The sequence below is a fragment of the Mauremys reevesii genome, unplaced genomic scaffold (assembly GCF_016161935.1).
Source record: "Mauremys reevesii isolate NIE-2019 unplaced genomic scaffold, ASM1616193v1 Contig22, whole genome shotgun sequence".
Classification (NCBI taxonomy): Eukaryota; Metazoa; Chordata; order Testudines; family Geoemydidae; genus Mauremys; species Mauremys reevesii.
In genome coordinates this window covers 240,444-300,717 of record NW_024100832.1, presented here as the reverse complement: position 1 = coordinate 300,717, position 60,274 = coordinate 240,444, and the positions used below count along the sequence as shown (strand labels likewise).

Here is a 60,274-nt window from a genome sequence, read left to right as displayed (position 1 = left end):
GCCCATTAAAGAGCCATCGGCTACACAATTGACCCATGGAGAGAAGGCAGACACACCTTGTGACTCAGCAAAGTATGCAGGGACTGGCCCATGTGACTCTAGGCTCCATTTTGCTGTAAAATTCCACAGTGAAGACAAAGGGATTCTTACACCTGGAAAAGTCTATATAAGCCTAATGCCTCACCTCCATCTGGTCTTCAATCCTGCTTCTGACCTCTGGAGGGACTTTGCTACAAACTGAAGCTCTGCACAAAGGACTGAAGGACCCATCCCAGTGGGGGATGTTTTCCAGAGACTCAATTTGAACCTGCAGTTTATGCCATCACTGCTGCAAGCCTGAACTAAGAACTTTGCCATTACTGTATGTAATTGATTCCATTTAACCAATTCTACCTCTCATCTCTACCTTTTTCCCTTTGTAAATAAACCTTTAGATTTTAGATTCTAAAGGATTGGCAACAGCGTGATTTGTGGGTAAGATCTGATGTGTATATTGACCTGGGTCTGGGGCTTGGTCCTTTGGGGTCGAGGGAACCTTTTTCTTTTATTGGGGTGTTGGTTTTCATAACCATTTATCCCCAGGACGAGTGCACTGGTGGTGATACTGGGAGACTGGAGTGTCTAAGGAAATTGCTTGTGTGACTTGTGGTTAGCCAGTGGGGTGAGACCAAAGTCCTTTTTGTCTGGCTGGTTTGGTTTGCCTTAGAGGTGGAAAAACCCCAGCCTAGGGCTGTAACTGCCCTGTTTAAGCAATTGGTCCTGATTTGGCACTCTCAGTTGGGTCCCGCCAGAATCGCTCCGTCACACTGGCCAGTGCATCTGAGTTCAGATTGCGGTCCAGAGCGGTCACAATGGTGCACTGTGGGATAGCGCCCGGAGGCCAATACCATCAAATTGCATCCATACTAACCCTAATTCGAACTGGCAATGTTGATTTCAGCGCTAATCCCCTCGTCGGGGAGGAGTACAGAAATCGATTTTAAGAGCCCTTTATGTTGACAAAAATGGCTTCATTGTGTGGACGAGTGCAGGGTTAATTCGATTTTACGCTGCTAAATTCGACCTAAACTCGTAGTGTAGACCAGGCCTGAGAGTCTATGGTCTGGTGTGTTCACAGCAGTTTGGGTGACCTTGGTGATGCCGATGCCTTGGTGACCCATGTGTAATGATTGCGTGGGGTATGATTATCCCTTCCTGGGGGTATATGGTCATGCACAATATTTTATCACCCTTTTTGTCTTAGGTGTGATTTTATGGGCTAAAAGTGTTTTTCACGCTCTGCCTCCTTCCTTCTGGCTCACCCAGTGGTGCCCACAGAGGTGTCCACGATGGGCTAAGCTATCCCCTGGGGAGGATGTGCACACTGACACCCTCAGCTGCTGCAGCCCGTGGGTCTCTCTGGACCGACTGCTGCTGCTTGATTCCTTATAATGTGTATTGACAGGCCCAGCAGAGCCACTCGCATCAGTGCCTGGGGAAAGGAAGGAATCAATACGTCTGCGTGAGGGGTGGCATGTCCCTGCCAGGCTGGAGGCGTGTGAGACAGCTCCCAGATGGAGGTTTTTCGCCTTCCTCTGCAGCATGGGGCACGGGTCACTTGCTGGAGGATTCTCTGCACTTGAGGTCTTTAAACCACGATTTGAGGACTTCAATAACTCAGACATAGGCTAGGGGTTTGTTACAGGAGTGGGTGGGTGAGATTCTGTGGCCTGCACTGTGCAGGAGGTCAGACTAGATTATCATAATGGTCCCTTCTGACCTTAAAGTCTATGAGTCTATGAATCAAGAGGCAGAAAATGTACTGATCCCAAAACCAGAAGGGACCAGCCTGATCATCTAGACCAGGGATTCTCAAACTGGGGGTTGGGAGCCCTCAGGGGGTCACGAGGTTATTACATGGGGGGTTGCGAGCTGTCAGCCTCCACCCCAAACCCTGCTTTGCTTCCAGCATTTATAATGGTGTTAAATATATACACAAGTGTTTTTAGTTTATAAGGGGGGGGTCACCCTCAGAGGCTTGCTGTGTGAAAGGGTCCCCAGTACAGAAGTTTGAGACCTGCTGATCTAATCCAACCTCCTGCATAACAGGCTGGAGAGCTGCCCCCAAATCATCCCTGGGGCAGATCCTAGCCCCCCACACACACCCTCTTGGCCCAGAGAGTGGCAGCAAGTGGCCACCGGCTGCCGCACAGGAGACCCGGATCCCTGCGCCCCAAGCCGCGGGAGCTGGAGCCGGACACCCCCGGGGGATCCGAGCCCAGGGCAGCGCGTTGATCTGTTTCCTTTCCAAGGCGGCCCCGCTCCGGGCGCGCTGCCCGGCCCGGCGCTGCTGGCTCGGCTGCAGGGCGCGCACGGGGCCGCCGCGGGGTCCAGCCCCCGGGACTCCCCCAGACCAGGGCTGCGCGCTCCGCCCCGCGCGGGGAGGCTGCTGGGAGCTGTAGTCCCCCCGGGAAGGGGGCAGGCCCGTTCCCAGCGATGCTTTGCTCCCGCGCAGGGAGGGCGGCGATGACAAGCGGCTGCTCTGCCCACGGAGCGTCCCCCGTTCCTGCGTGGGCGCCCCACGCCCCTGCGCCGCCGGGCTGCGCCCAGCCCCCGGGAGCGGCCGAGACCGCCCCGCGCGAGCGGAGAGCGGCTGCAGCCCCGGCCCGGGCTCCGGGAGAAGCGGGGGGCGAGATGTCTGCGGGGGTCGCCGCTGCCCAGGTGAGGAGCGAGGCGGGGTGGGGAGGCGCTGCTCGGCCCCTTGGCCGGGGAGCTCGGCTGGCCGGGGCTGGGCCGGGCGGGCAGGAATCAGGCACCCGCCTGGCCCTGGGGCTCCTGGTCAGAACTTGGGGCGCGGATCCGTGGAGTAATTGTCCGGTGAGCTGCCTTGTTCCCGATCAGGCTGGGCACCCAGATGCAGAGTGGGGGACACGGGGGGTTGAAGGGGCAGGAAACCCGGACACTTCCCGGTGCAATGGGGGTAAAGAGGAGATTGTGCGTCCCAGGGCTGGGAACGGTGCTGGGTGGCACTGGGACACCTTACAGGGGTTTCCAAAGAACAGACCCTGCAGATCCCCGCTCGGCTGGGTTCCAGAACATGCCCAGCTGGTGACACCAATCAGTCACTTAGCACTTGCCAGCGGTGGGGTCTCACTGGAAACCCCCCTGGGACGGGTATGGGGCTGCCTGACACCGCCCAGAGTTAGCTTCTCCTTGGGCTGCCCTCGCTGAGCCATGTGCATGCTGGAAAGTGCTGGGTGAAATAACCCAGGGTCACTCCATGCTTGGGACACAGATATCCCGGGAGCTTGTCTGGCACTGAAATGTTGCTATTTTCACCAGCCTGCAATCAGCAGGCACAGATTTGTGCAGGGAAATTCTGCCTGTTAGGCACATGGCTGGTTAGCCTGACTTGTCACCGGGCAGAACGCCTGCCCCTTCTCCCAGCGAAACCCCCTCTCACGGTGCAGCCTGCCCCACGGCTGCCATTTGGGGAGTGCTTTGCCTGCCGCAAAGATCCCCAAAGTTCCTGCTTTTCCATGAGCCCTCAAACCAGCCAGCGCCGCTTTGTTCTGTTCGGGCAGGAGTGTGACTCTCTGTATGGAGCTTTGTGCTGTGCCTGGTGCTTGGCTAGAGACCGTCCACAGCTCCTGGGAACGGGCAGTAGAAAGGGAGGAAACATGCCGAGGTTCCTTGCTCTTTCTTTCAGTAGCCAAAGCAAAACCCTGCTGTGCCATGGGGCTCGTTACGGGCGGCCGTCTAGTGCGTAGGGCACTGGCTGCTGTTCAAAAGACCTGGGTTCTGTTCTACTCCATCGCTGACCTGCTGCTTGATTGACCTTGGGCAAATCTCTTCATCCCTGTTTCTCCTCCCACCCTTTGACTGTCTTGTCTGTTTAGATCAGGGGTCGGCAACCTTTCAGAAGTGCTGTGCCGAGTCTTTCACTCTGATTTAAGGTTTCGCGTGCCGGTAATACATTGTAACGTTTTTAGAAGGTCTCTTTCTGTAAGTCTGTAAGATAGAACTAAACTATGGTTGTATGTAAAGTAAATAAGGTTTTTTAAATGTTTCAGAAGCTTCATTTAAAATTAAATTAAAATTCAGAGCCCCCAGCCTGGTGGCCAGGCAGGGTGAGTGCCACTGAAAATCAGCTCGCGTGCCGCCTTCGGTTGCCTGCCCCTGGTTTAGATCATAAGATCTTCAGGGCAGGGTGGGGCCTGGTTTTCACTATGTGTTTGTACGGCACCTACTGCAATGGGGCTCTGATCTCAGTTGGAGTCTCTCACCACCACCGTAATACAAACAAGTATTATAATAATCCTCACTGTCATTGCTGGTAAGGTTTGAAGTTGGGACCTTTGGCGCCAAAGCAGTTTTGCCTCTTGAACTAAAGGCGCAGTAGCTTCAATAGTTGGTAGCAGTAGTAAGCTGTTATCCGCAATATAGTCTAGCCACTAGAGGGAGAAATGAAACACATTTTACAACCATGTTACACAATATTAATTTCCTGGGGACAACTTTGTCTTAGTTCTCTTTCAAGCCTTTTATTGCTGGATGACTAAATACAACACAGCTAAAAACAGCAGCAAACAGCAGGTCAGGAGCCAAATGACGTGGGACCATTTTTTTTTTAAATGGGGTTCGGGGAATGATCCTATTCAGGGGCAACAGTGAATGCAACTGCAAACAAAGCTAGTGTGTTCAGAGGCTTTTTAGACTGGAGGAGGGGCTCAGTCATGGGGGATTGTCTGGGGGGGACGGGGCACACGTCCAGCACCTGATGAAATGCCACAGCCACCGTTCCATCCCCTGCCCAGCTGAGGTGCAGTGAGGGACGTGCTAGATCGCGGGTGTGTCGGTCAGGGCACGGAACCCATCGGGGAGAGGCCCTGGAGCAGATCTCACCAGAGCAGATATTACAGGAGGAGCCCATATTTATTCATGAGCGGGCTGGTTGGCGTCACCCGGGTGTGTGAATTGAGTGCTGGTGGAGGTGACAGCCCATGGAGAGAGAAGCCCTCAGTTTATCCCTGTGGGGGATACAATATGGGCAGGTTTCAGAGTAGCAGCCGTGTTAGTCTGTATCCGCAAAAAAAACAGGAGTACTTGTGGCACCTTAAAGACTAACAAATTTATTTTAGCATGAGCTTTCGTGAGCTGCAGCTCACTTCTTCGGATGCATAGAATGGAACACACAGACAGGGGATATTTATACATACAGAGAACATGAAAAGGTGGAAGTATGCATACCAACAGGCAGAGTCTAATCAATTGAGATGAGCTATCGTTAGCAGGAGGAAAAAAACTTTTTGAAGTGATAATTAAGATGGCCCATAGAAGGTGTGAGGAGAACTTAACATAGGGAAATAGATTCAATTGGTGTAATGACCCAACCATTCCCAGTCTTTGTTTAGGCCACAGTTAATAGTATCTAGTTTGCATATTAATTCAAGTTCAGCAGTTTCTCTTTGGAGTCTGTTTTTGAAGTTTTTTTGTTGCAAAATTGCCACCTTCAAGTCTGTCACTGAGTGGTTAGAGAGGTTGAAGTGTCTCCCACTGGTTTTTGAATACTTGTGGCACCTTAAAGACTAACAAATTTATTGTAGCATGAGCTTTCGTGAGCTAAAGCTCACTTCTTCGGATGCATAGAATGGAACACACAGACAGGAGATATTTATACATACAGAGAACATGAAAAGGTGGAAGTATGCATACCAACAGGCAGAGTCTAATCAATTGAGATGAGCTATCGTTAGCAGGAGGAAAAAAACTTTTAGAAGTGATAATTAAGATGGCCCATAGAAGGTGTGAGGAGAACTTAACATAGGGAAATAGAATCAATTGGTGTAATGACCCAACCATTCCCAGTCTTTATTTAGACCACAGTTAATGGTATCTAGTTTGCATATTAATTCAAGTTCAGCAGTCTCTCTTTGGAGTCTGTTTTTGAAGTTTTTTTGTTGCAAAATTGCCACCTTCAAGTCTGTCACTGAGTGGTTAGGAAGGTTGAAGTGTTCTCCCACTGGTTTTTGAATGTTATGATTCCTGATGTCAGATTTGTGTCCATTTATTCTTTTGCGTAGAGACTGTCCGGTTTGGCCAATGTACATGGCAGAGGGGCATTGCTGGCACATGATGGCATATATCACGTTGGTAGATGTGCAGGTGTACGAGCCCCTGATGGTGTGTCTGATGTGATTAGGTCCTGTGATGGTGTCACTTGAATGGATATGTGGACAGAGCTGGCATCGGGCTTTATTGCAAGGATAGGTTCCTGGGTTAGTGTTTATGTTGTATGGTGTGGTTGCTGGTGAGTATTTGCTTCAGGTTGGGAGGCTGTCTATAAGCAAGGACTGGCCTGTCTCCCAAGATCTGTGAGAGTGAGGGATCATCTTTAAGGATAGGTTGTAAATCTTTGATGATGCGCTGGAGAGGTTTTAGTTGGGGCTGTAGGTGATGGCTAGTGGTGTTCTGTTATTTTCTTTTTTAGGCCTGTCCTGTAGTAGGTGGCTTCTGGGTACTCTTCTGGCTCTGTCAATCTGTTTTTTCACTTCAGCAGGTGGGTATTGTAGGTTTAAGAATGCTTGATAGAGATCTTGTAGGTGTTTATCTCTGTCCGAGGGATTGGAGCAAATACGGTTGTATCTTAGAGCTTGGCTGTAGACAATGGATCGTGTGGTGTGTCCGGGATGGAAGCTGGAGGCATGTAAGTAAGTATAGCGGTCAGTGGGTTTCCGGTATAGGGTGGTATTTATGTGACCATCGTTTATTAGCACAGTAGTGTCTAGGAAATGGACCGCTTGTGTGGATTGGTCTAGGCTGAGGTTGATGGTGGGATGGAAATTGTTAAAATCTCGAGGAATTCCTCGAGGGCTTCTTTTCCATGAGTCCAGATGATGAAGATGTCATCAATGTAGCGCAAGTAGAGTAGGGGTGTTAGGAACGAGAGTTGAGGAAGCGTTGTTCTAAGTCAGCCATAAAGATGTTGGCATACTGAGGGGCCATGCGGTACCCATAGCAGTGCCACTGACTTGAAGATATATATTGTCCCCAAATGTGAAATAGTTGTGGGTGAGGACAAAGTCACAAAGTTCAGCCACCAGGTTAGCCGTGATATTATCGGGGATACTGTTCCTGATGGCTTGTAGTCCATCTTCGTGTGGAATGTTAGTGTAGAGGGCTTCCACATCCATAGTGGCCAGAATGGTGTTTTCTGGAAGATCATTGATGGATTGTAGTTTCCTCAGGAAGTCAGTGGTGTCTCGAAGATAGCTGGGAGTGCTGGTAGCATAGGGCCTGAGGAGAGAGTCCACATAGCCAGACAATCCTGCTGTTAAAGTACCAATGCTTGAGATGATGGGGCGTCCAGGATTTCCAGGTTTATGGATCTTGGGTAGCAAATAGAATACACCTGGTCGGGGTTCCAGGCATGTGTCTGTATAGATCTGTTCCTGTGCTTTCTCAGGGAGTTTTTTGAGCAGATGGTGTAGTTTCTTTTGGTAATCATCAGTGGGATCAGAGGGTAATGGCTTGTAGAATGTGGAGTTAGAGAGTTGTCTGGCAGCCTCTTGTTCATATTCCGACCTATTCATGATGACGACAGCACCTCCTTTGTCAGCCTGTTTGATTATGATGTCAGAGTTGTTCTTGAGGCTGTTGATGGCATTGTGTTCAGCACGGCTTAGGTTATGGGGCAAGTGATGTTGCTTTTCCACAATTTCAGCCCGTGCACGGTGACGGAAGCAATCTATGTAGAAGTCTAGTCTGTTGTTCCGACCCTCTGGAGGAGTCCATGGCACTGCTATGGGTACCCGCATGGCCCCTCAGTATGCCAACATCTTTATGGCTGACTTAGAACAACGCTTCCTCAACTCTCGTTCCCTAACACCCCTACTCTACTTGCGCTACATTGATGACATCTTCATCATCTGGACTCATGGAAAAGAAGCCCTCGAGGAATTCCACCGAGATTTTAACAATTTCCATCCCACCATCAACCTCAGCCTAGACCAATCCACACAAGCGGTCCATTTCCTAGACACTACTGTGCTAATAAACGATGGTCACATAAATACCACCCTATACCGGAAACCCACTGACCGCTATACTTACTTACATGCCTCCAGCTTCCATCCCGGACACACCACACGATCCATTGTCTACAGCCAAGCTCTAAGATACAACCGTATTTGCTCCAATCCCTCGGACAGAGATAAACACCTACAAGATCTCTATCAAGCATTCTTAAACCTACAATACCCACCTGCTGAAGTGAAAAAACAGATTGACAGAGCCAGAAGAGTACCCAGAAGCCACCTACTACAGGACAGGCCTAAAAGAAAATAACAGAACACCACTAGCCATCACCTACAGCCCCCAACTAAAACCTCTCCAGCGCATCATCAAAGATTTACAACCTATCCTTAAAGATGATCCTCACTCTCACAGATCTTGGGAGACAGGCCAGTCCTTGCTTATAGACAGCCTCCCAACCTGAAGCAAATACTCACCAGCAACCGCACACCATACAACATAAACACTAACCCAGGAACCTATCCTTGCAATAAAGCCCGATGCCAGCTCTGTCCACATATCCATTCAAGTGACACCATCACAGGACCTAATCACATCAGACACACCATCAGGGCTCGTGACACCTGCACATCTACCAACGTGATATATGCCATCATGTGCCAGCAATGCCCTCTGCCATGTACATTGGCCAAACCGACAGTCTCTACGCAAAGAATAAATGGACACAAATCTGACATCAGGAATCATAACATTCAAAAACCAGTGGGAGAACACTTCAACCTTCCTAACCACTCAGTGACAGACTTGAAGGTGGCAATTTTGCAACAAAAAAACTTCAAAAACAGACTCCAAAGAGAGACTGCTGAACTTGAATTAATATGCAAACTAGATACCATTAACTGTGGTCTAAATAAAGACTGGGAATGGTTGGGTCATTACACCAATTGATTCTATTTCCCTATGTTAAGTTCTCCTCACACCTTCTATGGGCCATCTTAATTATCACTTCAAAAAGTTTTTTTTCCTCCTGCTAACGATAGCTCATCTCAATTGATTAGACTCTGCCTGTTGGTATGCATACTTCCACCTTTTCATGTTCTCTGTATGTATAAATATCTCCTGTCTGTGTGTTCCATTCTATGCATCCGAAGAAGTGAGCTTTAGCTCACGAAAGCTCATGCTACAATAAATTTGTTAGTCTTTAAGGTGCCACAAGTACTCCTGTTTTTTTTTGCGGATACAGACTAACACGGCTGCTACTCTGAAACCTGGTTTTTGAATGTTATGATTCCTGATGTCAGATTTGTGTCCATTTATTCTTTTGCGTAGAGACTGTCCGGTTTGGCCAATGTACATGGCAGAGGGGCATTGCTGGCACATGATGGCATATATCACGTTGGTAGACAGTGGCAGGACAGTCGTCCCTACACACGCCCAGCCCAGAGCGGAGCGGTGACTTCGGCCTCCGTGACCAGGCACCCCTGGCCTCTCTCAGCACAGAGCTCAGCTGGCAGCTGCTGCACTGGTGCTGTGGGACTCAGGAGGGAGCGTGAGCTCCACCTGACCCTGGTGAAATCAGGCACCGTTCGACCTGGCGAGGGTCTCCGAATCTGGCCCTCGCTGACCAGCGGCACAACGGGCACTCAGCCCAGCAGAGGGCACCCTGAGGCAGGTCAGTGCAGTTGCCCTGGTCGGTGCTGTGAAGTCAAATGGTCTTTGGGAAGAGCAGCCCTGCTGTCAAACCCGAGCCTTCTGCCCGGCAGCTTGTTGTCTGTGTCACGCCAGCAAGGCTGTGGCATCAAAGCACCATAATAGGGCCCAGCTGCTTGTGTTTCACCAGACGCTGTGGGGTGAAGTGTTCCGTCGGAGGCTCCCTCGGGGCAGATCCTGAGGGGTTACTGCAGTGGGCACAAGGGGAAGGTCAGAGGGGAATCCAGCATTGCATTAAAACTTGTCACGGCTCACCTGTGACTCTCCCTGAAGCAGAATGTGACACCCCCACAGCCCAGACACGCACACGCAGGGACGTGTGTGCCGAGCAGGGACTTTGCACGTTGATGTAAACACACGTGGGCCTGATTATTCCCTCCCCCCACCCCTGCTGCCTTGTGTATTCATTTGCCCCTGTGCAAAATAGCTACAGGCCCCAGCATAGGGAGGTGTGGGGGGTGGGCAGGGCACTCCCAGGCAGTGCTCTCTGCTGTGGGATTGGGGGCTGAGGTGCAGCCCATGGGGGTAGCACCAGGGAGGCTGCTGTAAGTTAGGGGCTCATCTTCACGAGAGTTTTTTGCCTGGAGTTAGTTGACGGCCCGTTAACTCGAGGTGATTAAACACCCTCCGTACAGGAGCTGGGACACTCCCGTCATATTTGTTCCAGGACACAAATGTTTGTTCTTCCCCCAAGACTCTGCACTAAGAGTTTATCTTGGCCAGCTAACACCTATTAAAATGATCCCTTGCCTTGCCTACACTAGGATTTTAATGTGTGCTAGTTAACACATGTTCAAAAGGCACCTCTCTGCCTAGTGTGGACATGGCCTGAAGTCCCGCTTGGGTCATGTTTGGAGAGTCTAAGGGGTGCACAGGCCGTTGTGTGGGCCCCAGCACTGGGTGTCTTTCACCCTGTGGTGATGGTTTATAATGAGACTTGCCTCCTTCCTGGGGGTGGAGGGTTGTGAAGTGTAATTGATCCATCCTAGTACCCAGGGCCGGCTCCTGGCGTCAGCCCAGCAAGCAGGTGCTTGGGGCAGCCAACGGAGAGGGGAGGCACATCCGGCTCTTCTGCAGCAATTCGGCGGCGGGTCCCTCACTTCCTCTCGGAGCGATGGACCAGCTGCCGAATTGCCGCCGAAGACTGAAGCGGGGGTGGTAGAGCCGAAGTGCTGCAGATCGTGATCGTGGCTTTTTTTTGTTTTGCTTTTTGCTGCTTGGGGCCGCAAAAACCCTGGAGCCGGCCCTGCTTGTACCATGCTTTGAGATCCTTAGATGAAAGGGCCAGGTGGTTTTCTCTTCCTGTGCCCTAAAATGCAAATGTCCTTGGCTAATCTTTGCATGATTGATGTAACCCAACCAGCCAGGGTGTTAAAGAGCCATGAACGATTATCACACATTCGACAGGAAGCCGAGCCAAGGAGCACATAGAATTAAAGGTTTGACAAAGTTACTTCTTTTGAAAATATCACGGTGTCGGACTTAATTATGTCACGTCAGCGTCATGTCATCCCTGAAGGAGCCTTAACCAAACACTGAAATGTCAACAGGCAGCGGGGGGAGAACAGCACTAGGGATACCTTAGATCCTGCATTTGACGGTGCACGTACGCACAAGCACACCTGGACCAGAAACCATTCGCAACAGAGGCGACGGATCATTATTACTGCTGCACCTGGGCTAGGAAGGGACGACACAGGCTGCTGAGGAGAATGTGGAGTCGCTCCCTGCCTCTCTAGGTGGACGCTCACAACCCTGTTGGTAACCGTAGGGACCGTGGCCTTTTAGAAGGTATCAGTTAGGTCGGATGCCCAAGTTTCTCAGTGCCCAGGCTGAGAAATCTTAAAGGGCCCTAATTTTCTGAGGGCAGGTGCTCAGCACTTTGTGAAAATCAGGCTCCTTTTAAGACCTCTCAGGTTGGGCACCCAAAATCACTAGTCGCTTCTGGGAACATTGGCCTTGTCAGGGTCTGCTGGGGGGAAACTTACATTGGTCCATGTATAGCAATGGGAGTGCCCATCACCTGACACGGGAGACACATGCCTTACACGCTGCGTGTCTTTCTGTCTGCAAAACCAAATCACCCTGTTGGCCGAATGCTGGGAGACTCCAGCTCTGGATCAGAACTTGGTGGGTTGGACCCATCTCGAGCAGTGAAACATTTTGTTTGAAATGTGCTGCGGAGTTTGACTGTGGTGGCAGATTCCTTGTGGAAGGGATTGTTCCTCTACCTGACCGTACCCTGGGTAGTGGGGCTTGGGACCAGTTTGGATCAGTACCCAAAAGTCTGGATGGTTTTCCTACACGTCACCTCTCCCAAGTAGCATGAGAAGAAGCTTTCTCACGAGACTGGCCGTGTTTCCTCCTTTGCATCGGGATGGAAATATCAGCAGAACAGCCTGTGTACCCCAGCATGTACGTCCAGGTCCCCAGGGGTGCCTGAAAGAGCAGCTGCACCAGTGGGAAGAGCTGGCAGCAAACCCTTCTGGGATATTTGCTCAAACCGTTCGGTTCCAGCACCGGGCAGATGCTTCAGGGCTGAGCCTGGGGTAGAAGCATCTAATCTGGGGGGGTTTGAGAACCCCCAGTTATTTAAAACACTCACATTCCCTGACCCCCTCTCATCCTCTCCCCACACACCCCCTCTCCCCACACCTACCTTCACCCTCACACCTCTCTCCCCACATCTTGTTCTGTTTACAGGGCATGGACGCCTGTCACGTTCGCTTGTACCATTTTGTCCTCATCTTGACATGGGGTTTCCAGAGGTCAAACCCTGCTGCCCTGTAGAGGGGCTCCTACCCAGGGATGTCTGAGTAGCCTGAGCATCGTCTGCAAGCTTTATAAGTGCACTCTCTGTGCCATTATCTAAATCACTGATGAAGATATTGAACAGAACCGGACGCAGTACTGGTCCCTGTGGGACCCCACTCGTTATGCCCTTCCGGCTTGACTGTGAGCTACTGATAACTGTTCTCTGGGAACGTTTTCCAACCAGTTTTGCACCCACCTTATCGTAGCTCCATCTAGGTTGTATTTCCCTAGTTTGTGTATGAGAAGGTCATGTGAGACAGTATCAAAACATAAGAACGGCCATCTAGCCCAGTGTCCTGTCTGCCGACAGTGACCAATGCCAGGTGCCCCCGAGGGAATGAACAGAACAGGGAATCATCAAGTGATCCATCCCCTGTCGCCCATTCCCAGCTTCTGGCAAACAGAGGCCAGGGACATCATCCCTGCCCATCCTGGCTAATAGCCACTGATGGACCCATCCTCCATGAATCTGTCGAGTTCTTTTTTGAAACTTGTTATAGTCTTGGCCTTCACAACATCCCCTGGCAAGGAGTTCCACAGGATGACTGTGCGTTGTGTGAAAAAATATTTCCTTTTGTTTGTTTTAAACCTGCTGCCTATTAATTTCATTTGGTGACCCCTAGTTCTTGTGTTATTAGAAGGAGTAAATAACACTTCCTCATTTACTTTCTTCACACCAGTCAGGATTTTATAGACGTCTGTCATATCCCCCCTTAGTTTGTCAGTTTTCCAAGCTGAAAAGTCCCAGTCTTATTAATCTCTCCTCATACAGAAGCCGTTCCATGCCCTTAATCATTTTTGTTGCCCTTTTCTGAACATTTTCCAATTTCAATATATCTTTTTTGAGATGTGGCAACCACATCTGCACGCAGTATTCAAGATGTGGGCGTACCATGGATTTATATAGCGGCAACATGATATTTTCTGTCTTATTATCTATCCCTTTCTTAATGATGCCCAACATTCTGTTGGCTTTTTTGACTGCCGCTGCACATTGAGTGGATGTTTTCAGAGAACTATCACAATGACTCCAAGATCTCTTGAGTGGTAGCAGCTAATTTAGACCCCATCATTGTATATGTATAGTTGGGATTATGTTTTCCAATGTGCGTTACTTGGCAGATGAATGATCTGGCAAACAGAGGCTAGGCAACATTTATCAATGTTGATAAATGCATTTTGTTGCCCAGTCACCCAGTTTTGTGAGATCCTTTTGTAGCTCTTCACAGTCTGCCTGGGACTTAACTACCTTGAGTAGTTTTGTATCATCTGCAAATTTTGCCACCTCACTGTTTACCCCTTTTTCCAGATCATCTATGAATATGTTGAATAGGACTGGTCCCAGTACAGACCCCTGGGGGACACCTCTATTTACCTCTCTCCACTCTGAAAACTGACCGTTTATTCATAAGAACATAAGAACGGCCTTACCGGGTCAGACCAAAGGTCCATCTAGCCCAGTATCCTGTCTACCGACAGTGGCCAATGCCAGGTGCCCCAGAGGGAGTGAACCTAACAAGCAATGATCAAGTGATCTCTCTCCTGCCGTCCATCTGCACCCTCTGACGAACAGAGGCTAGGGACACCATTCCTTACCCAGCCTGGCTAATAGCCATTTATGGACTTAAGCACCATGAATTTATCCAGTTCTCTTTGTTTCCTATCTTTTAACCAGCTAGCAGGACCTTGCCTCTTATCCCATGACAGCTTACTTTGCTTAAGAGCCTTTGGTGTGGGACCTTGTCAAAGCTTTCTGAAAATCTAAATACACCATATCCACTGGATCCCCCTTGTCCACATGCTTGTTGACCCCCTCAAAGAATTCTAGTAGATTGCAGCAAAGAATCCTGTGGCACCTTATAGACTAACAGACGTTTTGCAGCATGAGCTTTCATGGGTGAATTTCATGTCTTGCATCCGACGAAGTGGGTATTCACCCACGAAAGCTCATGCTGCAAAATGTCTGTTAGTCTATAAGGTGCCACAGGATTCTTTGCTGCTTTTACAGATCCAGACTAACACAGCTACCCCTCTGATTCTAGTAGATTGGTGAGGCATGATTTCCCTTTACAAAAACCATGTTGACTCTTCCCCAACAAATTATGTTCATCTATTTGTCTGACAATTTTGTTCTTTACTATAGTTTCAACCAGTTTGCCTGGTCCTGAAGTCAGGCTTACCGGCCTGTAATTGCCAGGATCACCTGTGGAGTCCTTTTTAAAAATTGGTGTCACATTAGCTATCCTCCAGTCATTTGGTACAGAAGCTGATTTAAATGATAGGTTACAGACTACAGTTAGTAGTTTCGCAATTTCACATTTGAGTTCCTTCAGTACTCTTGGGTGATACCATCTGGTCCTGGTGACTTATTACTGCTTAATTTATCAGTTTGTTCCAAAAGCTCCTCTAAGGACACCTCAATCTGGGACACTTCCTCAGATTTGTCACTTAAAAAGAATGGCTCATGTTTGGGAATCTCCCTCACATCCTCAACTGTGAAGACTAATGCAAAGAATTCATTTAGTTTCTCTGCAATGGCCTTATCGTCCTTGAGTGCTTCCTTTAGCATCTCGATCGTCCAGTGGCCCCACTGGTTGTTTGGCAGGCTTTCTGCTTCTGATGTACTTTAAAAAAAATTGCTATTACTTTCTGAATCTTTGGATAACAGTTCTTCAAATTCTTTTTTGGCTTTCCTAATTATATTGTTATAATTTGCCAGAGTTTATGCTCCTTTCTATTTTCCTCACTAGGATTTAACTTTCAGTTTTTAAAGGAGGCCTTTTTGTATCTCACTGCTTCTTACTTTGTTGTTTAGCCATGGCGGCTCTTTTTTAGTTCTCTTACTGTTTTTTAATTCGAGGTATACATTTAAATTGAGCCTCTATTATGGTGTCTTTAAAAAGTTTCCACGCAGTTTGCAGAGATTTCGCTTTTGGTGCTGTACCCTTTAATTTCTGTTTAACTAACCTCATTTTTGTGTAGTTCCCCTTTCTGAAATTAAATGCTACAGTGTTGTGCCGCTGTGGAATTTTCCCTGCCACAGGGATGGTAAATTTAATTATATTATGGTCACTATTACCAAGCAGTCCAGCTATATTCACCTCTTGGACCTGATCCTGTGCTCCACTTAGGACTAAATCAAGAATTGCCTCTCCTCTGGGGGGTTCCAGGACCAGCTGCTCCAAGAAGCAGTCATTTAAGGTGTCAAGAAACTTTATCTCTGCATCCCGCCCTGAGGTGACATGGACCCAGTCACTATGGGGATAGTTGAAATCCCCCCATTATTATTGATTTTTTTATTTTAATAGCCTCGCTAATCTCCCTGAGCATTTCACAGTCACTATCACCATCCTGGTCAGGTGGTCGGTAATATATCCCTACCGCTGTATTCTTATTCGAGCATGGAATTACTATCCATAGAGATTCTATGGTACAGTTTGGTTCATTTACGATTTTTACTTCATTTGATCCTACGCTTTCTTTCACATATAGTGCCACCCCCATATCAGCACGACCTGTTCTTTCCTTCTGATATATTTTGTTCCCTGGTATTACTGTCCCATTGATTATCCTCATTCTACCAAGTTTCTGTGATGCCTATTATATCAATATCCTCATTTAATACGAGGCACTCTAGTTCACCCATTTTATTATTTAGACTTCTAGCCTTTGTATATAAGCACTTTAAAAACTTAGAAACATAGAATCATAGAATCTCAGGGTTGGAAGGTACCTCAGGAGGTCATCTAGTCCAACCCCCTAGTCCAACTTCTCACTATTTAGCTGTCTGCCGTTACATGATGTAATTGAATGACACTCTTTTTCATTTGACTGTTTCTCATCAGATCCAACTTGTATTTTATTATCTTCCATCCTCTCCTCCTTACTAGGACATAGAGAATCTCCATTAGTAGATCCTCCCCTAGGGGATGTCTCTGTCCGAACCACGTGCTCCTCCGCACCTGTTGGCTTTCCCCCAGCTCTTAGTTTAAAAACTGTTCAATGACCTTTTTAATTGTAAGTGCCATTTAAAAGCCTTACTAAAGTTAAAATATACCACATCTACTGCTTCCCCTCATCCAAAGGCTTATCTGTCAAAGAAAGCTATTAGGTTGTTTGACATGATTTGTCATTTTGTCCTGTTGGTTTAACTGGGTGTTTATCCTTTTAAAAAAATTGTTCCTCCCCGACACCCGCCCCATCTTTTCATTGCTGTCTCTGTCTGAGCAGACACGGGAAATGTTAATCTACTGACGAATGTCGTTTCAGGGGGTGTGACGCTGAATGGAATCTGGGGGACACTAGGTTGTTATGAATATCAGTATTGTAAAACTGCAATGAGTTATGCCATGTAAAATATCTGCAAAAATATTATGATTTGCCAGATATGGTAATCTTGTTTATATGTTTGTATCACCTTTTGTAGTATGTGTTATAGATATGTCTGTGTTTCAAACTTGTGCTATGCTTCTGGGTGTCACCCCCAGACAATTTGTCATCAGCACTCCCTAGCCTGCTGGATGGCTTGTTAAGGACCATCCGCTAAACAATTGACCCATTGAGAGAAGACAGATACATCTTATGACTCAGCAAGGCAGGGACATGCCTATGGACAGAACTCTAAGGTTTTCAAGTAGGGTGACCAGAGAGCAAATGTGAAAAATCGGGATGGGGTGGGGAGTTATAGGAGCCAATATAAGAAAAAGACCCCAAAATCGGGACTGTCCCTGTAAAATCAGGACATCTGGTCACCCTACTTTCAAGCCATGTGGTGGGCAGCTTGTGTTAGAAACAAAGGAAGCAGATGCTGCCTGGCAAAAGACTATAAAAGGCAGCTGCATCCTCTCCATTTTGTCTTCATTCCTGCCTCTTACCTCTGGAGGAACTTTGCCACAAACTGAAGCTCTGAACAAAGGACTGAATGACCCATCCCAGCGGGGGATGTTCCAGGGGGACTTTCAAGCCAGCAAACTCACCAGTACTGCTAAGAACCTGATCTATGGACTCTGAAGTCTTTGTATGTATGTGACTGTTTTACCTTTAACAACTCTCTTCTTGTTCTTTCTTTTTTCTTTATAATAAACCTTTAGTTTTAGACACTAGAGAATTGGCTGCAGCGTGGTATTTTGGGTAAGAGCCAACCTAATACTGACCTGGCAACATGGCCGGCCCTTTGGGGCCAGAAGAACATTTTGTAAATGTGAACAGAGTTTAAAATAACTTCTCGCTGTACTGGCCCTAGGGGCAGATTGGGAGCCAGACTGGAATGCAATAAGGGGGCTGGGTGATTTATTTTTTTTTGCTTCTTGATAACCAGTGTGGGAATCAGAAGCGCAATTTGTGACTGGTTGGGAGGTTTAACTTCAGTGTTACTCCCAAGCCAGGTGGGTATCTGCTCTCCCCCTTGCAGCCTGCCCTGCCCTTGGCATGTCCAGTGAGGGCTGCCCTGGGCACCCCCGTCCAAGGGGGTTCCCCGTACTGAAGTGAGTTGGCGAATGTCCGTGATGGGTCCTGAACACGAGCAGGACTGTATAAGAAGAGCTAAGAATTGTTGATGCTCGGACGCGTTCTTCAGCGTGTTTCAGCTCCCTGGATCCCATTGGCCATTCTGGCTCGTCACTGCTCTCCCTTCCTTGCTGCTCAGCCGGATATTCAGGCTGGGGGCCTGGCAGCGGGTAGTTCTTTCAAGTGCCTTCCCCTTTAAATGGGTCTCTCCCTGTTCCATCCTGCCCCGCTCCTGGGGCTGTGTCCGCATGCTGCAGCAGGCAGGACGTGGCACTGCCTGCCGGGAGCACGTCTCCTTGGGGCGTCTCCTGCTCTCGGGGCAGAGGGGCTGGTGGCTCGGAGTGGGCCTGCTACTGAAGTGGTTTGGGGAGCATTGGGAGGGGGTGTTATCACAGGTGCTGGAACTAGGGGTGCTGGGGGGCTGCCACACCCCCTGCCTGGAAGTGGTTTCCAGCATATCCAGGGTTTGCACCTTGGTTCAATGGCTCTCAGCACCCCCACTATGCAAATTGTTCCAGCACCCCAGGGTGTTATGACAGGGAGAGTTTGTTTCCGTCCTGCCTCAGTCTCATCCATACTCTCCTCCTAGGCTTTAGGCAAACACTTGGTGTAAGGCTGGGAGGGGTGAGGCCGGAAGAGGAGGGGTAGAGATGAGCGACCATATGAAACCACTTGCGCCTGCTTGCCGTAGTTAGTGTTCTAGGTGTAATGGGCGTGTTAATGACAGTCTGAGAGAGCTGTAGCAGGGAGTGCCTTTCCCCATTAAAATCACAGAGGAGCAAAGTTAATAAGGCTCAGAGGCATGGGCCAGAAATGGTGAGTTATGTATAGGACTCCCGTACTCTGCCCCAGGCCCGGAATCGACTCAGCCGTTTGTTTGTCTTCAGGTGCCAGTGACATTTGAAGATGTTGCTGTCAGGTTCTCCGCAGAGGAGTGGCAGATCCTGGAGGGATGGCAGAAGGAGCTTCATAAGGAAGTGATGGAGGAGAATTACCAGTTGCTGATCTCGCTAGGTAAGGAGCAGCACGTGTCATGTCTGCACGGAGGGCTGTGGGCCATTCCCCGGCGTTGCAGTTACAAACGTGTCTTTCCGGCTCTGCCTACGTTCAAGTGCAGGAACTGTATTGAAACCTCTCTCCAGCCTCGCTGGGTTCAGTGCCTGTATAGGGAGGGCCAAACTGCCCCTGTCTACACTCAGAGATTCCAAGCCCAGAAGGGAGCATTGGTACGTCTTGTATAACAGGCCACAGGACTTCCCCCAAAATAAGCCCTGCAGCAGATCTCTTAGAAAAACATCCCATCTTGATTTAAAAATGGCCAGTGATGGAGAATCCACCCCTTCTCTTGGTAAATTGTTCCAGTGGTTAATTACTCGCACTGTCAAAAATTTACGCCTTATTTCTGGTCTGAATTTGCCCAGTCTTCAGCTTCCAGCCATTGCATTGCGTTAGATCGTTCTCTGCTAGACTGAAGAGCCCATTATTGAATGTTGGTTCCCCATGTTGGTACCTATAGGTTGTAATCAAGTCACCCCTTAACCTTCTCTTTGGTAAGTGAAATAGATTCAGCTCATTGAGTCTGTCACTCCAAGACTGTTTTCTCATCCTTTAGTCATTCTCATGGCTCTTCTCTGACCTCTCTCCAATTTATCTGTATTCTTCTTGAACGGTGAGCACCAGGACTGGACACAGGATTCCAGCAGTGTTGCACCAGTGTCAAATAGAGATGGTAAAATAACCTCTCAGCTCCTACCTGAGATTCCTTTCTTTCTGCATCACAGATCTCATTACCTCTTTTAGCCACAGCGTCACATTAGATGCTCATGTTCAGCTGATTATCCACCATGACCCCCAAATCTTTTCCAGACTCACTGCTTCCCAGGACTTAAGTATGGCCTACATTCTCTACGTGCTCTGATGCTAGAGGAATGCATTTACAGCTAGCCATATTACACAGCACATTGTTGGCATGTGCCCAGTTTACCAGGCAATTCAGTTTTCTCTGAATCAATGACCTGTCCTCTTCATTATTTACCACTCCCCCGCTGTGTGTGCCATCTGCAAACTTTATCAGTGATGATTTTACGTTTTCTTCCAGGTCTTTGATAAAAATGTTAAATAGTGTAGGGCCTACAACTGATCCCTTCGGGATGCCACTGGAAACAGACCTGCTCAATGATGAGTCCCCATTTACAGTTACATTTTGATGCCTTTCAGTTAGCCAGTTTTTAATTCATTTACTGTGTGCCATGTTCATTTTATATCATTCTAGGTTTTTAATAAAAATGTTGTGCGCTACCATGTCAAACACCTTACAGAAATCTAAGTATATTACATTAATACTATTACCTTTATCAGCCAAACTTACAATCTCATCAAAAAAAGATATCAAGCTAGCTTGATAGGATCTGTTTTCCATAAACCCATTGACTTGCTTTAATTACATTACCCTCTTTTAGTTTGTTTTTAATCAAGTCCCGTATCAGCTGCTCCGTTATCTTGCCAGGGATCGATGACAGGCTGACAGGCCTATAATTACCCAGGTCATTCTGTTTACCATTTTTAAAAACTGGCACAATATTAGCTTTCTTCTGGAACTTCCCCAGTGCTCCACCTCTTGTTGAAAATCACCGTTAGCAGTCCATTGAGTGCCTCAGCCAGCTCTTTTACAACTCTTGGATGCAAGTTCTCTGGACCTGCTGATTTTAAAATATCTAACTTTGGTAGCTTCTGATTAACATTCTCCACAGATTCTAGTGGAATGGAAAGAGTGTTATCACCATATGATGAGACAGCATCATCTGTTTTTCCCCAAATACAGAACAGAAATATTTACTGAACACTTCTGCCTTTTTGGCATTATTGTTGTTAATTCTACCATTTCCATCTAGTAATGGATTCTTTTAATTTCTAATATATTTAATAAACTTCTTATGTCCTTAATTATACTTTCAATAGATTTCTCCTTGTGTTCTTTTGCTTCCCTTATCAATTTTCTAAAGTGCTTAATTTCTGTTTTATATTCATGACTATCAACTTCCCATTTCTTCTATTTGTTACATGTTATTTTTTTATTTTTATAGCTGCCTTCGCTTCCCCTCTAAATTAGGTTTGGTTTTTAACCAGTACAACTTTCTTCCTCAGTTTTGGGATTGAGGCTTTTGGGGCAGGAAGGTGGTCTTAAATGATTCCCAAGTATCATGCAGTGCAACACTAGCTGTGTTTAACCACCTTAGTTACAGCAGTGTTTGTTCTTGCTTGTGTGGAACATACAGGTTCTATCTATGATACAAGAATGCCCCCCATCACTGCAGTATATGAGCACCTCATATCATTTAACGCGTTAACTTTCACAGCACCCCTGTATTATTATTCCCATTGTACAGATGAGGCTCAAGGCTACACAGCAGCTCAGGGCTTGCGTCCCAGCTCGAAGGGACAGACGCCGCTGGCTCCGCTTGAACTAGCAGAGTGGCCATGGCAGCAGCTCCAACGAGCCACACGAGCATGTGCCCAGGCTGTCAGGCAGGGTGGCTAGCCGAAGCCACCACCCCTGCCGCTGCAGCCACGGCGCTATTTTTAGCGTCCTAACTCAAGCACAGCTGGTGTGTGTACGTCAACCTGAGTGGGGCATTACGCCTCCCAGCTGCTGTGTAGACGTGCCCAGAGCAACTAAGTGACTGTCTGGGTCACACGTTCACCCTTGTGGCTGCCCCTGGTTCTTAGCGCATTCCTCCCCCGTTTCTTTTCTGCCCGTTCCCAGGCAGGAGTGAACTCTGTTATAACATTCTTTGGCCATAGCTGGGCTGGGTTTGGGGTTTGTAGTGTAGATCAGTGGCTCTCAACCTTTCCAGACTATGGTACCCCTTTCAGGAGTCTGATCTGTCTTGCGTACCCCAAATTTCACCTCACTTAAAAACCACTTGCTCACAAAATCAGACATAAAAATACAAAAGTGTCACAGCGCATTATCACTGAAACATTGTTGACTGTCTCATTTTTACCATATAATTCTAAAATAAATCGATTGGAATATAAATATTGTACTTGCATTTCAGTGTATAGCATATAGAGCAGTACAGACAAGTCATTGTCTGTATGAAATTTTAGTTTGTACTGACTTTGCTGGTGCTTTTTCTGTAGCCTGTTGTAAAACTAGGCAAATCTCTGGATGAGCTGATGTACCCCGGGAAGACCTCTGTGTCCCCCCAGGGGTACATGCACCCCTGGCTGAGAACCACTGATACAGATGGAACATTGAACACTTTTCTTTAGAAGTCTGATTCCAACACGGTTTTGCCTCGTTCACACTGGCTGAGTGAAGTGTGCAGAGCTGGAACTATATTTTAACTGCGGTTGGTCTGAGACCTGATCGGTGTCTGTCTCTCTCTCTCTCTCTCTCACGCACACACACATACACACACACACACCACTAGCATTCGTCTCCAAACCCTCCCCTTGCACTAGCATCCCTTGGTTCCCCCGGCTGTAGCAGCAAGGGGGTACTACCGCTGCTTTGGCCGCTGTGTTATCTGACTCTGCTCTGAGCCCATCTAGGCAGCACTGTGGTGAATACTCTGGCAGCTGGTCTGGTGGAGCTGCACAGGTGGTACCAGTGGTGGGGAATGTGAAGAAAAATGCCAGTGTCCACAAGGCCTCTGAGCAGCATTTGTTAGCCACGCAAACTACAGGCAGCGTCCATTGGCAGTGGCTCATGGGAAGGTTGGGGACCCTCGGAAGCTGGAATGAGAGGAGAATCCAGTTCCTTCATTTCCTCTCTGATCCACGTGGAGGTTCCTCCTCAGTCCTGAGCTGGGCTGGCGTTTCAAAGCAAAGCAGAGCTCAGCCCAAACCTATTGCGATACAAACCCACAAGTTGCCCTGGGTTTGCTGAGGATACTAACGAACATGGCACCAAACCAAGCCTGTACTGTGACCCCGAACCAGGTGGCTGTGGTGCACTCACGGGTTTCACGGGGAGCCCCTCTGGCTCTGACTTCCATTGGGAGGGTTTAATTTCAGCTAAGGCAAATGAGCAATTGAGCAAATCCAAAGTCTCTGACTGCGGCAAAGAGCCATCTCCCACCCCCTCTCCCTGCCACCCACTGCACAGAACCATCTCCAGCTCCGGGGGGGCTGTCTCTTCCCTGGCCAGGGGGATTCTGACATTTACAGCTGCAGGATGTCGACCATAGATAAGTCAGAGTGAAACTGGAAAGGATCCAGAGGCAAGCAACAAAGATGATCAAAGGGATGGAACACAAGCCAGATGAGCAAAGGCTGAGAGAACTGGGGATGTTTAGTTTGGAAAAGAGGAGATTAAGGGGGTGGGGGATGGTCTGATCGTGGACTTCAGGTACTGGAAAGGCTGCCATAAAAAAGATGGAGAGAAGCTGTTCTGTCTTGCCACAGAGGGCAGGACGAGAGGCAGTGGGTTCAAACTACAGCAGAGCAGATTTAGATGAAATTTTGGGAAAACTTCCTAACTGTAAGAACAGTAGGGAAGGAACAGACGCCTGGGGAGGTTGTGGAAGCTCCTTCACTGGAGGTTTTCAATAGGAGGCTGGAGCCATCTGTCTTGGGTGGTTTAGACACAACAAATCCTGCATCTTGGCAGGGGTTAGACTGGATGAGCCTCACGGTCCCTTTGAACACTGTGGTTCTGTGAGTCTAGGAAACGTCCCCACCCCAGGCAGCAACACACGCCGAGGTTTGCACCATCTCCTGCCCCTGCTTGGCACCGTCCTGCCTGAAGTGCAGGGTCGCCCTGTTTGTCAGCTCCCACCCAGACTGGGCCTCGAACCAGGACCCGGTCGTGTGTTAAGGGCCCTGTCTGGGGCGCAGCTGAGCTGGAGCCAGGTTCCCGGACATGCGCACAGACAGGGCTGAGCTGAATGACTCTGCTGGCCGTGGTGGACAGAAGAGAACTGGGCAGACCAGGTGGGAGTCGCTCTGAGCTCCATGGATGGCCGGCGAGGTGCAAAGAAGCTTTGGCTCCGTCCTGCTCAGCAGCTTCATCTTTTCTCTGCCCCCAGGACAGCCCCGGTCCCCAGCTGGGGTGGCTTTGAGCTTCTGGGTGGTTGCTGGCCCTGCTCGGACAGGCTGCTGGTCACCCAGCCTCTGAATGGCCTGGGGTAGCTCGCCAGAGCGAGACTCATGGTTCTGGGTCTTGTTTTCGCTGACCAGGTCAGCCGGTTCCCACGCTGGCTCTTCTGGCCCTGGCTGCGGAGCGGGAGGCTGCTGGCGGCCAGATCTGCGGCGTCTCCGGAGAGCGAGAGCGAGAACTCGCCAGCGACAGCGGCAGCTCGGAGGGTGAGTGAGCCCTTCAGTAACCAACGCCAAGCCACTGCCCCCGATGCCAGCCTGGCTGGCGGGTGTGTAAGGGATCTGCTGCACACCCGTCGCTGGGCTGGCTGAGACCTGACAGCGGGTCCAGCCCCCAGAAGGTATAAGCTAGACCCAGGGTGTCTGTCTTCTCCCCTCCCCCACCTTCCTGGGGCCCCTTTCCGCTGTCCGCAGAGGGAGCCCCATTGGGGCCAAGCGAGCTCCTAGGTTATTAGGAACTGACTCTGCCCCCACCCCCCCCCCTCTGGCCCCACACACCTCTGGCGGTGCCGAGGGGCTGGTGATGCAGCCCCAGGGGTCAGGGGAGAATTCCCCCCGTGCAGGCACCCTGGCCCCTTGCAAGCCCCAGCATAGATGGCAGATTGGAGGAGGGAGGAGCTCATGGTGTTAGGGGGAATCTGATCCATGCCACAACCCAGGACAGCTGCTCTGACTTGCACTGGGAGCTGTCAGCCCAGGATCTGCAAGCACAGCCCCTCCTCCGGGGGGTACCACACAGAACGGGACCCCTATGGTCAGCTTTCACCTACCACCACTGAGTAAAGTTGGTCTCCTGGTGCGAATCCCACACCGGCAGCCAACACACCTCCCAGCGGTGAAGTGATAGGAGGCCGCTGGTTCTGCAGCCTGAGGCATTTCATAAGGGTAATAGGAACCATGTGGATGGAGACCCTCCCCCCAATGATAAAATGGTGCCCATGGTGACATCCACTATTCCATGCACCCACGTCTTTCTAGGTGTAGAACTGGCCTTTCCAGAGGATGACCCAGATGTGGGTGGATTCTGGGACTCAGGGCAAACAGAAGAGGACGGATGCCCCACAGGGGATGAGGAAGGTAAGAGATTCTCTGCCCGAGGTGGAAAAAAAGGAAAGAAAGAACTGCTCTTTCCTCAGGTCAGGTGCCGATCGCACTGAGCTCCTGGTAAGTTTTTCTCCGTGTCTCAAGCAGGAGCGCGTCAGGGCAGCCTGCACCTTAGCGCGCTGATGAAGCTGGTGAAGGAAATCCCGGAATTTCTTTTGGGGAATTCAAAGGCCACTGTGGAGCCAGCTGAGGCTGCTGATAGTGACGCTGAGATGGGCTCTGAGAGGGCGTTTGCTGATGGTAAGCGGGTACCATACACAACCGCAGGGAGAAAGTCCGTGGTTCTATTTTGTTTATGAACCCTGAGCTTGGCTTTAAGGTGCAGTTTGAAAGCAGAGAACATAGTGGCTTTGTGGATACCTACCTGAGATCCTTTTGGGCACCAGGGATGGCGGGGGGGAAGCAGGAAATTGCAGGGGGAAAACTGGACTAAAGGATGGTAAATCTGGCCTCTCTGGCAGAGCAGAGGAGGGGTCAGTGGGTCAGTAACGTAGAGGAGTTGATAGGTACAGATCTCCTGAGGCCAAGGCCAGAGCCTTTTGCCCACAAGACCATCCATCCTCGCCAGTAGTGGTTCACGGACGCCCACCCAATGACAGTGGAGAGGTTTCTCTTTAACACTAGGTCTAAATATCCACTGTCAAAGATCCAGGTGGTTTTATAGGGTTAAAATGAACCCACTCCTCAGCAACAAGCCCTGAGCTGATGCTGGCGTTGTCTGTCTAGTTAAACCAGAAGTAACTCCAGAGACTCCACCTCCCCTTGGCCTGGAGAACTGTTTAGGGGAAGTATCTTTCAATAGACCCAGTCATCCCGACACACCGAGCAGCTGCGTGTCCACCAGCAGCACAGAAGGGGCTCCGCTTAGGAGACTGTATGCAGGTGAGTCACAGAGGAGTCAGACTATGCTAGGTCCCAAAACTGCCTTGGCAGGCCGACACATCCCAGAATAGTGCTGTAGGGGTGTGACACACAGCTGTCCCGTGTGGGTGAGGTGCATCGGGGCGGGGCGGGCTTAGAATGATAGGAATTGGGCTGGACACAATCTGTTGGGTCCCCTCTGGCTCATCCTGGGGCTCCAGATCTGAATGCCTCGTTCCACAGGCAGTTTTGTATAGACGACCTGCTCCGGGACGTGCTGGATCTGTATGTGCAGCCCAGTCTTGCTGGCAGGAGCGTGAAGAGAGAAAAGAGAAGGGTTGGGGGTTAGTGTCAATTCCTGTAGATTTGACGGGGCTCTGAGACTGGCTGCCATGGCTACACGTCTCCCGCTGATCTGTTTCTTTTCTTACTATTAACACAGAAGTGGCTCCAGAGAACAGCCCCCTCCAAGGTCTGCTGAACTGCCTGAAGGAAATTCCCATCCACAGACCCCGTCACCCCAACATGCAGAGCCCCGGCGTACAAGGAGACGTGGAACACAAGAGAGTGGGGGTGGAGGTGAAGAGCTTATATGCTGCAGGTGAGTTAAAATGTGTTTATATCTCAGTGGACGAAGAGACAGTATCTCGCTAGGCAGAGCAGAGAGATCAAACACTCTGCTGCTGCCTGCGTGTGGTATAATCAGAATGAGCTGGGGCTGGCTGACTGACACTGGTTTTACACTGATGTAATTTCAGTGGAGCGACTCCTGATTTACACAGAATAAGTTAATAGCATCAGGCCCCCAGGGTACAAAACTACACAGCCCGAATTTGGGGCCCAGTTAAACCCAGATTATTTGGGTGCCACCTGGATAGGAGCCATTCGTTATTCGAGTGTCTGGGTCCACCCGACAGGGCTGTCACTGCATTGGTCAGTATTCTTGCCACGCAGAGGAGGTACATGCATGTACCAAAATCCATGTTGCCATGTTAACCTCGATATGGCCATGCTCCGTCCTTCCTACACTGCATCCCCTTCTGCAACTGGTCACTGGAGAGACGGGGGAGAAGCGCTGAGCCCATGTGATTTCTGGGATTGTGGATCTCCCTTGGTTTCAGGCATTCTAAAATCAAAATGAACCTGGTTTCTGGTTGGACGCTTGGCAGTTGAAAGAAGTGTGTGTCCTGTCTATGGTCTAGCCCAGGGGTCGGCACCTTTCAGAAGTGCTGTGCCGAGGCTTCATTTATTCACTCGGATTTAAGGTTTCACGTGCCAGTCATACATTTTAACGTTTTTAGAAGGTCTCTTTCTGTAAGTCTATAATATATAACTAAACTATTGTTGTATGTAAAGTAAATAAGGTTTTTAAAATGTTTAAGAAGCTTCATTTAAAATTAAATTAAAATGTAGAGCCCCCCAGACCACTGACCAGGACCCGGGCAGTGTGAGTGCCATTGAAAATCAGCTCGTGTGCCGCCTTCGGCACGCGTGCCATAGGTTGCCTACCCCTGGTCTAGCCGCTGATCCAGTCGGCTGTGCTGACCGTGTTCAGGAGAGAAGGAACCGAGCCATCCGGCTGCAGGACTGGGACTGAAATTGAGTTTGTTTCTGTAGTTAAAACAGAAGTCACGACAGAGAGTTCCCCCATCCAGGGGCTGACGGACCTCGCTGTAAAGAGGCCCAGTTATCCAAGCACCCCAACCAGCAGCTCGTCTACCAGCAGCGCACAAGGGGATGTGGAAGACAGGAGGCTGGAGCTGGGGCTTTGGAGATGTTCTCATGAAGGTACGGTTCAGTAAGGCAGAGGATAGGGCCTGACGCGTCTCCCGGTAGAGTCCATGGAAAGAGGCCTGTTGACCTCAGTGTCAGTGGATTGGCCCCTTCTCCTCAGAAGGAGGATGTGGTTTGCAAATGTATAGGATTATAGGATTTGTGTGGGTGGAGTTTTGGCAGCAGAGTGATGTGCTGTTAGCCAAACACTCTAGGTCTCGGTGCTGGATTTGACCTAAAACCTCAGTGTGTTCTCAGGACCTGGTCGCTCCGTTGCCGGGGCTTGCGAGCCGACAGACGAGTCTGAAATTCTCAGAGATTTGGAGAGAAACCGGAGGGGCGCTGGGGGATCAGAGGACAGGACTGCATAACCCCATATGAACACAACTGATTCATACACTAAATCAAATAGGTCCAGAGAAGCCCTTATTTCCTCCCCGATCAGGACCAACTCAGCCAGTGCACACGGGCACAGGAGAGGGTCACCAGTCAGGCTGGCTGGGGAGAATCTCCGTAAAGGCCCCTAGAAATATAAACTGTTGGGTTTTCAGGGTTAAATTCCATAAACCACTGATCAGCCCAGAGTCCTGTTTCCTACAACCCTTGGGGTACCCTACTAACCCCTCCCACCGGTATGTTGTCTACACATGCGCACCGGCTCCTGACTGCTGGCTCTGAGCCCCCACCTCTGCCCTGCTGCTCTGCCTGATCCGGGCTTCCCTGACGATCCACTGGTTGTTCCCAGCATTGACCCTCTGCATCCTAGTTCAGTGGTTCTCAGACGGGGGTCCGCAGCCCCCCGGGGGTCCGTGAGCCGTTTCAGGGGGCCGCACGGCCCTGCGGCTGAAACCCGAGCCCTGGCGCTGAAGCTGGGAGCAACGCGGGGCTGAAGCCGGCGCCTCCACATCACATGAAGCCGGGAGCAGCGCAGGGCTGAACCTGCCTCCCCCAAGCTGGGAGTGGTGTGGGGCTGAAGGGAGGAGCCCCAGCGCCCCCTGCCCCCACCCACTGAATCTGGGAGCCCCCCCCCTTCCCGTACACAGCCCCTAGCTCCCCCTTCCCTGCACCCTGAGCTCTCCCATCCATTGCACACAGCCCCTAGCTCCCCCGTCCCTGCACCATGAGCTCTCCTCCATTGCACACAGCCCCTAGCTCCCCTTCCCTGCACCATGAGCTCTCCCCTCCATTGCACACAGCCCCTAGCTCCCCCTTCCCTGCACCCTGAGCTCTCCCCTCCATTGCACGCAGCCCCTAGCTCCCCCTTCCCTGCACCCTGAGCTCTCCCCTCCATTGCACACAGCCCCTAGCTCCCCCTTCCCTGCACCCTGAGCGGTTTTCAAACTTTTGAACTGAGCCCACCCTTGGAGTTATATTTTTTGGTTGCATCCCCCCACCACAGACAGGCTGGGTGGCCTCCTGAGTGAGTCGGGGGTGGAGGTGGCGCTACCTCCCTGGACCCCGCTAACCATGCCAGCCTTTGCCCCCCCCCCCATACCATAAGAACATAAGAACATAAGAAAGGCCGTACCGGGTCAGACCAAAGGTCCATCTAGCCCAGTATCTGTCTACCGACAGTGGCCAATGCCAGGTGCCCCTGAGGGAGTGAACCTAACAGGCAATGATCAAGTGATCTCTCTCCTGCCATCCATCTCCATCCTCTGACGAACAGAGGCTAGGGACACCATTCTTACCCATCCTGGCTAATAGCCATTTATGGACTTAGCCACCATGAATTTATCCAGTCCCCTTTTAAACAGTGTTATAGTCCTAGCCTTCACAACCTCCTCAGGTAAGGAGTTCCACAAGTTGACTGTGCGCTGCGTGAAGAAGAACTTCCTTTTATTTGTTTTAAACCTGCTGCCTATTAATTTCATTTGGTGACCCCTAGTTCTTGTATTATGGGAATAAGTAAATAACTTTTCCTTATCCACTTTCTCCACATCACTCATGATTTTATATACCTCTATCATGTCCCCCCTTAGTCTCCTCTTCTCCAAACTGAACAGTCCCAGCCTCTTTAATCTTTCCTCATATGGTACCCTCTCTAAACCCCTAATCAATTTAGTTGCTCTTTTCTGAACCTTTTCTAGTGCTAGAATATCTTTTTTGAGGTGAGGAGACCACATCTGTACACAGTATTAGAGATGTGGGCATACCATGGATTTATATAAGGGCAATAATATATTCTCAGTCTTATTCTCTATCCCCTCTTTAATTATTCCTAACATCCTGTTTGCTTTTTTGACCGCCTCTGCACACTGCGTGGACATCTTCAGAGAACTATCCACGATAACTCCAAGATCTTTTTCTGACTCGTTGTAGCTAAATTAGCCCCCATCATGTTGTATGTATAGTTGGGGTTATTTTTTCCAATGTGCATTACTTTACATTTATCCACATTAAATTTCATTTGCCATTTTGTTGCCCAATCACTTAGTTTTGTGAGATCTTTTTGAAGTTCTTCACAATCTGCTTTGGTCTTAACTATCTTGAGTAGTTTAGTGTCATCTGCAAACTTTGCCACCTCACTGTTTACCCCTTTCTCCAGATCATTTATGAATAAATTGAATAGGATTGGTCCTAGGACTGACCCTTGGGGAACACCACTAGTTACCCCTCTCCATTCTGAGAATTTACCATTAATTCCTACCCTTTGTTCCCTGTCCTTTAACCAGTTCTCAATCCATGAAAGGACCTTCCCTTTTATCCCATGACAGCTTAATTTACGTAAGAGCCTTTGGTGAGGGACCTTGTCAAAGGCTTTCTGGAAATCTAAGTACACTATGTCCACCGGATCCCCCTTGTCCACATGTTTGTTGACCTCTTCAAAGAACTCTAATAGATTAGTAAGACACGATTTCCCTTTACAGAAACCATGTTGACTATTGCTCAAGAGTTTATAGAAGTAAAACTGTGCCTTTGCCCAAGGGTCCCCCTGGCCTGGAGCCCTGAGTTCCCCCCTCGCTGGGCCCTGGCGTTTTTAGAGCACGGTGAGGGGGCCTGTCCTAGATCTGTGCAGGAGGCCGTCCCGGCGACGGGGGACCCGCCCCACCCACTCTCCTGGGGGTGGCACTCAGAGGCTGGTGTTTAAAGGGCTCAGGTCATTGACACTTTATTTTTCCTGCATCATTCGAATGAAAACCTTTCCCCGAGCTTTTCAACCCAATTTCCCGGTTAATGTACCTCCCTGTTAAAAATGTGAACCTCATTCTCATCGGAATTCAGGAACCTCCGAGCTACTCGGCCGTGCAGGGAAATGGAGACCTGCCCTGACTTCGCTGCTTCTTCCTTTACTCACTGAACACAAACGAGCTAGCGACCAAAATGCAACATCCCACCCAACTCAGCGTGCGAGACCCCACCAGAGAGGATCCCAGGCGCGCTCTGGTGCTGGGATCTGGTTATAGACCCAGGCATTTTCGTATGATTCAGAGTCAGGTGGAATCTTCTTGGCGCAGGGCGAGGGGTTGTGTTAATAATGTGTTTATTTTAATATTCACCCAGCGGGGACGGCAGAGAATAGCCCCCTCCAAGGCCTGCTAAACTGTCTGAAGGAAATAATTGTTCATAAGCCCCGTCATCCCCACCCATCGCCCTGCAAATCGGCCAAGGGCAGCACGCGAGGAGACCCAGGGCAGAGGAGGCTGGAGGGCGAGGATGGGAGCTCATCTGTAGGAGGTGAGCGTGTGTAAAATTATAGCATCCCCTTTGGAGTCGGGAACAGCTCCCTGCAGCCGGTGCTCGGCTGCCCCTCGCCTGGCGCTCGCTGTAAGGGAGGGGCAGTTGGCGAGAGACGCAGGAGCAGGGTGACTGGCCCTCGCAGTGTGTCTAGCTGTGGTGCCTGGTGCATGTTTCCCACGTTGTCTTGCACGTATTTGCACAACCTTGGAGAGGCGCCTCTCGTAGGGAGCTGGCTCAAAAAATCTGCTGTCCACATCCGAGGAACAATCATGCTGAGCGCTTGCACCGAGAAGCAGTCGCATGGGCAGGTCTTGGCAGGCTTTGTGGGGGGGGAAGGGTCGGTATCTCTGCCCTGGGTGAGTCTTGCTCACGTGAATCATTGACAGAGGTGGGGATAAAAGCCAGGCTTCCCCCACCCAGCCTGTGCTCGTCTGCCAGACCCTCAGCTGGCTGTAGGAGGTCTGGGGATGGACGGAGCCAGCCCCACAGGCGCTGACCCTGACTTTGCTGTTCTGCATACAGTGAAAACAGAAGTAACCGCGGAGGATCCACAGGACCCCGGCTGGGAAAGCTGCCCCCCAGCCAGGCCTGTGAGGAAAGCCAGCCCTCCTGCCAGGCCGTCCAGCCGCGCCCCCCGTAGCAGGGCGGAAGGAGAGGCCGGGGGTAGGAGCCTGTTTGGTGAAGGTGAGCCATCGAAGTCACACCCCGTCCCCTGAACGTGCCTTGCGTGAGACGGCACCAGAGGCAGCGCAGGCCACGTGTCGCTCTGTGGTTCAGACAGACGGCCGTGCCCTGGCCTGCCTTCCCTCCCCGGCCTTGCCCAGGTGGTGGATGGCTCTGTGCTCCTGGGGTCTGTCTCTCCTGTCAGCGACCATCACTTCCAGCGGCCTGCTCCCGTCCAGGCCTCCTGGTCGCCATGTTTATACCCGGAAAGTTGAGCCAATCCGTCCCTCAGGCCACACCGCTGATGGCTGATGTAAGGACTCCCTGGCCCCATAGACAAATATGGGGTCAGCCTGTCCTCCAGGGACCTGTCGGAGGGGAAATGCTGTACCAAGGTATCGGCCCCGAAGGGGGAAGAGGCAGAGAGTCACATGGCTGCTGCCTGCGGCGGTCGGAGGAGGGGGGCAGCGAGTCTCTGTCGTGCCCCATAGCAAAGGGACCCACCCAGAAGCCGAAGTTCTGACTTGTTCATAGGAGCTGTTAAAAGGGAAGGAGCTGCGGAGAGCTCCCCCGCCCAGGGCCTGCTGAGCTGCTGGGGAGATGTGACCAGCCCCTGTCCTCCCGCCTGGCCAGCCTGCAGCTCCTCCACCAGCAGCGCCCACCGGGGGGCGGAGCAGAGGGGGCTGGAGCCGGGGCCCTGGCGCAGTCCTGGGGAAGGTGAGATGGGGGCCGGGGGGTTCTCCCAGACTGGGAGGGAGACGTGCACAGCAGACCTGAGGCCCTGCGGGTTTAAGAGGCAACAACCGGCCACTTACCCCCAAGCTAGTCGTTGCTGAAAACACTTGCAGAGCGTCAGGCGCTGAATGCTCCTCGAGCGGGTCTCCAGGGCCGGGGAATGGGCTCAGGCTGTGGTAGTGATGAGATGCGCAGCGAGGGAGTGGAGAAACGAGTCACCCGCTGCGAGCGGGATGGCCGGTTCCCTGCTGAGAACCCAGCCAGACGTTAGCAGACCAGGCGGCCGCCAGGGCACATGCTGGGGAGCGGTCGCCATGCCACTTTCACACTCTGGCACAGACCTAGGCGTTCCCTGTGCAAGGGGGTTTGCACTGATATAATCGCACCGGTGTCGCTGGGTGGTGCTGGTGTAAAACAGGGCTTGCACCAGTGCATTTGAAATGGGGGCAAGCCACAGTGGTGCACACCCCAGTACACACTGCTGCAAAGCATCTATCGCACGTTAGCTCTGCCAGTGGAAATATACCCCGTCTAGACAGTGTCCTGCCAGTGCTGTAAAACCTCTGCGTGTATTCCCAGCAAGCGCTCAGCACTGCCCTGTGTTACCAGAGCCGTGGCTAGTAACTCCGGCTGGCTGCTAGCCTCAGAAGCCAAATTCTCTCCCCAGCACAGGCTCATAAAGCAAAGGCCTCTCAAAGTGCATCTCAGGTCAAGACCTGCCCAGCCCCCTGTGACTCTGCCCACGTGGGGATGGGGGATCTCGCTGAGGGAGTCCGGGGGGCTGGCTAGTGAGTGGTACAGCGTGTTGGGGGCAGACACCACCTGTCCTGCACCTGCAGGCCGTGCCCTCTCCATTGTCCGTTAAAGCAGAGGCGGCGCTGGAGGACTCCCCGCTGCGCGGCCTGGAGAACTGCCTGAAGGACATCGCTATGACCAGCCCCCGTTGCTCCCACCCGCCCGCCAGCCGCGGTGCGCAGAGAGCCCTGGGGGAGAGGCCAGGGCGCGGAGCTGGGAGCCGGTCCGCCGAAGGTGAGAGCCGCAGTGCGTGGTGGGGGCATCCCCGCTGGACACACCTTGGAGACAAACTCTCTGTTGCTGGGTAGGAAGGGTCGGCTCCTCTGCTCGGGAACAGGACAGTGGGGGGGGTTTCAGGTCCCTAAAATCTCAATTATTTGGGCACCAGTGGTGTCAGACTCATTCCGTACACAGGGCGTCGCCCCAGGCATTGGTCCGCCCGCTCTGCAGAGGAGGGACTGTACTAGGGAACGTGCAGAAATCAGCGTGTCCTTACCAGGACCTCCCGGGTTCCCTCCCCAGCCCTTTCCGTGCTGCCGTCCCACAGGGATGCAAGGGGCGGGGAGGAGGGGCCTCGGAGTGCAGCTGATTCCTGGTCATGTCCATTTCGAGTTGAATTCGCCGCTGGCCCAATCCCCGGGCTCTGATCGGAGGGCGTCTAGTTCTGGGAGCTGGGGAATGGGCTGGTGGGTTTATCATGCGCAGAAGGGCCGGGACACCCCTACCAGCCACAGTCACTGGGCTGTTATTCTGGGCATCGTTCCTGTCCTTAAAACAGAAGCAGCGACAGAGGATTCCCCCCTGCGTGGCCTGCTGAGCTGTGTGACCGGCACGGCCGTACCCTCCCCCCAGCATCCCAGCCTGCCGACCTGCAGCGCCTCAGCCAGCGGCGCCGAGCGGGAGACGGAGATGGGGGGAGTGGAGGCCGGGCTCTGGAACTCGTCCGCTGCAGGTAGGACAGTGCTCCAACCAGCGGGCCCAATTGAAGTCCATGGGGCTCTGCCACGGACTATATGGGACCAGGACTGGGCCCTAGAAAGGGGTGGGATGGGCCAGAATCCACTGTTCCTATCTGCAGCTCAGGAGTGGGTCGGTCCTTTGGCTGCTGACCCTGAGCTGGAGCATGTCTCTCCACGTTTCTCAAGCAGAGATGACGCCAAGGACCAGCCCCCTCCATGACCTGGCGAACTGCCTGCAGGAAACACCTGTCAGTACATCCTGGGCTTCCCGAGTGCTGGCCCACAACGCAGGAGCAGATGTGTCCCCGAGGAGACCTGCGATGGGCATGGTGCGGAGCTGGTGTGGAGAGGGTGAGCCCAAGAACACACGTGCTATCACACCGTGGGTCTTGTCGACGGCTGCCCGGCTTGCTGGAGGGTCCCGGCTGCCCCTGTCACTGAGCGGGTCTCTGCCGTACCCGTCTCCGACCCTAGCACGGCACTTAAACATCCTTTTTGGTCACTCCTACGTTACAATTCCATTTCTAAATGGCTTCAGAGGGTCACTGAATGATGAATGGATGTGACGAGCAGGATGTCACAGGTGCTTATTGGCACCTCACTGGGAGATGCTGTAGATGGTTATAAGCAGGCGTGGTAGAATTCAGGGTTTTTTTTATAGTTTTGACAGATAATATTGATATTGATTTTTAAGCATTTTTTCCTATTTTTAGCCATTTAAATGTATCAGTTGCGCAAAATTGTGAGGCGGGAGGAGGGGTCAGACACTGGGGGGGTCAGACAATAAATATTTAGGGACAGTAAACTGTGAGCTTCAAAAATGTAAAGCTTTATAGCCATTAAAACACAATCTGTCAACATCACGTGTCAAAATATACCCAGTAACTATCCTTACATTAAACCCTACGTTCCCAAGCAGGATTTTTCCCGCTTTGCCCATAAATCACAGGACTGGCAGGGACCTCGAGAGGTTCATCTAGTCCAGTCCCCTGCGCTCATGGCCGGACTACATAGATGTACATTTTGATGGCTATTGAGGGAAATATTTGTTGTCGGTTTGTGTGTGTGCGGTGAAATGCACGTGTGCTGACACAAATCTAACCCTGCCAAGCTTAGTTATAAGCCATAGTCAGAAGCAATTTGTTGGGTTCGGTAACAATTGATTAACGTGTGTCAATTGTTTATTAACCCTTTATAAGCTATTCATACAGGGAACCTTACTGTAGAGCAGTGGGTCTCAAGCTTTTGCACTGGTGACCCCTTTCACGTCACAAGCCTCTGAGTGCGACCCCCCCCCCTAAGAAATTAAACACCCTCTTTAATACATTTAACCCCATTATAAATGCTGGAGGCAAAGCAGGGTTTGGGGTGGAGGCTGACAGCTCACGACCCCCCATGTAATAACCTTGTGACCCCCTGAGGGGTCCCGATCCCCAGTTTGAGAACCCTGCTGTAGACTTTGACCTCCTTTTCTCTCCCTGGTCTTGCTGCAATCAGCCCTCTGTTCCTTCCATGCAGCTGTGAGGTTGGTTTTTCCTCCTCCTCTCTCCTGGCTTTTCCTCAGTGTCTTGCACAGCTGTCCGTGCTCTCTGGTGTCTGTGCTCAGGTCGCTCCTCCTTTCCCTCCTCCATTCCTCTGTTACAGCTCCAGAGGGGTCTGGGTCCTCTTCTTTCCGCCACCTGGTTCCCCCGGCTCTGCGTGCACTCGCTGATTCGCTTGGCTATGCCAGCGTTGTTGCGTTCCTTGGCTCTGGTTCCTCTCAGGGTTTGAGTCGGTTTGGGGGCCTGGAGAGGAAGGATGGCGTGGTGGGTAAGGCACTGGGGTGGAACCCAGGAGAGCTGGGTTCTGGCCCTGGCACAGGCTGTCTGTGTCCTGGGTCAAGTCACTTTGGGTCTCGTTTACACTGGTAAAAACCAACGAGGAGTCTGTGGCACCTTAGAGACTAACACATTTACTTGGGCACAAGCTTTCGTGGGCTAAAACCCACGTCATCAGAGGTAAAAAATACAGGAGCAGGTATAAATACATGAAAGGATGGGGGTGTTTTACCCAGTGCGAGGTCAGTCTAACGAGATAAATCAATTAACAGCAGGATACCAAGGGAGGAAAAGTAACTTTGGAAGTGGTAAGAGAGTTGACAAGAAGGTGTGCACTGGCGTACACCACGAGTAGGTGGGCCAGGTCCTTGGCACTGCCGAGGTCCCTTTGCCACCCAGAGACTAGGTAACAAGCGTCATGTGTTGAGGATAGCAGGAAAGGGGGGAGTGAGACACTGTGGGGACCATTAGATCATCTCGCCCGACCTCCTGTATAACACAGACTGTTACGTCACCCCTGCGCTCAGCCCGCCCTGCGCTGCCCCTACAGCCAGTCCCTGCGTTCGGAGGGGAGTACGTGTCTGCCCAGGTCGAGAGCCCGTCTAAGGCTCAGTGGGTTTTACAGGGCTCAGCGATATGTAGCTCCGGCTGATATCGGCTTTGGATCTTTTCTTTAAACAGACATCAGCACGGAGACCTCGCCCCTCCGCGGGCTGGAGAACTGCCTGAGGGACATCCCGGTAAATAGCCCCCACATGCCAGCCAGCAGCGCCTTGGCCAGCCCCACGCAGAGAGACATGGGACAGAGGAGGCCGGGGGCCGGGGCAAGGAGATCACTTGGAGAAGGTCAGTTGAAGTGTTTACACCATAACCCAGTGTCACCACCATAAAGATCAGGTGGCAAGGGGGTCAGCCGGGGTCAGAACAACACCCCATGGCGATCCTATTCCAGTGCTGTCTGTATGCCTGTGCAGCCTGGCTCACTTCCATCTCCATTCCACGCGTGTGCAGAGTTCACCCCTTGGCAGGGTCCCAGCACACGGCCTGGGGGCCTCTTAACTCTGTGGGCTCCAGGGGTGAATTCCGCCAGACCTGCGGCCCCTGCACTGCTGCTGACTTTCACTGTGCGTCACACAAGTGGAAATAACTGGGGAAAGAGCTGGCGCTCCCAGCGTGCAGATTCTGATCTCACGCACGTCTGTTTTGGCTTCTGGCTTCGCCCTGTGCGGATGAATCAGACCTTGGTTTTGAGTGGCGCGTGGTTCTGGTACACGCTTTGCCTTATGTAGGCGTGGGGATGGCTTGTAACCTCTTATAAACACAACAGGGTGTGGGGGTGGTTTTTTTTAACCCAATAAAAACAAACACAACGTGGGGTGGAAGCCAGGGGTGTCCACAGCGGATTCTCCCCTAAGCTTTTCCGAGAACCAGCTGGAGGTAAACCCGCTTCTTCCAGCCTGCTGCTCTTTCTGCAGCAATAGACGTGAATCCAGACAGATTTGGTCTCTTCACTGCAAAGGCTCCTATTTACCCCTGATGTAACGCTGACCTGAGTGGAGTTCCTCCAGGGATGAACCCAGCTTAGTACCTCGAAGTCCCTGCAAGACACCTAGAATTCATAGCCAGTCGCAGTAGGAGAGTGCAGGTGAATTGCACTGGACGCAGGCTCATTCAGCGATGCGGGAACCCATCCCAGAGCTGCAGGCCGTGCACTGACGCGGGCTTGGTGTTGTTTAAACAGACGTCAGTGCAGAGAATTCACCGCTGCGAGGCCTGGAGAACTGCCTGAAGGACATTCCTGTACCGTGCCGTAGTCAGTCCAATACCCCAGGCAGCCGCTCCTCTCTGAGCAGCTCACCGGCTCCGCAGGGCAGACTGGAGACAGCGGGGTGGCCAGTGAAAACAGAAGGTAAATAGAGAGTTCAGTGTCCCTGGTTCAGCTTTGCAGAACCGAGCACAGCATGGACCTGAAAGGCGACATCTGACCGGGTCGCTTTTCAGTCTGTTTTACTAGCCCTGGAATCACATGGGGCTAGTTTTCATGGAAGCCTTTCACTTTTTAAGGCAGGATTTTCAGACAGGGAAGCAGCCCCTTGTGGGATAGTCCGAGACCCACTGGAATTGAAGCTCAGCCCGACTTTGGGGGGAAATGATACGTTATGGGCATATCGGCAGCACTGTATGTCAGCCACCAGTGAAAGCCTAATACCCTCGAGTGAGTCGGGTCCTAAGTTCCCTGGAAGCCGCGCAGCCGCCTGGTTAGCACCACGCAGCCGCTCAGGGAAGGTTTGGACCCTCCGAGCTCTCCGTCGCTGGAATGCCGTTTGCTTTTCTCCCAGACTTTAGATCTGCTCCTCTTGCCTCTCGCTGCCTTTGGCTTCGTTCTTAGGACCCCTCAGGCCTGATCCTCGGCTGCCGTACCTCGACGGAGCCCCAGTGGCTCCTGTGGCTTTGTGCTGGGCATCTGGCCCTCGGCGCGCATGCAACACGCGGTCTCACTCACCCCTTTTCTGGCGGCTTCTCCACGGATTTCCACTCCCCAAAGCCCCCAGGCCCTGAGGCGCAGGGAGCCGTGGCTTGCCGGGAAGCCCATCGCTGCGGCTCCTTGCCATGGCCCCGGCTGTGCTGGGGGCCCCTTTCGGGGCTCCGTATGGTAACACACCGCACTCCTGCTGGCGGGCCGGAGAGTCTGGGGGTTTCAGCGGGCCTGGCGGGGGCTGGGAGCTGCTAGCAGAGCCAGCTGGCTTCACGAGTGGCCGAGGCGGATGGAAGCAGGGCTGTGACTCCCAGCCTCCCGCTGACAGAGATGTGGTGCCTCTCGTTAAAGCAGGGGTCGTCTCAGAGGTCACGCCACCCCTCCAAGGCCTGGAGAACTGTCTGAAGGACATTGCCATGGCCAGGCCCAGGGGCTCCAGTGCAACTAGTTCCTTCTGCACCAGCAAAGCCCCGGGAGAGGGGGAGCAGAGACCGGTGCCGAGGCCCTGGGGAGCATGCGCGGCAGGTGAGACGAGGAGCCGAGAAAGGGCTAAAATGGGTGGGAGCTCGGCAGGGCAGTGTCCCGGGTGGGGCTGGGCACGCAGCGGGGGCGCACGGGGGACGTGGGAACTGCCTGTGGCTCCTCAATGTGCCTTGGGAGAGAACAGGACCAAGAAGGGCGAGAAGGCGGGATTAAGATTTGACCCTTTTTTAAATTCGCCTTAACCCCCCTCTTCTTAAATCTAAAAATGTCCTGAAATCCCCGGGGTGCCCAGGACACATCCCAGCCGGCCCTGATGCTGGGGGGTTTGTGTGGTTAATCCAGCAGCTAGTGCGGAGAGCTCCCCCCTCTACAGACGGCTGAACGGCTTGAAGGAAATGCCCGCCGGCCGGCCGCGCTATGCCAGCGTCCCGTCTAGCTACTCCTCCAGCAGCAGTGCCGACGGGGAGAGGGCCCCGTGGGGCGCCGGGCCAGGGGCGTGGAGGTGGGGCAGTGAAGGTGAGCCGGGGGCGTCGGGGCATCTCGTGGACTGTCAGGCCGTGCCGATCGCTCCGTGACCTCTCCCCGGCCTCACACAAAGCAGCGGGAGTTACCGTGCCAGCCACTTCTTACAGCCGCTGTGCTGGGGACGGGTTGTGTGTCCTGGCAGGTTCTCTGGGGGCATTGGGGGGTGATGGTGGGCAGTGACCATGGGCTGAGCAAGGCGGCGCGGGGGGAACGGTGGGGTGAGGGGACCAGTGGGCTGAGGAGTGATGGTGGTTGTGGGGACCGTGAGCTGAGGAGCCCTGGTGAGCATGGGGGACCGCTGACAGCAGCTGCTCTGTGGCCCAAGCTCTGTGCTGGTCCTATTTTGTCTAAACAGAACTGAGCCCCGAGAACTCCCCTCTCCGAGGCCTGGAGAAGTGCCTGCAGGAGATCTCGGCGCCCCGGCCCCGGACCCCCAGCGCCCCAGCCCCAGCCGCTGTGGTGGGCAGCCGGCAAGGAGAGATGGGGCATTGGGACTGGCACGGTGCAGGTAAGAGGAGGATCAGGTTCACGATGTGAAAGGAGGGGCTGTGCCCTTTCCTGCTGCCCCACTCTCTGCCAAGGCCCCTGGTTTGTCTGGTGTGAGAGACCCCAGTGCCGGGCCTCTCCCTCAGTCCTGTACAGAACGGACGGGACAGTCAGTGAATAGGAGACATGCAGGGGGATAGTGGAGTTTTCCTTCTCCCTGTGTCTGCCCCCCAGAGTCAGGGTAAACCGAGGCGCGGGGCAGAACTGTGAATGAGGGGGAAGAACGAAGCGATGGAGCGTCCGTTGGAGGTGGAAGGAACTGGACGCTGAGCTTTGCCGAAGTCACCGCAGAGCGCTCCCCGCTCCATGGCCTGCAGCGCTGTCTGACGGGCCTAGCGGGGGAAGGCTCCAGCAGGCCTGCCAGTGACAGCCCCGCACGGGGGTAGCGCGCGGAGCCCTGAGGCGGGGTTTGGGGATCACAGGCCAGGGTGTCCAGCCGCGGCGGTGGCCTGGGTTAACAATCTGAACGTCGCGGGTGGGGCTCGGAGGCGAACGGGGGAGATCGTTTGGGTACGAGTCCTGCTGGGCCAGAGCAACGGTCCCTCCACGAACCACCTGGCTCGAACGGGACGATCTTACTGCAGGCATCTGGCAGACCCAGGACAGCCCTGGGCTGTGGCTAGGTGTCCAGGGTTTCCATGCAATGGCCACATGGCTGGGATTGCTCGGGGGAACCAAAAGCAGCACAGCAGCAAATGACCTGTTAGAAATACGCACTTAGCCGTGCTTCCGAGACCCCGCGAATCCACAGGGCCCCGCCACGGAGAGGCCATTCCCCAAGGCCTGTCTCAGAACCGGCTCGTGCTAGCGACCCCAGGGCACGCTCTGTAACGCCGCGGTGCCTGGACTGAACGGCACCTGGCAGGAGTCTGACGCTGGCTCTGTCTGTGTGTGTTGTAGCTACAGTCAGCGCCCGTGTCCTCGGCCCAGAGAGCTGTCTGAAGGCTCTGCCTGGAACCAGACCCAGTCACGCCGGCCGCTCGTCTCCCCACAGCACAGCGGGATGCAGCAGCCCAGAGGCTGGGATTTCGAGATTTCGGGCTGAAGGTGAACAGTGGGACTTTCGACTGCATTCACTTGAACCGGGCTGGTTCCTGGCTCCCTCCTCGGGCAGGGGAACTGCAAACCCTTAGGCCCGGTTGGTTTTCCAGGGCTCGAGGGAAGGCCTGACCTGGCCTCATGCCTACACCCATCTCTGGTTTCTCTGCCTCAGATAAAAGGCAAGTGGAAAACCTCCCGGGCCTGGAGGAAGTAGCAGCACCCAACCCCTGTCCTGCCCAGGCCCCTCCCCGCAGCGCTCAGGGAGATGCGGAGCGGCGGGAATGGGACGTACACACGAGGAGCTCTGGGAGCAGAGGTGAGCGGGGAGCTTGGATGTTACGGCTCTGTCTAGATCAGGTACTTGTCTGGCCCCCAGCACCGTAGTGCCTGGCTGCCTCCCGGTCTGCGGAGGCATTTACCCCCCTGCACCGCTGTGGGCAGGGCAGGGATCTGGTCCCCACGGTAGGGATAGGAACTGGTCACACAGAGTCTATGGCTGAGCCGGGGCATGAACCCCGGTTTTTGGAGTCCTAGTCTAATGCCCTAGCCACGGGACCACCCGGCCTCTGCTTGTCCGGCCTCTGGCTCTCCCACACGGTGCAGGGTCTGTGCTGGTGAACTCCAGCCCAGCTGGGGGAGCAACACGGACAGCCGTAGTGTAGACAGGGCTCAGTGCAGACTGGCAGTGCAGACTCAGCACGGCTCCGTGCTGCCCTGCCCCTAACACGGAGGGCCCAGTTCCCATCGGCTGCAGTCGGAGCTGCCCCCACAGAATGGGAAACATTCAGTGATCAGCCCTGGCACTTGGGAAGTCGCTCTCAGCCCCTGGGAGCCTCCTCCCCGGCGGCCCTCTGCCTGCCAGCCCGTCGTGCCAGGCGCTGCTCCTCGCCCAGCCAGGGCAGGGGCGTCTCTTCCCGCATTTGCCCTGCAGGGGCCTGGCTGACTGGTCTCCCGTCTCCAGTGGGCATAGGAAGGGGTCTGCCAAAGCTGAACCAGGCAGGAGAATCCAACCTGCCTCCACGGGTCTGAGAGGCAGGAATGGTCACAGAGTCTGTGAGCGGCTGACCCGGCTTTCCAGCAAAGGGCCTTGAGTGGCTTTTCAGTTTGCTTAGAGCAGAGGGACCGGCCGTCGGTGACCCACAGAGCTGTCGGAAGGAGAGTCCTGTGACCAGCCTGTCACCCCAGCAGGACGGGAGATAGGGGGCCGAGGAGATGGGGGACGGGTGCTAGGAGAACCCCGAAGGTGTCAGAGGGTAACCCAAGGTCCCGTTTAGGTACCAGCTTGAGGTACAAAAGTCTGGTGCAGACCAGCCTCGGGAGGGGCTGGCGTCTGCCCCTTGCATGGGAGGCAGCGGGAGAGGCAGGTCCTCAGCCCCAAGACTGGGGCATCATCTGCACGCTGGTGCCGCTCATTCTGGGGTAACCGGGGACTCTAAACCCCCAAGGACAGGGCGAGAAAGGTACCGGCATGTAGCCCCTAGAGCTGCTCCTGTGGAACCGCGCGCTGCACTCGGCGGAAAGCACCACTCGCCGATTAGATTATAACGAGCTTCTGCGTGGCAACGCCCACGCTTCCCGCCTCTCTCCGGACGGTGGAACAGAACATCAGATCGGCCAGACTGGGTCAGCCCAAAGGTCCATCCAGCCCAGTGTCCTGTCTGCCGACAGTGGCCAGTGCCAGGTGCCCCAGAGGGAGTGAACAGAACAGGGAATCATCAAGTGATCCACCCCCTGTCGCCCATTCCCAGCTTCTGGCAAACAGAGGCTAGAGACACCTTCCCTGCCCAGCCTGGCTAATAGCCATTGATGGACCTATCCTCCATGAACGTATCTAGTGCAGAACAGCTCGGGCAGAGCGTAAGCAATGGACGTGGGACCTGGGCCACAACCCGGCTCGGGCTTGATATTGTTGAGGTGCAGAGGGAGCTGGCCCTTGGCTCCGGGCCAGGAGCGGGCAGCAGACGTGGATATTTCTGTGTTGGCAGAAGTGACGGCGGGGAGCTCGCCCCCGCCCAGGCTGAACTGTGTGAAAGAGCTCGCTGCCGACAGAGCAACGCCTTCCTCGCCGCCTGCCCGCGCTGCGCAGGGAGACGTGGCGCTGCAGGGAGCAGAGAGCAGGGGGAGGACGCTGTCCGAGGAAGGTGAGCAATGGAGTTCGTGGCTTTAACACCTCGTAGGCAGCAGCACTGCAAGGCCTGGCTGGTCCACGGGGTCTGAGAAGCCTGAGAATAAGCCCGGGGGCCGGTTTCCTCTCCTGAAATCGAGGTTCTGCAGGTGCTCGAATGCACACGCGGCATGGTCTGCATTAGGGCTCGGTCTGCAGGCCGGGCCCAAGGCTTGTCTGCTCAGTGGAGATGCTCCTAGACTCGTAGGACCAGACGGGACAGCGAGAGGTCACCTGTCCAGCCCCCTGCACTGTTGTCACATGTATCACTCGCCTGAGGGGGAGAGGGGGAGAAAACCACAGCTGCCACCACAGCAGATTCAAGACACGGGGGCCCCTCGACCATTCCCCCAGGGCTTTGGTTGTACCTCTCGGCTGGGGACATACGGGAGAGGAGAGTGTTCCCATGAGACAGGGGGGTAGTGAGGGGGGAGGCCAGGGGATGTGCAGCCTCACATGGAGGAGGCTGGGGAGGATGCGGTCACACGGTGGGGGGCTGGGGGACACGTGGCCTCGGGGGGAGGCTGGGGTGCAGCCCCATTGACTCCGCTCTGCCCTCGGGGTGCGTGGGCTCTGAATGTCCCCGCCCCTGTAAAATCGACGTGTGTACAAGCGAGTGTCCGAGTGGGCTGAGGAGTCCATCCCGCGTGGGGATCGGGGAAGCCCCGGTCAGTGTCCATGGCTGTAGCAGAGGGGCCCGGCTTGTCGCTGACGTGGATTTCTTGGTTTAAAACAGACAGTGCGGCCGAGAGTGCCCATCTCCCAGGCCTGGAGCCTTGCTGGGGCGCAGTGCCTGTGAGCCGACGCAGCTGGGCCAGCACCCCCCTCGGCACGTCCTCCAGCCGCAGCCCACGCGGGGCCGGGGGGGAGAGGGGTCCACGGCCAGGGCTTTGCAGGCGGCACGGAGAAGGTGAGCCAGGACGCGGGGCATGTGATCTGCACTGCAGGGGCAATCAGCCAGTCAGCGGAGCTGTGCCTTGTGTTGTGGAAAGCAGCAGAGAAACTGTCCGCAGCTCCGTAGTCCACGGGCACGAGGGGAGCTGGGGGGGTGAGGACAATTCCTGCCAGTGCCCCGTCCTCCTGGAGTACGTGGGGTACCTGCAATTCTGGGCTGGGAGCCCAGCTTCCGGTGGGACTGATGGCCCCTAGAGAGGGTCACCGCTCCTCCGTCCTGCTGTCCTGAGCTTGCTACGCTCCGATGTTCAGAGACTCTGAGACACTGGAGCTGGGGAAGACCCACTAGATCTCCGCGTCCCAAGCGGTGCAGGGCTGTTCCCGGGGTCTGTTCCCGCTCCAGACGCTCCGGTGACGAGAGCCCTAGACGTGCCAATAGATGAATGGTTTCCCTTAGGAACAAGGCTCCAGCAGGTCTGTAGCACTCGGCGGAGGGTGGGACCTGGCTTAAGCTGATGCAGATTTTGTTTGTGTTGGTAAAATCAGAAGTGCTGCCAGCTGACGCCCCTCGCTATGGCTCCGCGACCCGCCCACAGGGAACCCATGGAACTGGGCCCGGTCGTTCCAGCACGCCGAGCGGTACCTCGCCTGCCCGCGATGCCCCGGGCCACAGGCATCCTAGGAGACCAGGGACAGGGGTTAAGAGACCACACACTGAAGGTACCTCGATCGCCGTGCGCCTGCCCACGAGGTTCCTCGTTAGGCCCCCCAGTCTAGTTTCAAAGGTGCTGAGCACCCGCAGCAGGGTTAGTGGGTGCTGGAACCAGGCCTGCCTTTAGTCTGATCCGGCTCTTCCCTCCTGGGGCTGGGTCTCATTGCTCTTGTAAGCCAAGCCGAGTTTGGATGGGAGACCTCCAAGGAATTGTGAATGAACAGGTGGCGATCTGCCCACTGAGTCCATCCTGGGCCAACGCCCCAGCCCCACCCTTCACATCAGCTGGAAGACCGAGGAGCCACGTATCGGTGGGCGTTAAAAATCCCATGGCACTTTTTGCACGAGTAGGGGGGTTAGCCTGGACCTGGTCCAGTGCCAATTGGGTAATTACACTCGGTTTTACTTAACTCCCTCCCACAGCATAATGGGATCTGCTGCCCTTAGCTCCCTGTCCGAAGCTGTTGGGTAGCATGGCTGGAAGACAATCAGCTGCCACCTTTCACTCCAGAGGAGGCTGCAGTGCAGTGGTGGGTGCCGGGTTTCCTGCCTAATACAGTGCTAGGGAATTGGCTCTAGAAATGGTGCTGACTGTTGCTTTGTGTTGCCGGGTCTGATATGTTTGTCCCCTGGACCGTAGCCAGGACAGATGCTGCCCGACCCCCGAGCACTGGCTCCTGCACTTCTAGTGAAGATGGTGGACAAAAGGCGGATGCCGAGTGGGAGGAATTTCCCAAGAGACATTGCTCCAGCGCAGCGCCATCTCCCTGGGCGTGCTGCGGCTGGGAGAGCGGGACGCCCCTGGACCTCAGGGTGGAGAGGAGCGCGATCGAGGCCGTCCTCTCGGAGAAGCTGGACCGGATCTCCCAGGATTTCGCGGCCATGTGCAGGGATGTGTCAAGCATGCAGAGCCGCGTGGCCCAGCTGGAGCGGGACTCGAGGGGCTGGACTCTCGAGCTGGCTGCCCTCCAGAAAGGCAACAAGTGCCTGAGTGAGACCGTCCGGCGGCTGGAGAGCCGCTGCCAAGTGCTGGAGAACCGCGCCCGCCGCAACAGCCTGCGGCTGGTGGGCCTGCCGGAGGGGGCGGAAGGGGGAGACCCCGTCGCTTTCCTGCAGAGGACCCTGCCCACGATGCTCAACCTGCCGGCGGACTGGCCACCCCTGGAGATCGAGAGTGCGCGCCGTGTGCACGGGGGGGCGCGCTGGGACCCTGCCACCCGGCCCCGGGCGCTGCTCTTCCGCCTGCTGCGCTTCTCCGACAAGCTGGCCATCATGCGCGCGGTCCGGAAACGCGCAGAGCCCCTGACCTGCGGCGGCGCCAGGGTCGCCCTCTTCCCGGACGTCTGCCCCAAGCTGTGCCGGAGGAGGGGGGCGCGGTATGCGGCCGTCAGGAGGCCGTGGCGGGCGGCGGAGCTCCGCTTGGGCACTCAGCCCTCCGGCTGCTGCCACGGCCGGGCACGAGGACACGGGGAGCCGCTGCCCAGCCCCCCAGGGCGTGCGCCCGCTGCAGACGAACAGGGGAGCAGAGTCACCAAAGGGCAGTGACAGAGAGGGGGGGACTTGGAGCTGCTGGCTCCGCTCACCCCCCTTTGAGTCACAGGGTCCGTCTCCATTCTGCCCCGGAGACCACAGCACCCCCTGGGTCCGGCCTGGAGCTCTCCGGTTCCCTGACTGCACTCGGCTGTGTGATTCCAGCGTATCCGTGTGTCCCCTCCGCGCTGTGCACCTGCTCTGCTCACAGGCTGGGGGGCCCCGGGAACTGCAGAGTGAGAGCGACTCGGCCGTTCTCGGGGCCGGCACTGCGGGGAGCCCTGGTATTGTAACAGGTGAGATGGCATCAGAGCCGCGTGTTAGCGAGTGCGCAGGGAGCCGACCGGGTGCTAGGCAGTCTGGGGGGCAGGGGTCTGGGCTAGGGTCAGGCACTCGGATTTGCTTTGCTCCCCCTGACAATTGCTCCTGGCCAGCGGGGGAGAAATTTGACATTTCCCCGTTTTTCCCGTCTGTCGCCACTGCTCAAGCCGGTGTCTTTTCTGTCCAGCTTCTAACCTGCTCCTGACCCTGGACGAGTCGCACACGCTGCTACGTCTCGGCAGCAGGTCCCAGGGAAGAGCCTTCGGGTGCCCGGCCTGTGCGTGCAGGGGCAGAAACCTTCCTGGTGCATCTCACTCACGGGGCCGTTGTCAGAGTACAGGCTGCCCAGCTCCCTACTCTCCTCTCCCACTCCCCGGGCATCTCCCGGCACTCTGGAGAGTTTCTGGTTTTTCGGCACAGGGAGAAGCTGCCAGATTTGGCGCCCTCTGCACCCAGACAGGTCCCACCCCCCGCCTGCATGAGCCCTGCCTTGGTGGGACCATCTCTGAGCGCAGGGGGAAGTTCATTCTCAGTGGCCTCCTTCCTCCCCACTCTGGCCGAGACTACAAACCAAGGGACCGAAGGCTCGATCCTGCCAGGTGCTGAGCACTCCAGCCCCGCTGCAGCTAGGCATGTTGGCTTGCGCTTAGCTTTAAGCACCTGGGTAACCCCTCTGAAGTCGGTGCTTTCCTGGATCGAGGTCTGAGTGCTCAGTGCTGCAGGATTGAGCCCACCCACTCCATACCCAGCTGCACCCGCCAACTCTCCCAGCAGCCATCTGTGCGCGATCGGAGCTGGATTTGAAGTGGAGACCTGCAGCGAAAGGCTCCTGCACCCGTAACTAGGTCTCCTGTGCCCTAATCTCACGCTGAGCTCATCTCAATAGGCCCCGATCACTTCAGTGTCCAAGTGCCGATCTCCCAACAGAGTTTCTTTATCAAATGTATTTCCAAGCTGTCCTGTCTGTGCAGCCCCATCCTGTGTGTAAAGCACAGGGCTGAGCAGTGAGGCTGAATGCAGACTGGAGCTAGGCAGGACTACGGTAGAGGATGTGCCGTGTATCGGGCCAGGCAGCTTTGCTCTACCTTGGTGGCCCTACTCAGTAGCCACGGGGCACTGGGAGCCTGATTCTGAGCTCGTAGCAGTGAAATCAGGAGTGACTCCGCCATCAGGAGCGGAGCCGGGCTGGAAGCGGGAGTGACGCTGCCGGCGCTCCAGGCTGGAATCAGGAGTGATGCCAGCGGGAGCGGAGCTGGGCTGGAAGCAGGAGCGACTCTGCCGGCGGGAGCGGAGCTGGGCTGGAATTGGGCACTTCATGGCCTGGGCTCCCTTCTGTTGCCAGCGTGGTGTTTGTGAGATCCTTTCTGCTGCCGGGGTGAGCGGCATGTGGCTGTGTTGATTTCCCTGTGTTCTGTGCTCATGGTGCAGCTGAACTGCATTAAAACACTGATTCGTAAAGCTGCTTGGCCCCCTGGCCTGGTGTCTGAGTTCCCTGCACCTGCGTTACGGGCGTATGTCAGGCAGGCCACGGGCCAGAACGTGCCGTCTGGGTAAATCCGAGACACGGCACAGCCTGCAGACTGGGGAGTTCCCCTTGTAGCCTAGAAGTTCAGGCATCCCCTGTATGAAACCCCCCTTCGGCCCCCGGAGAGAACGCGGGGCATTTGCTGGGGATTTGTGAGCGGGCATGAGGGATTATGGCCTGGGCTGGGGTCCTGAGTGTTATAAACCTGGAGCAAACCCCACCAGCCTCTGGATTTCCCTCTGGGTGAGGCAGTGCGAAGTGCTAGGGAATCAACCCCCTGTGCACTAGCCAATCAGATTTGCTCCAATCACTACCCAGAATTCCATTCATTTGAATAAATCTACATGGTAGGTGACTTCTTAAGCACGGGGCGTGAATGTTCCCTTCCCCCATGTTCAGTCTGCAGCAGCAGCAACTTTCATTCACTTTCCTCTCAAGGCACCAGTGTGTGAGGCTGGTCGGACCCGGCAGATGGCAGCTGTATAACGAAGCCCTGGCCTCAGAGATACAGCGGGGATAGAACCCAGGACCTTCCCCTCCCAACACACTTGAGCTAAAGGAGGTTCTCTGTTTGGTATGAGCCAGCTCCTATCCTCCCTGGAGCAGCCACTAGAGGGAGACCTCATCTCACACGCACAAGTGCACACCTACGTGCACATGGAGCAGCCACTAGAGGGAGACATCATCTCACACATGCACAAGTGCACACCTATGTGCACATGGAGCAGCCACTAGAGGGAGACCTCATCTCACACGCACAAGTGCACACCTACGTGCACATGGAGCAGCCACTCGAGGGAGACATCATCTCACACATGCACAAGTGCACACCTACGTGCACATGGAGCAGTCACTCGAGGGAGATATCATCTCACACATGCACAAGTGCACACCTACGTGCACATGGAGCAGCCACTAGAGGGAGACCTCATCTCACACGCACAAGTGCACACCTACGTGCACATGGAGCAGCCACTAGAGGGAGACATAATCTCACACGCTCACAGTTAAGGGGCAGTAGAGACCCAGTGATGGACAGTGAGGGGAGGGGGGAGTTGGTGGCTTGCTGGGTGTGGCTGTGGGTGACACAGGGCCAGACCACGTGCAATATAAATTAAGACCCAAAACCCAGCGGGAAGGAGCATGACTGGAAAGGGCCCAGGCCAGTGCCCTCTGCGGGCGGGGCACCGAGGCCAGTGTTGCCATGGGGACAGTTCTGCCCAGGGTGCCGTCCCTGGGGGGGGTCTCTCTCCCCTCAGCCCTGCCCCTGTTTAAGACTTAGGACACTGGCCAGGAACTGGTGTTAAAGCGCCATGTGCTGGGAGTTTCCAGGGCTGGGGAACCTGTAGGGGGCACGGTGGCTGGGTCTGGAGCTGGGAGAAGCTATGGGGGGGGGGGGGGACTGCAAGTCTAAGCCGGTTCCACGTCACCTGCCTCTCCTCATCCATGAACCCCACTCCTCCGTGGGGTGCTTGGCCCTGCCACTCCTAGTGCCCCCCCCCCCCAGGGGGAGTAACGGGAGGAGGCAGCGCAGGTGTAGGGCATGGGCCCAGGCACAGAGGCCTCTGGGGATGGGGCCTGGGGGGGCTCTAGAGAGCCGGGGCAGAGGGTGCTGTGGGGCTGCTGCAGGAAACTCTGCTCCCGTCCACCCCTGGGAGCCCAGACAGCAAGTGGCCTCCACCCTCGGGGCTGGGGGCTGCCCCACCAGCTCCTCTGCTGTGTGCAGGCAGCCCCTGGCGGCTGAGGCCTGGTGGTGGTTTGCTGCCCAGAGCACGGCACCTGGGTGAAACACGGGAGCACCACGGGTCCGCGCCAGCCCCAATCGCACCCAGCAGCAGCCGCGGGCGCCCCAGCCCCTGTCAAGCGGAAGCAACCCCATTTCATGCTCCTCTCCCCCTCGAGGGCACATGAAGGTAATAAGAGCTGATGGCGCCCCTGACATTTCCCGCTGTCCCCTGAGCCAGGCAGCTTCTTGGCTCCCACACCTCATCGCAGAAGTGCCGCGCACGCCCACTCGCTGGCCGTGCCCTCGCCCTATCGCTCCCCAGCCCTCACACGCCCCGTGTCCGTGGCGATCAGCGGCTGGCACAGCTCTGAGACCCTGCCTCCGAGGGCGGAGAACGAGGCCTGGGCTGCTCCAGTGGCTGAGTTCGTGGACCGCCTCCCTCACCGACAAGGACTGAACGAGTGCCCTGGGTCCCGGCAGAGCCCCGGCTCTGAGCGCTGCCACATGAGTGGTACAGCTGGGGGGCCGCTGCTTGGACACGCTGGCCGGAGGACGGGAAATGCAGCTGCCCCTCGCGCGGTGAACTGCCCATGAATGTAGCAGTGGGTCCGTTCGCCCCATCCCGGCTGCTGTGGGTTTGCAAGGTAATTATGTTGCTTCAAAAGCAAGTGAATTGGGAATAAAATGAGCCTGCGTGACAGGTGTGGGGTCCCTCTTGTGGCCATTTCAAGCCAAGGCCCCCTTGAGCGGGGTTTTCTGCAGACTGCACCGGTCAGACTCGGGCTGCACAGCCCCAGGCGTGTCTCTCCTGTGACCGGCAGGGCCGGCAACGGGCAGCCTCCCTGCTCTCTACTGCAGGGTTTCCTCCAACCAAAGGCCTTCACAAAACATGCTCTGTATTCGTCCCCCTCCTCTGCGTGATGGTGCAGCGAAGCACCTAGTGCACCAGGAACACACAAATCTGAGGCCCTGACCTGCGCCGCTCATTAAAGATCCCACAAGCCTGGGGGTTAACCCCCAGGGGCCTGACTCTGGTAAGTCGCTCTGCTTCCCTGAACTCCCCTACACTTTCAGTTGGCTGTGCCATTCTTCCCTTCCTAGCCTACGGACATACCCCTGTGCTGTGCTACACAGCTGCTGCATCCCACCCAGAGGTGGCCACATTTCCTTGGTGTGTGACTGATCCTGTTTATAGTCTGTGGCGGCCTACAGGCTCTTCATGGCTAAAAGGCACTAGCCAGGCCCATGAGTCCTGATCTGCCCTCTATTCTAGGCTATGTCTAGCCACTTTCTTCACTGTGGTATCTGCACCTTCCAGCGGTGCATTAAATGCAATGAGACTAACCTCTGTCCCGTATTTGGTCTTTTAACTCTCCCAGAGGGAGCTGCATGTGCAGAGCCGTGTTTGGTTTTGCAGGGGGTTTGGTGTTTATAGATGCGTGGGTGTTGGTAGAAAGGTAATAATTGGAGATATACCAATCTCCTAGAACTGGAAGGGACCTTGAAAGGTCATCGAGTCCAGTCCCCTGCCTTCACTAGCAGGACCAATTTTTTTGCCCCAGATCCCTAAGTGGCCCCCTCAAGGATTGAACTCACAACCCTGGCTTTAGCAGGCCAATGCTCAAACCACTGAGCTATCCCTCCCCCCTGAGAAAGTCCTGTCTTCCACATCGTGGAGCTCTGTCCTTATCACAGCGCGTTCCACTGTGCCAGAGGCCCCTGGCTGGCGCCTGCCGTTTTTGTCCCAGCGCGCTCGGCTCTTTCACAAACCCTGGGCCCAGGACCTGTGGCACTGTGAACGGAAGGCCTGAAAGCCAGACCTTGGTTTGCAATCCCATGGGCAGAGAGCTGAGGGCAGGTGAGGGGCCAGAGCTGTGTGGCTGGAGACCTGCTGCTGCATCTGTCCCAGCCGGAGTTTCCTAAGAGCTGAAGCCTCTGGTGCCCAGACGTTGCTGGTGTTTGAACAGCGCTTAACTCCCCTGCTCACAGCTTCAGCACACTGGAAATAGGCCAGATCCTGTCCAAAATCCAGCCCAGGCCATTCCGCAGGCGGTGCGCAGCCTCATCGGCCGGGTCCGCGCCAACTCTCGGCACCCGAGGCCTTCCCGGCCTGTCGCGGCTGTTACTGCACCGGAGAATGACGGCGTTAACCTTTCCCAAGCCCCCCCTTGGGCCCCCTCACAAGCCCACACGCGGCGAGCGCTTTGCCTGGGTGCTTCGCTCGCCTTGTTTTCCGTGAGGCTGTGGGGCAGGGGGGCCGGACGCTACAGATGGTCAGGGGAGGCTGCCTGCCCCTCGGGGCGGAGGTGCTCGGAGCAATTCTAGCCTCAGTATTATATTACTGGGGGGCTCCTTGGTGCTGGTTTCATAGCTGTGAAGCCGGAATGGCTCACGCTGGCCAGGTGGTGGGCTGAGAGCTGCAGCACACAGGGGTTTAGGGCAGGTCGTGACCTCGCCCAAAGACTGGGGGCTACAAGTGCAAAAACCAGAAGGCAAATTCCATGGAGCCCCAATGTGTTACTGTGTAAAACCTCCGGAGGGTCTGGGTCCAGTTCGCTTTCCCAGCGCTTGGGGCTGGAGCAGGAGACTCCCTGTGGAACAGAGACTGAGCAGATCCCCCGTTAGGCGGAGTGGGAAGCAGATGCTGAGATGCACCGTCCTGGGGGAGGGGAAATTTAAAACAGTCCCTATGCCCCCCCCCCGCCCCAGCCTATGTTTGCTACCGCAGCAGCCGGCTCATCCCCTCCGTGGGGTTTCCCCTCCGCCCCACCGCTCCCGGCCCCGCAGCCAGGCCGCGGCTCCCTCCCCCCTCCCGGCTGCACTCGCTCTGCTCCGCCCAGCAGCGGGGCCGGCCCGTGGCGAGGCGGCGCCGGGACCCTGCCCAGCCCGGAGCGGGAGCGGAGCTCGGCCGGGCCGGGCCCGCTAGAGAAGCCCTGCCCGCCTCCCCGGGGGGGCCATGGCCGAGCGGGCCACTGCCCAGGTGAGGACCCGGCGGGCGGGGAGCCTCGGGCCCCGGGAGCTTCTCCCCACCCCGCACGGGCCCCGGGAGCCGGGCCGCGGGGGCTGCCCGGGGAGGGGGGGCGATCCCGGCCCGTTTCTCCTCCCCTGGGTGTGATAACGGGGAGGGGAGTTAAACTCATCCTGGCTTCGGAGCCGCCTTGTGCTCGGAGGCGCGTAGCTCTGAATTCCCTGGGGCTGGACCCTGCTGTCAGGGGCAGGGGTTGGAAACTCTCTCCAGCCCCTCCGGCCTGGGGTTTGGGGTCTGATTGTCAGCTGGAGCTGGAGAGACGTGCCCTGTTCCCTAGCCCAGCGGTGCCAGGGGCCTTTGCTGACCACCTGTGCCTCAGTGTTTGGGGCCCAGTGTCAGGTACCCCTGGAAAGGGGGTCAGGTCTCTCCATTCAGGCCCCCCCACACTGAGGCCTGGGGAGTCAGTCCAGGCTGCTGAGAAGTCTGCTCTGTGGGTGTCAGTCCAGGCTGCCGGAGCCTGGCGGCAGTGGGGGGTGTTTAATGGCAGCAGGGCAGAGAGCAATGGATGGGGGGTAAAACTGCTCATCCCTGAGCAAGGGAGCAAGGGCTACTGTGCTTGTTAGGGCCCAGTCACACAGAGAAAGGTAAATGGCCAAACCATAGCACGGCGTTCTGTGTTTGCAGGGAGCCTAGCACAGGGGGGTCCTGGGCCCTGGCGGGGGCTCTTAGCCATCACCACAATACAGGTCTGTCTCATCTCACGCTGCGGTTACGTTCCACAGTCGGCGCATAAAGCGAAAATCGCGTAGAGTCAAAATGACATTGAGTGTAAAGGCGGCGGAATCGCCCGACCTACAGAAACAGGATTTAAATTGTTATTTTTCTCTTTTTTGTTTTTTCTCTTGTTTTTGCTAACCGCGTAAAGCTGAAATCGCGCATGTTAAATGCGCCTAAGATGCGACCGACCTGTACACACAAAAGACGGTTACTCACCGTAGTAACTGCTGTTCTTCGAGATGTGTTGCTCCTATCCATTCCAGTCAGGTGTGCGCGCCACACGTGCACGGCCCTTCGGAACATTTTTACCCTAGCAACTCCGGTGGGCCAGCTGGGTGCCCCCTGGAGTGGCGCCAGTTATATACCCCAGCCGGCCCGTCCACTCCTCAGTTCCTTCTTGCCGGCTATTCCGACAGTGGGGAAGGAGGGCAGGTCTGGAATGGATAGGAGCAACACATCTCGAAGAACAACAGTTACTACGGTGAGTAACCGTCTTTTCTTCTTCGAGTGATTGCTCCTATGCATTCCAGTCAGGTGATTCCCAAGCCTTACCTAGGCGGTGGGGTCGGAGTGAGACGTGGCAGAGTGTAAGACTGCTGAGCCGAAGGCTGCATCGTCTCTGGATTGCTGCACCAACGCGTAGTGGGAAGCGAAGGTGTGTACAGAAGACCAGGTGGCCGCTCTACAGATGTCCTGGATAGGAATATGGGCCAGGAAGGCAGCAGACGAGGCTTGTGCTCTCGTGGAGTGAGCGGTGAGGCGGCATGGTGGCATGCGAGCAAGCTCGTAGCATGTCCGGATACATGCCGTGACCCGGGAGGAAATCCGCTGGGAGGAGACCGGCTTGCCTTTCATGCGATCGGCAACCGCTACGAACAGCTGGGTCGAACGCCGGAAGGGCTTCGTCCGCTCAATATAAAAAGCGAGGGCCCTGCGAACGTCCAGGGTGTGAAGCTGTTGCTCCCGAGGTGAGGCGTGCGGCTTCGGGAAGAAGACAGGGAGGAAGATCTCCTGATTGACATGGAAGGCCGAGATGACTTTCGGGAGGAAGGCCGGGTGCGGGCGAAGCTGTACCTTGTCTGCATGGAAGACGGTATAAGGTGGACCAACCGTTAGGGCACAAAGCTCGGACACTCGTCTCGCTGAAGTTATAGCGACGAGGAAGGCCGTCTTCCATGACAGGTAGAGGAGGGAGCACGTGACCAAAGGCTCGAAGGGGGCTTCATAAGCTTGGCCAGAACCAGGTTTAAATCCCAGGCCGGGGTAGGACGCCTTATGGGCGGGTACAAGCGGTCCAGTCCCTTCAGGAAGCGGGAAACCATCTGGCTCAAGAAGATGGATCGGCCGTCTATGGATGGGCGAAAGGCGGACACGGCTGCCAGGTGTACCTTCAAGGAGGAGACCGCGAGACCTTGCTCCTTAAGGTACCAGAGGTAGTCCAGGATTGTAGAAAGAGGGACTAGGAAGGGATTAAGGCCGCGCTGGTCACACCAGAGGGCAAAGCGCTTCCACTTCACGAGGTAAGTGGAGCGGGTGGAAGGCTTTCTGCTTTCAAGCAGGACTCGCTGTACTGCCGCGGAACAGTCTCTTTCCGCGTGGGTCAGCCACGCAGGTACCAAGCTGTGAGATGGAGGGACTGCAGGTCCGGGTGGCGGAGTCTGCCGAAGTCCTGCGTGATGAGGTCCGGCCATAATGGGAGGGGAATGGGCTCCCGAACAGAGAGCTCGAGCAGCAGGGTGTGCCAGTGCTGCCTCGGCCAGGCCGGAGCGATGAGTATTAGGCGGGCTCGGTCCCTCCGAAGTTTGAGCAGCACCCGGTGGACGAGCGGGAACGGAGGGAAGGCGTAAAGGAGGTGATCCGTCCAGGAGTACAGGAAGGCGTCCGACAGGGAGCCTGGAGAGCGACCCTGGTAGGAACAGAACTGGTGGCACTTCCTGTTCTCCTTGGAGGCAAACAGGTCTACCTGGGGAAAGCCCCACTGTTGGAAAATCATGTGCACCACGTCCGGTCGAAGGGACCACTCGTGGGCGAGGAAAGACCTGCTGAGGTGGTCCGCTAGCGTGTTCTGCACTCCTGGAAGAAAGGACGCTTCTAGGTGAATCGAGTGGGTCACGCAGAAGTCCCACAGGAGCATCGCTTCCTTGCAGAGGAGAGAGGAGCGGGCTCCGCCCTGCTTGTTCACGTAGAACATTGCCGTCGTGTTGTCCGTGAACACTGCGACGCAGCGGCCTTGCAGGCGGGTGCAGAAGGTGTGACGCCAAACGGATCGCTCGCAGCTCCCGGATGTTGATGTGAAGAGCGAGCTCTTGGGGCGACCAAAGACCTTGGGTGTGAAGGTCGCCCAGGTGAGCCCCCCACCCCACCGCTGAGGCATCCGTGGTCAGAGTGACGGATGGGCGAGTAGGGTGGAACGGGACTCCTGCACACACTACCTCTGGGTCCAGCCACCATCTGAGTGACTCGAGGGTGGGCTTCGTGACCGTGACCACCATGTCGATGGGGTCGCGATGTGGGTGGTACACTGACGCTAGCCAGGACTGGAACAGGTGAAGGTGGAGCCTCGCGTACGCGGTGACAAACGTACAGGACGCCATATGGCCCAGGAGGCGGAGGCAGGACCGACCCGTTGTCGTGGGAAAGGTGAGGAGGTCTCGGATGATGGAGACCATTGTCTGGTGCCGAGATCGCGGGAGGCAGGCCGAATGGCAGCACTGCGAACTGGTAGTGCGCGTTGTGGACTACAAAACGCAGGTAGCGTCGATGGGGAGGGTAAATCGCGACATGGAAGTACGCGTCCTTCATGTCGAGGGCGGCAAACCAGTCTCCCGGATCCAGGGAGGGAATGATGGTCCCCAGGGTGACTATGCGAAACTTGAGCTTGAGCAGGTACCTGTTGAGCTCCCGGAGATCCAGTATTGGACGTAGACCTCCTTTCGCCTTGGGGATGAGAAAGTATCGGGAATAGAATCCCCTGCCCCGCATGTCGTGCGGCACCTCCTCTATGGCACCCAAGCTCAACAGAGTCCCGACCTCTTGTAGGAGGAATTGCTCGTGAGAGGGGTCCCTGAAGAGGGATGGGGTAGGTGGGTATGAAGGGGGGGGCGAAACAAATTGAAGGCGGTAACCAGACTGTTTGGAGCACCCAGTTGTCCGTTGTTATTTGGGACCACGCCGAAAAGAAGTGGGAAAGGCGGTTGTAAAATAGACGGGTAGGATCCGGTACAGAGACTGATGGGCCGTCCTCGGGCGTCCCATCAAAACGCCTGTTTGGGGCCCTGGGGGGCCTTGGAAGGCAGATGGGTTTGGTTGTGCTGGTTGCCCGATGGTCTACGGCGATTCAGGCCGGGCCGTTGGCTGTTATAGGGACGGGACCTGGGCTGATTGAAAGGCCGGTAGGGTTGTTGCCTGAATGACCTTCGCTGGGTTGCAGGTGTATGCATCCCCAGAGTGCGGATGGCTATGCGACCGTCCTTAAGGGTCTGGATTCTGGAGTCAGTCTTTTCAGAAAATAGACCCTGAGTATCGAAGGGCAGGTCCTGCAGGGTGTACTGCACCTCGGGCGGCAGTGTGGAAGACTGTAACCAGGAGATGCGCCTCATGGTCACTCCTGAGGCCAGGGTTCTTGCACCTGAGTCCGCGGAGTCGAGAGCGGCCTGGATGGAGGACCTGGAAGACTTTTTCCCCTCTTCCAACAACACCGAGAACTCTTGGCGGGAGGCTGTTGGGATCAGCTCTGCGAATTTCGCCAGGGACACCATGATGTCAAAGGTGTACCTGGCGAGGAGGGCCATCTGGTTGGCGATCCGAAGCTGTAGACCGCCTGCAGAATAGACCTTGCGGCCCAACAGATCCATACGCCTCGCTTCTCTGGACTTCAGTGCCGGGGCGGGCTGGCCATGCCTCTCCCTGTCGTTGACCGACTGGACGACCAATGAGTCTGGGGCAGGATGAGTGTACAAGTACTCATACCCTGTGGGGGGGACGGAGTACTTCCTTTCGACCCCGTGGGCGGTGGGAGGGACGGACGCCGGTGACTGCCAGATGGTAGTGGCGTTTTCTGAATGGTGCGGATGAATGGCAAGGCCACCCGCACTGGAGCCTCCGCTCCAATCACATTCGTCACCGGGTCTTCGTCCTCCGTGACCTCTGCCACAGGGAGGTCGATAGCCTTCGCCACCCGGCGAAGAAGGTCCTGGTGGGCCCGCAAGTCAATCGGTGGAGGGTCAGTCGTAGAAGCCCCGGCCACCGCCTCGTCTGGTGAAGATGACGAGGATAGGCCTTGAACCACAACCTCCGCGGGTGGTTCCTCCAAGGGGTGGGCGGCTGACTCGGGCCGAGGATGCCTCTGGGGATCAGGTGGTAACTGAGCCAAACCTGGTGGTGAAGGGGGCGGTCTGCTTATTGTGGCCTCCGGTGCCCTGTGTTCAGAGGCAGGGGCCCTCGGAGGGAAAGACATGCCTTGAGTCTCGTACTGGGCCCAGGGGACCCAGAAGCCCCACTGCTGCGCACCCTGGGCTTGACCTTGCGGGGCAGCCAGAAGACGACCGTCGCTGCCTGCCCCCGAAGCGACCGACGAGTGCCGAGATGGCCACGGGGGTGCGGAGGCGCTGATGGACTGCGCCGTCGAGGGTGGCAATCTGTCCCTGGACGGTGCCAAGGATCGGTGCCGGTCGTCGCGGTACCGAGATGGCGAACGAGACCATCGACCGCCGTGGTGCCGGGAGCTCGACCGGGAGCTCGACCGGCGGTGCCGGGAGCGGCTCCGGGAGTCACGGTGCCGGGAATCGGACCTTCATCGGTGCTGACGGGAAGGCGATCGGGACCGGGAGCGTCTCCGGGAGTGCGACCGGTACCGCGATGTTGAGCGGTACCGGGACTGCGACCAGCGTTGAGAAGGCGACTGGTACCGCGATGGTGAGCGGTGCCGGGACCTCGAGCGGCGCAACGGTGACCGTCTTCGGGACCGGGAGCGAGACCGGGACCTGGAGCGCTGTCTATTCCGTCCGTCCGGGGCAGGGGGCCGCATCATAACCGGCTTACCCGCTGACACGACAGCCCGCACCGGCGGTGCCGGGGGCCGGAGGCTCGGTGCCTCTGTGAGCTCTATGAGCTCCCTCGCCGTCGAGAATGTCTCGGGCGTGGATGGCAGCTGCAGCTCGACCGCGGTCGGCATCGGGGAGCAGGGTGGTACCGGACTCGACGGCCCTTGCGGCGCCGGAGTCAACGGCACGGTGCACGGCCACAGCCAGTACCGGAGGTGGTGGTGGTGGCTGGGCTACGTGACCCTGAGCATGGGTCTTTGCAGCTGCCTTCGCCGGCTTACGCTTCCTCGATGGTGAGAGGGAACGGTGCCGGGTCGCCGGTGCCGCTTGCGGAGGTCGAGGAGCCTCGGTGCCGGAGTGGCTCGGGGCCGCCGGTGCGCTGCGCGCCGATAAAGACTTCGGCGCCGGCGTGGTCGGTGCCGGGGGCTGGAGCGTTGCCTCCATGAGGAGCTGTTTTAAGCGACCGTCCCGCTCCTTTCATGTTCGGGGCTTAAAGGCTATGCAGATAGGGCACTTATCTGCACGGTGAGTCTCCCCGAGGCAGCGCAGGCAGGAGTCGTGCGGATCCCCGACCGGCATGTGCCGCTGGCAAGACGCGCAGGGCTTAAAGCCCGGTGCCTTGGGCATGAGCCCGCACCGGTTGCGGAAAAGGAGGGGTAAACCCCCCTTATTCCCTTATCCTAAACTATACTAACTAACTTATTCAACTATCTAACACTAAATACTCAAACAACTATATACAGACAAAAGTAGCGAACGCTAGGGTTGTGGAGGATAGAGAGCACTCCACAGTTCCAACTGGCCGTCACGGGCGGTAAGAAGGAACTGAGGAGCGGACGGGCCGGCTGGGGTATATAACCGGAGCCATAGCGGCGCCAGGGTAAAAATGTTCCGAAGAGCCGTGCACGCACGGCGCGCACACCTACATGGAATGCATAGGAGCAATCACTCGAAGAAGAACCTCACACGCTTCCTGGGTCTGACCTTGGAGCATTCAGCATCCTCTGCC

General features: G+C 55.0%; 1 protein-coding gene across 7 annotated transcripts; it reads left to right on the top strand.

The window, feature by feature from the left end:
• The first annotated feature begins 2,509 nt into the window (after nucleotides 1-2,509).
• On the top strand, nucleotides 2,510-48,284 carry LOC120393531 (protein KRBA1-like). Of its 7 annotated transcripts, none has more exons than XM_039518123.1 (24): nucleotides 2,510-2,700; nucleotides 18,930-19,056; nucleotides 24,229-24,354; nucleotides 25,126-25,224; nucleotides 25,339-25,491; nucleotides 25,978-26,133; nucleotides 26,555-26,713; nucleotides 27,730-27,900; nucleotides 31,390-31,563; nucleotides 32,089-32,250; nucleotides 33,835-33,993; nucleotides 34,538-34,711; nucleotides 34,908-35,069; nucleotides 37,217-37,381; nucleotides 38,277-38,444; nucleotides 39,363-39,536; nucleotides 39,837-40,010; nucleotides 40,375-40,527; nucleotides 41,466-41,612; nucleotides 41,779-41,922; nucleotides 43,592-43,747; nucleotides 44,507-44,680; nucleotides 45,211-45,384; nucleotides 46,017-48,284. In XM_039518123.1, exons 1-24 carry the CDS (start codon nucleotides 2,674-2,676, stop codon nucleotides 46,919-46,921), a joined length of 4,383 nt encoding a protein of 1,460 aa, XP_039374057.1. In that variant the 5' UTR covers nucleotides 2,510-2,673; the 3' UTR covers nucleotides 46,922-48,284. The 7 variants fall into 7 exon arrangements, with proteins under 7 accessions (XP_039374057.1, XP_039374058.1, XP_039374059.1 ...); XM_039518124.1 differs by having other exon boundaries at nucleotides 34,905-35,069; nucleotides 39,366-39,536; XM_039518125.1 differs by having other exon boundaries at nucleotides 34,905-35,069; nucleotides 39,840-40,010.
• The last annotated feature ends 11,990 nt before the right edge of the window (nucleotides 48,285-60,274 follow it).

Bases quoted from the DNA above. Each gene is read 5' to 3' on its own strand.
- LOC120393531 (XM_039518122.1), top strand. From the start codon at position 2,674: ATGTCTGCGGGGGTCGCCGCTGCCCAG. The intron at 26,714-27,729 runs GTGAGTTAAAAT...TTGTTTCTGTAG, and splicing joins GAAGAGCTTATATGCTGCAG to TTAAAACAGAAGTCACGACA. The intron at 41,923-43,591 runs GTGAGCGGGGAG...CTGTGTTGGCAG, and splicing joins GAGGAGCTCTGGGAGCAGAG to AAGTGACGGCGGGGAGCTCG.